General features: G+C 45.9%; 1 protein-coding gene across 1 annotated transcript; it reads left to right on the plus strand.

Moving 5' to 3' along the window:
• The first annotated feature begins 10,215 nt into the window (after positions 1-10,215).
• LOC147693262 (pepsin A-like) lies at positions 10,216-41,169 on the plus strand. The gene is made up of 9 exons (XM_086933657.1): positions 10,216-10,357; positions 17,187-17,343; positions 19,603-19,720; positions 27,217-27,335; positions 27,807-28,003; positions 31,710-31,826; positions 34,520-34,664; positions 37,400-37,498; positions 40,904-41,169. The coding sequence occupies exons 1-9, from the start codon at positions 10,305-10,307 to the stop codon at positions 41,030-41,032; spliced, it is 1,134 nt and encodes a 377-aa protein (XP_086789783.1). The 5' UTR covers positions 10,216-10,304; the 3' UTR covers positions 41,033-41,169.
• The last annotated feature ends 19,779 nt before the right edge of the window (positions 41,170-60,948 follow it).

The following is a 60,948-nucleotide window of genomic DNA, read 5'->3' on the forward strand; positions in this document are numbered from 1 at the left end:
GTTGAGTACTATGTCCGGTGCAAATTTGTTTTCCATATAAACTGTTTCCTTGTTAGGGTATTATTCTTTTTACAGGGGGCCACTTATGCTTATCCAGAGTAGAGGTCAAGGAAGGCTGCCATTGTCACCAGGGAAGAGGCTTTCGGTGGAGTAAGCTGTAGAGGTCGAGCAAAGTCGCCACTGTCACCAGAGCAGAGGCTTTCGGTTGGATAAGCTGTAGAGGTCAAGCAAGGCCGTCACTGTCACAAGTGTAGATTACTTTGTTGTAGTAATCTGTTGCGGTCAAGGAAGGCGTCTCTGTCACCCGAGAAGAGGCTTTCAGTGGAGTAAGCTGTAGAGGTCGAGCAAGGTCGTCACTGTCACCAGAGAAGAGGCTTTCGGTGAAGTAAGCTGTAGAGGTCGAGGAAGGCGGTCGCTGTCACAACATCAGAGGCTTTCGCTATAGTAATCAGTAGAGGTCGAGCAAGGCCATCACTGTCAAAAGTGTAGAGGCTTTTGATGGAGTAAGCTGTAGAGGTCAAGGAAGGCCGTTAATGTCACCAGAGCAAACACTTTTGATTTAGTAATCTGTAGAGCTGAAGGAAGGCGCCATTGTCACCAGAGCAGAGGCTTTTGGTGGAGTAAGCTGTAGAGGTTGAGCAAGGTCATCACTCTCACCAGAGAAGAGACTTTCGGTGGAGTAGCTGTCGAGGTCGAGCAAGGTCGTCACTGTCACCAGAGCAGAGGCTTTCGGTGGAGTAAGCTGTAGAGGTCGAGCAAGGCCGTCACTATCACAAGCGTAGATGCTTTTGATGGTGTGAGCTGTAGAGGCCAAGGAAGGCCGTCAATGTCACCAGAGCAGAGACTTTTGTCGCAGTAATCTGTAGGGGGTCAAGGAAGGCGTCACTGTCACCAGAGCAGAGGCTATCGAAAAAGTAAGCTGTTGACATTGAGGAAGGCCATCACTGTCACCATATTCAAGACTTCGATATAATAAACTGTACAGGTCGAGGAAAGTCGTCCCTGTCACCAGAGCAGAGGCTTTCGATGGAGTAAACTGTTGAGGTTAAGGAAGGCCGTAAGTGTCACCAACGCTGAGGCTTTCGATGAATAAAGCTGGTGATTGGGTTGGAAAGTGTCCCGATAATCAGAGGGCACCCAAGCATTTATACTCGGCTACTTTCACAACTTGATACCCAGTTAGGCACCAAGAGCTTTCTTTCTTGAATTTTTGCCCATTATAAGGGTTTTGGTTTTATTTACATTAATTCTCAATGTGTTTGTTATGGCTTTCTCATTCAGTGTGATGAGTAATCTTGTCAATACGATTTTATTTTATTGGTCAACAGGACGTCGCCTGCACACAAGAGGCATGATATTGGATTCCTTCTAATTTTGGGCAAATGCGAGTTGGCATTGTCTAATCCTGCTGGTAAATATGCTATGTACATAATAAATAGGAGTAAAAAATATCTTCTCCAGAAATGTTGAGCTCTGAATATTGTTTAAAAGAATACACACATTGGCATTTATAAGAGAAAAAACAGCAACAGTGGAAAGATATATTTGCAAACTATATTTTAGGGGAAAATATTATTGTTAGATAATATTTATGCTCTTGAGAGTCTGACATGCAGCTTCAGAAGCTCCTCTGCTGCATCTGTGTGCCACAAATGCTCCACATTGTCTACAAGGACTCCTTTGACTCAAATCCAGGTTTCACATGAAACTGATCAGGCAGATTAACTGCAGAATCCCTTAATTGACACACAAAACCGATGTTGACACCTTTTGAGAGAAAAGCAAAGTGAGCACACATTGTGCTCACTATATGTTGGAGAATCTTGAGAGATAGGTCATTAAAAGACTCTTAAAAGTATGCAGAAGAGTGTAAACTAGACGAAGATGCTCATTTGGAACACATAGGTTTATGTTTTCCTGCATTGTAATGGTGTGTTCATTTAACGTGTAATAGAACATGTGAAGGGGATGCCTCACATTTTATAGAGATTTCACTAACCATTCTTCTTTAATTAATGATGTGTGTGAAGAATTAAAGAGACTAAACGTAAGTTGGATAGCACTAGAAATGTTTATTGAACACTTTTGTTTTCAACTCTGTTTTTGCTCATGTTAAAGTGTGCACCAACAGAGACACAACTGAAATGGAGCTGCACGTTTATAAATATTCCAATTTCTTTGAAACTTTAACAGACCAATCTTCATACATGTACTAATGGGGCGTGGTCTGGGCTGGAAGCTGCTAGGCGTTGTGGTCCTCCATGAAGTACATGACCCCCATGCAGGTGAGAGTCCTCTTTTTGGGGCCTACACGCTCTTATGAATGCGAGGGGGATGGCTGGAGGCTGCAGAGCGTTGTGGTCCTCCCAGAAGTACAGTGCCCCTGTGCGGGCAAGAGTCCTCTCGTTGGTGAATACTCTGGGCGCGAGATTGCAATGCGCTTATGAGCACAAGGGGGGTGTGATCTAGACTGGAGGCTGCTGGTTGTTGTTTTTCTCCCAGAAGTACAGTGCCCCTGTGCAGGCAAGAGCCCTCTCGCTTCCGGATATTATATCATAGTTTTAAGAGTTATATATTTGGCTGTAACTATGGGTTGTAAGGTCAGTTACTCAATTCCAGGTCCTCATTGGATAATTGGATTGGTCCCCTATATACGACCCCTCTCGGCATGGTTCAAGATCCATCAGAGGACCAAGTAAATGGCTCTGATGTGTAGTGTGAGGAGTTAAAGTGAGACAAAGTAAGTAGGCCCAGTGGCGCTACAGAAAAACAATCCCGAAATCCTTCAAATTATCCATGTACCTCTATTCTGACTCATAAATGTGAATAAATGTATTGAAAAACTTCGTTAGTCCCAAGAACATTAAATGCTGACCATTTCCACTCCAGGAGTAAAAGGGTGGCTATGATTGACATTCTACTCTACATGAAATGTGGATTCTCAGTGTCAATCGCTTAGAGGCATTGACAAACTTGTCAGTCTGTCTGTCAATCAGTCCTGGTGCCTATGACATCTAAGATGTTGTCTTCAGACCCTCATAGGTGATTTGCTGAGTTTTATAAATCTTTGATTGATTGATTGATAGATTGGTTGATTATTGAACTCCAGACAAAATATATAGCCCAAGCTATTTCTCCCGTTACGCCAAAGGATAGTCCTGAAGTCATCAAACATCCAATGCCAGGTTCTGAAAAGGTATCCACTGATCATCAACATACCACCATGATCTCAACCACCATGTCAGTGACTCTGGACTCTAACTGGGGCATGTGCTTGCTAAAACATGAGAATGCAGGCAGGAAGCCTCATAGATGTTCACTGACTATGAGTAGTATCAAAGAGGCTATTTGAGCACTGTCACTGTGTCAGGACCGCTGGTCACCCAACACGTGTGGCAGGATCAATTTGATCTTTAATGAACTCCCATTGGGCTAAAGGAAGAGAGAACCTCAATAAAGACCACACTTGGGGCTAGTTGTGGCAGATGCGGAATTTCAAGATGACCGCCGCTGTATCGTTGCGGTTGTGGTCTAGTGGGTTGAGGGCACCTGTGTGAATTGTGGTGACGCGCACGCTCCTTAACTTCACTGAGGTAAAATCCCGAGAGGTTCGGTAATTCTGTAGCTCCTTTGACTTTGGCGTTCAGAGTCTGTAATGCCCATAGAATTATCCTATCATTCCCAGAACCAGGAAGAATAATGGATAATACCTTGTTCACCGTTCGAAGTGAAGTTTGGAGTGTAAGTACAGAGGGCTGTGTAAGGGGAATTACTTGATGGCTTCCTGACTTCGTGACTTCTTAACTCCTCCGCTTCTGGCTTCTCAGCTTCAGTTAATCCCCGAAAAGCAGAAAACAGCAGACAGCAAAGAAAAGACGAAATTCAAAGCTAAGTGAAAGACAATTGTTCTTGTTTAGAAAGTGAAAGACTGTTGAATAAGCAAATGAAAATATAATATTTGAATACTTACCTTGTCAAATGCAGCACAATAGCAAACTGTATATATTGGGCCCGATTCACAGAATGAACTTAAGACTCAATCCTAAATTTACTACTATCTTGGTATTCACAGAATGAATTTACTACTTTTGGTATTCACAGAAGTTAGGATTTTGTCTTAAATGTGTCTTAAGACAAACTTAAGACAGACTTAAGACAGACTTAAGACAAACTTAAGACAGACTTAAGACAGACTTAAGACAAAATCCTAACTTAAGTCTGTCTTAAGTCTGTCTTAAGTTTGTCTTAAGTCTGTCTTAAGTTTGTCTTTAGACACACTTAAGACAAAATCCTAACTTCTGTGAATACCAAAAGTAGTAAATTCATTCTGTGAATTCCAAAAGTAGTAAGTGCATGCTGTGAATACCAAAATAGTAGTAAGTTTAGGATTGCATCTTAAGTTCATTCTGTGAATCGGGCCCATTGTTATTTAGTTCTAAGGAAAATAAAAAGACAATTTAAGTTGTGGAGTTATTTACAATAATAAGAAGACAGACAATAAAAAGCAGCCTATCAAAAAGGTTTAAGGACAAATAGTAATTCTGTTATCCTAAAAGGAAGTACTTAGAGCTATACATAGAAGGAAATATTTAAAAACAAACTGGTAGGTAAGCTATCAGAAAGTAATTAATAAATAGGACAATAACACATAGAGAAATTCTTAAGGTGTTAAATGTTTTGCAGATGTAACACTTCCAGACTAAGAAGAAATCAGAAAAAGACACCAGAAAAGAGTAGAGGGGCAGGTTCAAGAAAAGACATGGGGTATGTTAAAAATAATAGATAACACATATCAATAGAGTTAGTGTAGAGTTGATAGGGTGTAATTGTGTTGTATTAGTTTCTTAAGGTATCTTCAGCGAGTTAGTCACCAAGTGGACTGACAGGAAGAGCCTGACAGAAAATCCGAAGGTCTAGAACCCGTCTCTTCTGTTGATTCTTTATTATTTTATCCCTTCCCCCTATGGGGTTAAGTGGAGGCATGATTAAATTCTGTCTCTGAGGAATCCTAGAGAGGGAGTTGGGAGCTAGCATCTTCTCTTCCTGTGCAAGTGACCGGTAAGAGTCAATATTACACGTTCTGACACACTGTGAGTCTCATTGCTAAATGTAAGCTTGTCTCAAGGCCTGGGACATCATACTGCCAAGGAAAAGCAACACCCTGCCTAAAACTACCACTTTTGGCATAATACCACTCAATCATCACCATTGTTTTTTTCCCTCTCTCCCTGAGACACAATAGAAAGATCTCACATATCACTTACAAAGCTAAAGAAACCAGACTTTCCAAATGCTGGATGCCAAAAAATGTCTCTCAATGGACACTCCATATCCCAGTCTTGACACTCAGGGATGATTTTTCATTCCTCTGTAAACTGCATATTGATCCACTACTCACCTTCACTCAGGACCTCTCCCTGAAGACAACATAATACAAACCTCAGATTGACATAAGAGAGAAGAAATCATTGACCATATTACACTAGCAGCTAAATCACCCTGACAATAAGGTGTTATCTATCAATTTCCAGAAGTCAAACATCCTTCTGAAGGGAACTGCTTTTCACCCAGCAGACCTCACGGGCAGTGAAGTAGCATGCACTAAAGTTAAATAAAAATTAACCTCACACAAAAGAAGCTGTTATCCGCGTTGACCAAAGTTACCTAAGACAAAATGAAGCGAACTCCACCCAATGGGCATCACTTTAAAGCTTTGATGAAACTTGTGCTATGTTAGTGACCTGTTTCTTCACTCCCCGATCAAAGAGTTTCAAAAGAGAAACAGCCATTACAATGTGAACTGAGCCACACGTGCCACTACCACGCAAGCAGAACAACGGTTGCCCAAACCAAGCATCTGTCTTAACCACGCATATGCATGATGTAGGTAATCAGCGGTCTGGATGTATGGATGGGCGGGGAGAAGAACATGAAGCATTGGGTGTGGAAGCTCTAGGACATGGTCTGGTAAGTGGGGCTGAGACCGGATTTGGGAGCTAATTTTTAGGGGTGAGTGTCGGTTCATGGGCTTAGGGTGGCAGGGGGCCACTGTAATTTTTGGGCAGGATGCAAAGTTTTAGGCCTCAGGGCAGGGGGCTGGGGTAGTTTTAAGGGCTAGGTTTTAGGGCTCAGGGCCAGGGGAAGGGGCAATTTTCAGTGGTGAGGGTCAGTTTTTTGGAATCAGGGTGTGGCCGGGGTAGTTTTTTGGCATGGGCCAGTGTTTTAGGCCTCAAAGCGGGTGGAGGGTAAAGGGCAGTTTTCACGGCTGGGGGCAGTTTTAGTGCTCAAAGCAAACGGGGCTGTTTTTTGGCTGAGTTTTAGAGCTTACAATGAGGAGTAGGGTTAGTTTTCAGGGCTGGGGCAGGGTGGATGGCATGGCTGATATGGTGCAGGGTGGAGGCTGGGGTGTGCAATTAACCACACATATCCCTTTAGCAATCATGCCTTTACAGTGAAATTTGTTGTAAAGTCATTTGTGCTAAAGGCATGCATGGTAAAGACGTGGTCGTGGTTCAGACCGTGTTGTTTAGGCATACATCGTTTAGGCATGTGTGGTTATAACACCCATGGTCCAATGCGTGTATGACTTATCAATACATTCCTTTTCCAGAGGGAATTTCCAAGAGCCTCAAGGTAGGGTGTGTTTACTCTCACTGTAAAATATTATGATGTGACCCCACTGATTTGGACTGCTTCTGTCCCAGTCATAGATTCTCCTCTTAGTAAACACCATGGACAGGCTGTTGCTGGTGATTGCCTTCAACAGGCCAGGTAGTTCAAGCCACCTCACTGTAGCCAATTAGCTTTTATCACACATGGAGGAGGGTGTTCTACTTCTGCCTTGATAGTCAGAAATTATGGGCTCAACATCGTCTCCTACACCAAAGTCACCCAGCTCACCCTTTCCTTCACAAAGGAACCCAACATAACCAGGCACAACTTCCAAGTAGGGTTGGAAGCCTTTGCCACTTGGATGAAGGACAGTTGCCTGAAACTTAAGTCAGAGAAAACAGAAGTCCTAATCATTGGCTCCACCCCCTCTGCATGAGCCCCCTACCCTCGGGAACCCCCCACCGCACCAGACCATGCATGAAACCTCAGAATCATACTGGATTAATTGCTCACTATGAACCGCCAGATCAATGCTGTATCCTCAGCCTGCTTCAACACCCTCCGCATACTCCGCAAAATGTTCAGATGGATCCCGTCCAAATGCATAAAAACGGTCACACAGGTCCTCAACACTAGCAGACTGGACTATGGCAACGCCCTCTATGCCAGAATCAACAGAAAACTCCTTTGCAAGCTCCAGACTGTCCAGAACACCGCAGGCAGACTAATCCTAGACATCCCTGCCACAATCACATCACCCAACACCCCGCGAACTCCAATGGCTCCCCATCGTAAGAAGAATAACCTTGAAGCTCCTCACTCATAGCCCGACAAACCTGTTTACCGTTGAAGAAATGGGGGCATTATTGACATGCAAGAAGGGTTTGGTTGGGAGGACTTAGGGCTCAGAGAAGATATTCAACCATTGCCAGAGTGGCTGACAATGGGTCAAACCAATTTGAAGGTGCAAAGGAAACAGTGGCGCTGCTAGGTGGCGCATCCACAGACCCCATCAACCCTCTTGACTGCCCGTGTAAATGGGATGGACAGTAGAGGTAGCTGCGGGGTAGTGCCAGATTTTAGCATGTTCAGGAGTTACTGAGTAGGTCAAGAACAGTGCATATGAGGTCAAGAGGTTTCACAATTGATGTTCATGCAGATCAACTGGACCCTTGGTGAGGTCAAGTAAGGTGTCTGTGCACCATAGGTGTGGGATTGCAATAAAGTTTGTTAATGTTGTATATTAAGTCCAAGAGACCACCAAACCAGGCAGTGCAACACTGCAAATAAGGTCTTAACCAACTAGGGAAGTAGCAAGGTTGTCATACAGAGAAACCATGCGGCGTAGAGGACTAAAGCAAGAGATAAAATGGGTGAAACTGTGGGCGAGAAGCGGGGCTTGTGCACCAAGGGCAGCATTACTGAGCTACTGAGCTGAGAGTGGGCTAACACGTGGAGGGTGCACTGCCAGGGTCAGCACAGTGTGCTGCCAGACACAACAGTGTTGTGGTGGTCATGTGATAAAAGATGATCCACAGTCCAACTTCTGTCAGAAAAGTGTGGCAACAAAAAAATGCAGGGTCTGATGGTTCCACCAAAGGGATCTTGGCTTGACCTCATGGTCAGGCCAGGAGCCTTATATCTTCCCAAGGTTAATAAATCGAGCCCCACTGACCTGAGTGACAATAAATATCTGCTTATCATTTCCTCGTGTGTTAGGATCAGTAGGACATATCTTAAGGCTGGGCAGATTTGGTGACCCACCCCAGGATGTTATTCAGTGCCACAAGGTCGGGCACTCCTTCTAAGGAACTCACTCCTTTGTTTATCAGGACACTTCTGGGTGTACTTTGCGAACAAAAAAAACCAATGTGACTCAATTGTAGCGTCTACTTCATGCGGTTCAGAGATAGGTAATGTTTAGGGTGACAAGGGTTTTTTAGAGGTCATGAATAATTGGATTTCAGGCATAGAAAGGGGTGTTTTTATGGTGAGTGTTTTTTAGGGTTAATTATGGATAGTGGCTGGGGTGGTGAAGTGTTTTTAGCGTTCAGGATGGGGTTGTGTCTAGGGTGGTGAGGGGTGTTAAGGATGCAAGGCTAGGTGAAGTTTAAATGTAGAAAGGAGTTGTGGGTGATGAGTAATACTTTGGGTTATGGATGACAGGTGTCTAAGGGCGGTGAGGAATTTTTTAGGGATCGAGGATGGGTGGACTGTGACTGTGCTGAAGTGTTTTAAGGGTTGAAATATCGGTGGGTGTTAGCTGTAGAAAGGGTTTGTTAGGGTTCAGGAATGGGTGAAGCTAGGGGTAATCATTGAATTTATGGTTCAGGGAAGGTTGATTTGTGGGGTACAAAGGGCTGGTAGGTTTCGGGGATGAGTGTAGTTTAGGTGAAGTGAGGAGTTTTGGGGGCCAAGGATTGATGGTGGTTTAGAGTTTTGAGGTATCAGTAGTGGATTTTGTTTACGGATGGTGATGGATCAACTAATTTAAACCATTTCAAATTAATTGTTTGAAGTAAAGCTCTGAAATAAATATCTCCAACAAAACTGTTTCAGAAAGTAAGGACTGCAACCGAAGCATCTACACTTAAAAAAATAAACGCTCTAAAGACAATCTTGACCATAAAGACCTTCTGTGAATGGGTTTCTCTGAAAAGGTAAATGCCATTAATGCTGAAAATTTCCATTAAACAGTTTAGATGAAATGGTTTCTCAGTAATGGAATTCCCTGAAATAATTTTCATATGAAATCACATATGACCTTTCTGGGATATCGAGGTTATCTCAAAACAGGATACCCCTCTCCTGCGCCCCACTCGTGGTCTGCACTGCCAGAGCCCTAAACTCATATTCATTGGCCTGCTGATCTCCAGCTAGGTTTGCACTCTCCAAATGCATCTACAAGCATGCCTACGCTCATGTAGGGTGCGGTGGCATCACCTTAGATTTCAGACATGTGAAGCTGTGAGTTCTATCCAAGCCCAGGGCATGGGCAGCCTGTGCCACGTGAAGGCGCACACACTGAACAGCTCACCTGTGGTGCTTCACGGCAAGGCCATCTAAGGTTCTTTGCAGGCTCCTGGTGACGGTCCAGATTGTCCACACAGTCATGGTCCCTGTGAGGTCTGTGCCTGCCTTGGAAAGTAAGGGGCTGCTTATCTCTCTCCAGGTTTGGGTATCAGTGCCTTATCTTAACTCAAGCCATTTGTAGTTGGTCCATTCTGGCTATTTTAGGCGAGTGTTGATACTGAGTAGTGCTGGCCTGGGACTTGTGCCCATCATCCCTTCACACTGAGCGCTCTCCATATCGCAGGACACAATGTCACTTCATTAACAAACACTCACATCACAGGACAAACCTGCTCTAAGGAGCCGACTGTGGAGATATCAACTTGCTTAGGTTTGCACTTTGCTCTTATCTATATTTAAGTTATGATGCCTGCAATGGAAAGTAACACATTAATGGGCGATTGATTGACTTTTTTAAGATTAAGAGTATGGGCACAGCCTCTTATTTTGGGGTTGGACCCGATCCTTGCCTGTTATCTTACACGAGCACTCCCTGCTTGGGTGAAGGTTGCCCAAGGGTCATCCAAGCGGTACATAAGGGGTGTTCTCTCTGTGGTATTCGCTAGTGCAGTCCAGAGTCTGAGATCTCTCTCCCGCCTGCCTTGGACGAAGAAGGAACCATGAAGTGGCTGCTGCTCCTGGGGCTGGTGGCTCTCTCTGAGTGCATGGTCAAGTGAGTATTTACTAAGAGCCTTAGGGTCACAGTGGGTTGTGGGAATGTTATGCTAAAAATTCTGTTCCCAGACCACAGCTGGGTGATTCAGTACAGCGAATGCACTTCAGGCGATTTCTGCACCCAGACCACAGCTGGGTGATTCACTGCAGAGCATGCACTTCAGGCGAGTTCTGCACCCAGACCACAGCTGGGTGAATCACTGCAGAGAATGCACCTCAGGCGAGTTCTTTATCCAGACCACAGCTGGGTGAGTCACTGCAGAGCATGCACTTCAGGCGAGTTCTGCACCCAGACCACAGCTGGGTGATTCAGCACAGCGAATGCACTTCAGACGAGTTCTGCACCCAGACCGCAGCTGGGTGATTCAGCACAGCGAATGCACTTCAGGCGATTTCTGCACTCAGCCCACCACTGTGTGAGTCACTGCAGAGCCTGCACTTCAGGCGAGTTCTGCACCCAGACCACAGCTGGGTGAGTCACTGCAGAGCATGCACTTCAGGCAAGTAGTGCACCCAGACCACAGCTGAGTGAATCACTGCAGAGAATGCACCTCAGGCGAGTTCTGCACCCAGACCACAGCTGGGTGAATCAGTGCAGCGAATGCACCTCAGGCGAGTTCTGTACCCAGACCACAGCTGGGTGAGTCACTGCAGAGCATGCACTTCAGGCGAGTTCTGCACCCAGACCACAGCTGGGTGAATCACTGCAGAGAATGCACCTCAGGCGAGTTCTTTATCCAGACCACGGCTGGGTGAGTCACTGCAGAGCATGCACTTCAGGCGAGTTCTGCACCCAGACCACAGCTGGGTGATTCAGCACAGCGAATGCACTTCAGACGCGTTCTGCACCCAGACCACAGCTGGGTGATTCAGCACAGCGAATGCACTTCAGGCGATTTCTGCACTCAGCCCACCACTGGGTGAGTCACTGCAGAGCCTGCACTTCAGGCGAGTTCTGCACCCAGACCACAGCTGGGAGAGTCACTGCAGAGCATGCACTTCAGGCAAGTAGTGCACCCAGACCACAGCTGAGTGAATCACTGCAGAGAATGCACCTCAGGTGAGTTCTGCACCCAGACCACAGCTTGGTGAATCAGTGCAGCGAATGCACCTCAGGCGAGTTCTGTACCCAGACCACAGCTGGGTGAGTCACTGCAGAGCATGCACTTCAGGCGAGTTCTGCACCCAGACCACAGCTGGGTGAATCACTGCAGATAATGCACCTCAGGCGAATTCTGTACCCAGACCACAGCTGGGTGAGTCACTACAGAGCATGGACTTCAGGCGAGTTCTGCACCCAGACCACAGCTGGGTGATTCAGTGCAGCGAATGCACCTCAGGCGAGTTCTGTACCCAGACCACAGCTGGGTGAGTCACTGCTGAGCATGCACTTCAGGCGAGTTCTGCACCCAGACCACAGCTGGGTGAGTCACTGCAGAGCATGCACTTCAGGCAAGTAGTGCACCCAGACCACAGCTGAGTGAATCACTGCAGAGAATGCACCTCAGGCGAGTTCTGCACCCAGACAACAGCTGGGTGATTCAGTGCAGTGAATGCACCTCAGGCGGGTTCTGTGCCCAGACCACAGCTGGGTGAGTCATTGCAGAGCATGCACCTCAGGCGAGTTCTGTACCCAGACCACAGCTGGGTGAGTCACTGCAGAGCATGCACTTCAGGCGAGTTCTGCACCCAGACCACAGCTGGGTGAATCACTGCAGAGAATGTACTACAGGAATGTTTTGTTCCCATATTGCAGCTGGGTGAGTCTGCGCAGAGAATGCACTGCAGGCTAGTTCTGCACCCAGACCACATCTAGGTCATTCAGCGCAGCAAATGCACTACAGGCGAATTCTGTCCCCAGACCCAGGTAGGGGAAATCAGCACAGGGAATGTTCACTAGCCAAGTCCTCTTTCCAGATCACATCTGGGTGAATCAGTGCAGAGAATGCACCCCAGGCAAGTTCTGTTCCCATATCACAGCAGGGTGAATAAGTGCACAGACTACACCCGAAGCAAGTTCTGTTCCCATATCACATCTGTGTGAATAAGTGCACAGAATGCACTCCAGGCGAGTTCTTCTCCCAGGATGCAGCTGAGTGACTCAGTGCAGAGAACGACGTACAGGCCTGAATTATTATGTGTTAGCGCATGGTCATGTGGCTGTTCAGGGAATACTCCAAAATAACCAACCCTGTTCCTCTCGCCATGTGAGTGATGTAAAAGTTTGTTTTTTCACTGGCATATCCCAAATGTGATTATTACCATGGGTGTTGTGCTGAAAAAATCAAACATTTGTTTAGTAAAGGTTTCTCTTCAAATGCCAGTAGCCCTCTGAATGCACATATAAATGCCTTGCAGTGCATTGAGCCAGTCTCTTTGAAAAGTGACCATACTTCAAAACAACATTTCTACAGCATTCAAATTTGTGATTTCAGGCTCCTTCTTGATCTTCTAAACAGCCAATAAGTTGTTTGCTACCATATTGCTTTCCTAGCCACATAATTAATTTTGTCTTAGAATCATCTGATGGATAGCTTCTTTGAGAGGCAAGGCCGTTTTCTTTTGTTACTGGGGGCTGGTTTTGCAATATTGACCCCCAGTAACAAAAGCAGCAGTGCTTCACATTTGCACCACCTCCCCCCATCCTATAAAATTTGCAGGGCTGCTTTGGGTTCTCAGTCCGGCCCTGGCATTACCCACCTCCTGGCAGCCAGCCTCGAGCCCTTGGCAGGAGTTGATTTTGGACTTACTCTTTTTTTCCCCTTGAGGGTTTCAGATCAGGGTTTGCCTGGTGGTGTTTGATGTGGGCTTGTGGAAGGTGTGCCCTACCCAGCGTCTTTTTATGATTTCTTCATCAGCAGGGAGTAGGAATGTCTGCATCTATAGGTCGTTGTTGCTGATGGTGTTTGGCCAGCGGATTTGGTGGATTCTTCTCAGGCAGGTGTCGATGAAGGTCTGGACTTTGTTGGTGGTGGTGACTGTTGTCTTCCAAGTTTCTGTTCAGTACAGAAGGACAGATTTTACGTTGGTGTTAAAAAGCCTGATCTTGGGTTGCAGCATTAGGTCTTTGGAGCTCCAGATCTTCTTTAGCTGAATAAAGGCTGCCCCTGCTCTGCCAATTCATGCCTTGATGTCGGTGTCTGTGCCGTCCTAATTGTTTATGGCCCTGTCCAGGTAGGTGAAGCCCTCAACCTCTTCCAGTGTATGGCCTACAAGAGTGATAGCCACTGTGCAGGCCATGGTAGCCTTCAGGATCTTTTCTGGCATGAAATAATCACAAATATTGGACAGATTTGTTTTAAACCATCTCACAACATGCCTTTCCTCTAACAACCTACTTAACTCCCTCCCGGTTGCCTTTGTTTCAATGCACTCAATGGGAAGCGCAAACTCACATTTATGTAACTTTATCAACAGTGCCCATCACAATCGCCATTCACTCATCCTTACACCTCTCGATGGAGTTTCTGCCTTTACCAACACAGAACAATCTACTCCATTGTCGTCTTTTCTTCACTAACCATCACAAAACTAGCACACGGTGCCTCATCTCATCCTTTCATAGCTTTCTAATACCTCTTTCTCAACCGCCTGGGAATCCAGGATTTTAATATGTACCTAGCCTTTAGTGGGCATATCCTCGACTCTTTTTGCCTTTCACCTTTGATCATGTTATAATATCTCCTTTGATAACATTACCTTGTCATTTGGGTTATTATGCCATCTTAACACTGTAAAACCCAAATCTTTTTCTAATTTCTTCCTTTTCCCCTCTCCTTCAGTCACATTTCCTACTGTCTCACTGACATCTATCACTAGATTTGATCAACAAGGTGATGGGAGAAACTCTTGAATCTCAGCCACTGGCAATCGATCAGAACCGCATTCCAGACCATCATTTTTCACCCACTGTGATACTCGCGACAGACGACTGTTTCACGAGGAATAGTCGAGCCTGACCTGCCAGGCCTGCGCCCCTCCAGATGGGAACAAAAGCAACCCTAGACAGGTTTTGAGCTGCTTAAGCCTTATCAGCGACATATAAGACAACTTGAAATATTGTAGAAAGGAGGTAGGGGTTCGAGGAGAAAAGTTGAAGGAGAGGGAGAAGACAATGGGGAAGAGTTATGTCTAGAAAGTAGTTAAAGGGTTGTAGAGGGCAAAGTAGACATATTACATGAATGACAGGAAAAGGACTAGGTAATTAAAAGGAGAGAGAGTCCATCTTCTTAAAGACTTTTCCTGGAAGCAGTACCAAGCCCCCTAATCCATGCTTCCATAAACATCCACTAATACCTGTCAGTTGTTGCATGTTGTAAATTTCAGGGCACATTTTTGCATTACACTTATGCATTTACCTAGTGCCCTTTAGTTCTTATGCTGTTTGGAAGCCTCTGAACCGGTTCATGTGAGTTTTTGAATGTCAGGCATGAGTAAAGTCATGCAGTTCACCTTTGCATTCTGAAAATTGTACTCTAATGTTTCCATTGAGAAAATCAAATTTACAAGTATCACAAGACAAAAAGTTTTTACAAGGTCTAGAAAAGTACTCCCACTTCACATGAAAGAACATCAGAGATCTATGGCTTGAACCTCCTTGTGAAGTGACCACAGGGTTCACTGGACATCAACTCATGTCTTGTCACAAATGTGTTTGTTGGTAGTTGTGAACCCTGGAAAATACTACCACTTTTTGGTCATACAATGATGGCACATGTGGTGATATCTGTAACAATTTGTTAATAAGTGTGTCTGGCAGGAGATGGAAACAGTTCAATGTAGCAGATGGGGGAAGTTGTGTAAGGTCTGTGTGTCTCAGGAAACACTATCAGGGCATCTTGAATTACTAGAAGTTCAGAGATCTGTTGGGAAGTCCTAGACAGAGAGAATCTTCATGATCCAAACTATAGCAAACAAGGCCATGATCAAAGATACTGTTTTGCTGGCAGAGATACAGAGAACATTAAAATATGAAGGAGATATCAAGTGGAGAAATAGGACTCTGGGATTCCAGGGTGGATGTCCAAGTCAATGGCGACCCAGATACCTCACCATATTGTCCTGGGCTTAGATAGTTATGTGAGTTCTTGTGCCCAAGGGAGAGTCCTCCCAAGTTCACAGATCACAGTAAAGATATTCAGGTTTGTTGGAGTTAATCTGCTGTCAGTTTTAATTCATCCTGTCTCAGACCTTCAACATTCTGTGCTGGACCGTGGTGCCTACCATTCTCTGTGCAAGTGGAGCGATCACCTATGTGTTAGCAGCCTTACCTCTCATGGCTCTGCACGTCACAGCAAGTGAATGTATCCACCCTTCCTTCTTCTTCTTCACAGATTTCTTCCATGCAAGTCACAACAGCATTGCAAGGCTCATCACAACATGGAGTTCACTGAGCAGCAGAATCTCTCTCTTCCCCACTCTGTTTCTTCTAATATGTTAGGGGAACTAATGTCAACCTGCCGTTAAAATGATGTGCTGACCTTGCACAGTCTATTAGCTTTCACCATTCAGAGTATGGGTTCTCTTAACCCTAAACCTTGCACATACACACTACAAAGAGGTAATGCATAAATGTTTGTCATACAGTTAAGCCTGATTTTTATGTAACATGTATGTATTATCATGAAAACTTGCACACATATGTAGGCCTTTGTAGAAATCTTGGGCTAATAACAGGTTTGCAAACTATTCTAAGATGGCATAATAGATGATAAAGTGCCCTCTCTGTACATCTTTGTATTATATTGTATTGTAATTGTATTTATATAGTAAGGATTTTACCAGTCACAGAAGAGTTTTGTGACCATATAGAAGAATAAGTCCAAAGGTCAAGTCCCCTGACAAGGTTATGGAACTCAAAGGGGACTTGCAGTATCCTTAACAAGTATGCAGAGGGTAGTTTATTCCTTATAATACATGGTTACATTATAACCCTTGTCACTAATGACCTATGTTATTGGTGCCATGTTCTTTTACATAAAAAAGGTAGCATGGTTGCAGTCAGCCTCTATCAGTCCCCAATTTTGACCAAATTGCAGTCTTGCATAAGCAGCATGCATCTATCTTGGACGTTCCGGGTCAAGCCCCCCCCCCGCCTCTACCCTCAATGCATATAAAGTATCCAATAAACAGCATCCATGAGTTCCACTCGTCATTGAAGAATAAAAGTGAAATCAAGCACAACATTAGTTCCAAAAGATATTACAATCAACTTAATGTAGGTCGAGTTAAAAACAGCCTGATGCTCAGAATTTGTAGAAAAATGCAGAGGGATTCTATTTGTCATATAATGTCAGTGTGTAAAAAATATACATGTTGTTGAAAATATCTCTTTTTAGTTATTACTGTTTGTTTTAGAGAAACTGATCATAAAAATTAAAAGCCAGTTTTCCGCGGTTGTAAAATAACAAATTACATTTGAGCAGCTACATCATTTCATTTTGACAGGTGGCTGGAAACACCACAACTTTAATAAGAAAATTAGAGCCAAACTTGTATACAGGGATTTCAGACCCTGGTGTATCATAAAGTGATGTAATATTACTTTACCAGTTTTATGCCATTTTCACAGTGACAGGGCACAATCCTTGATTGTGTGGGGTTTGCAACTGTAAACCCATTATTACTTTTTTTGCAGTAAACCTTCCTACAAAGGTTTTTGTGGGATGTCTGTTATACATACTTTCTTCAGACAATGTTTTGTAAAGGTGACTGAAGGGATTGTAACTTAACACCCTTTCTTTTGACCTTTAATTTCCATGATGATGAATGCTTGCCAGGATATGTCTCACTTCGTCCTTCCACTGGTAATTGTTGTTTTGTTTTAGGATTCCCTTGATAAAAGGAAAGTCCCTTAGAGACCACCTGAGGGAGAGCGGTAAGCTGAAGGAGTTCCTGGAGACCTATAAAGTGAATCCGGCCACCAAGTATTACCCAACCAAGTATGGACAAGTGGCCAACGAGCCAATGACCAACTACATGGACGTAAGTGGCTTTCACAACAAACCTGCCCACCCCAGTACTGTATACAGGATGCATTACTAAGTGTGAAAATCCACTAGTGTTTGAGGTAGACTCATGTGAGGTAAGATGGGGTGAGGGTAGACTGTGGGTTAAGTGGGTAGCAAATTATTAAATTACAAGTTGCATGCTAACAGACTCATGCATCTTTTGAATTTCCAGAAAAGCCAGGTGATCACTGATGCTCTGGAGGGTAAGTGTCAGGGACTTCCAAATTGTTGACTTATGAATTCTGAGTCTGGCTCAGCACAATAAGTGAACATTGTGAGTCAGGGTTTAGAGACCTAATGGAGACATGAAAGGTACTCTCTCAGTAAAGTGTGACGCTCTTTAAAGATGTTCACGCTTTGAGAGAAGTTCTAATTTTCAGAACTTTTTTGACCAGGAGTTGTGTAAACCTTAGTTTCCTCTAATCGGATTGCCATTGACACAGCACCCATGATCCCAGATGATACAGAAGAAGACAGAGTCCTTGAAGGCAATGATCACCTAGGAATCAATAGAAGACATTGAGGATGTCACCTTAATAAGTTTAGCAACAGCAATGGGAGGTTGGCCTGTATATTGAAGTAAACTAGGAATAGTGGGCTCTAATTTTAGTCCTAAATGTAGGTCTGATATTTTCCAGAAAGCTCCATTCCATTTTTCTGCTGGTGTTGCAATAGGATTTTGGGATAGGATCAGCAAAGATTGTTGACAAATTCAAGATACAGGTAATTATTAATGTTCACAGTGGTGAAAGCAACTCAAGGGCAAGAAAAGAGGGGAGAGCTAGACTGATAAAACTAATGATAGAGGATTGAGTGAAGAGAGATGTGGTAGAAAAGATAAACTTTTGGGAGTAAAAGTAACAAAAAGGCTGCAAGTAGGCAGTTGACAAAGGAGAGTATGAAGGTGAAAAGAAAAAGTTGAATATTCAAGGCAACATGAAATGAGAACTCAACAATCTCATTCTTGGGAGTGTTAAACTGAGTATATCCATAACTGGACTCTGTCTAGAGTTGTTCTGTGGATTCTGTATTGATCAGCGGAACAAGTAAGTCAAAGATGGGATGAGTATCATTAAAATGTTGTTGCTATATTGAAGATACAGAGGCGACAGACATAGTTTACTCCAGAGGTGGTGTCTGACACTAGGGAGAACAAAGCAATACCAAAGGGCAATGCTTCTCCTCATGTCTGCACATTTCCTCATTAGACTTTCGAGATCTGCTGTCACCTGCTGGTCGACCCACTGGGTCCCGATTGTCTACTAACCAACAGTGGGAATCCTGACCAAGAACATTGGATACAAGTGTGCTTCATCGGTAGATTGTGAAAGACATTCAAAGCCAATGATAATTCTTAGTGCATGGAACATAATATTCTTCATGCAGGCTCCGAATCAGCCTGGTGGTTAGAACATAGCACTCCTGCTACACTATGAGATTTTAATCCCACTGTCTGCAAGATGTGGTACCAGCTGCTGTTTTATCCTTAGGTAAAAACTGGAATGCCAGCCATATCCACCTCTAACACGGATGAAAAGAATACTGCTGTAACCATGGCATGTCCCAGACTACTGGAAGATGCATTACCTAACTCCTAATGCAGCTAGCACTGGTCTAGCAGTCCTAGAGGCTCTAATGCTTTGTTGCCTACCTAAGGTGTATTTGGAAAGGAGAAGGTAGAAAAAGTCAGCTAGACTAGGGGCATAGATCAATCACATGGACTCCTCTCCTTAGTTGTAGAGCCTGCCCTTCTAGATAGATTTGAGATGTTAGGGACTATTAGCAGCAGATACTTCAACAACAGAGAAGAATGCACAGTGACCTCGGGTGGGGCATGCTTCATAGACGGATTAGACCACACAGTGTCCTCCGGTGCAATAATGCATCGATAGAGAAGAACAAACAGTGACCTCCGGCGAAGTGATGCTTCGTAGACAGGGAAGAACGCACAGGGACCTCCAGTGAGGTGACGCTTCATAGATAGAGTAGGCTGCAGGGACCTCCGGTGCGGTAATGCTTCATCAACAGAGAAGAACGAACAGTGACCTCTTGTGAAGTGATGCTTCATAGACAGCCCAGTATGCACAGTGGTTACTGGGGAGCTGGGGAGCTGCTGACGTGAAAATCATTTGAATATTCTAGAAGTGAACAGACATCAGAGATAAATACCAAACTGGTTAAAGTGTGACCCACATCTAAACTGTATTACTGATTTCCTCTTCTCATCCAACAGATGCAGTACTATGGCGTTGTCTCCCTTGGAACTCCACCTCAGAGCTTCAACATGATGTTTGACAGTGGCTCATCCAATTTCTGGGTCCCCTCTGTGTACTGCAACAGCGCAGCCTGCTGTAAGTGGTCACTGTGTAAACAAATGTAGAAACCAAGGTGCCCCCATCTTCTTCCTTATCTGTCTGGAAACAACCCTACATCCTCTAAATGTCCCTGTTCTGTTTCTGAAGCACACACCTGACATCAATAATATCAGCATCTATTTATTAGACCATCTTTTGCACTGTGGCGCCGATCGCAATATCATGGCTGAGCTATCAATCAGCAACATTATTGACTACCACTATGTTGTAAAGGTATGCACATGTGGAGATAAGAATACTAAACCCACACTTCCCGACATACACTTACTTTGTTGATATAGCGCTAGTCGATATTGTGATGAAGTTAGCAATTGTGCAGGTCTACATCTACCTTGTGACATGCACCTTTTTTGTATGTGGGTCTTGCTGTCTTATGGTAGCATCACAATGCTACAACAATGGAGTGAAATATTCAAAAAGGTGAGGTGGAAGACAGAACCAGACTAATGAAGTTACTTAAGCGAGAACACAAACTTTTGAACATATAAAAAGAAAATCATCCTCTATTGTAGCTTCTCACACAACTTAACAGCTTACACAAAATATCCCCAGCTCTCTTTCAACACTTCACCTGTCCATCCACCTCTAACAACACGTAACCATCACTGTAGTATCAGCCTACAGGTCATTCTTCTCCAGAGCTTCACATCCCACTTCCAACATTCACCCTAACCTTCCCTATGTTCGTCTTCCTGGTCCTCTTATGGTATATATTGTAAGTATGGGCGAAATTTGCGAATTCGCTGTCCGCGAATTCGTGCGAAATCGCAAAAAAATCCACGAGTTTGTGAATTTTCCCACAAACTCGCAGATTTTTGTGCCATTTGCACAAATATGTGACCACATGTGCCTGTAACTTTGCCAGCGCGCCAAAAGGCGCCGAGGTCCCTTGTGTGAGCTGGCCATTATAGTGGGGACGGGCGGGAAGACATTTCATACCGCTAGTGTGTGGTGGACGGGGCCAAACGGGCCGGGCTTCTATGCGAGTTCACATGCATCTTGTTTATAAAGGGTCAGAGACCGAGCAGAGAAGAAGATGAGGAGAAAGCAGCCTCCTGGTCACAGGAGCTACATGGGAATGGCGCTCGGGAAACTCATGGATGCAAAAATACGTTTGGCACAGGACCCCAGAATCCTTCAGATGTCCAAGATAGCTCTGCTGCGCATGTTGGTACAAAGCCATTCTGATCCTGCTCAGTGGGTTCAGGTGCATGCAGCTGCTGCTGCTGGACAATGTCCCATCTCATACTAAACTGCCCCGTACAGGCATATGCTGGCGCTGGGCAGTAGGGTGGAGTGGCATGCGGGTGCTCCACGCCTGGTACATGCGCATACCAGTGCCGGGGGGGACACGTGTTTATTGGTGCTGTGTAGCAAGTTATGACTTTACATTTTGACTGCACCAGACTGTGGTACCACCTACACGGATCAGGAGCATCCAGGCACCATACTTCATGGTGCAAGAGCATAATGGTGCTGTGCGGTACGGGTATATATGTACTGGGGGCAGGGGGGCACTTACCACAATGTGTGCTTACACCCAGAGGGCTCCCAGGCATTTGAGCATGAATGATATTCACACTGAGAGGGCTCCGGGGCAGTTCAGCAGCACAGGGGCTCACATCCACTGGACCCTGGGGCAGTTCAGTAGCCCGTGGGCTCACAACACCTGGGCAGCTAAGCAGCGTGGGGGCTCACACCCACAGGGCTCCCGGGCAGTTTAGCAGCACCACCCTCTGGTTCATCATTGCCACCCTTTGGTTCATCACTGCCACCCTCTGGTACACCACTACCCCCCTCTGGTTCATCACTGCCACCCTCTGGTTCACCACTGCTACCCTCTGGGTCACCACTGTCACCCTCTGGTTCATCACTGTCACCCTCTGGTTCATCACTGCCACCCACTGGATCATCACAGCACCCTCTGGTTCACCCCTGCCACCCTCTGGTTCATCACTGTCACCCTCTGCTTCATCACTGCCACCCGCTGGTTCATCACAGCACCCTCTGGTTCACCACTGCCACCCTCTGGTTCATCACTGTCACCCTCTGGTTCATCACTGCCACCCTCTGGTTCACCACTGCCACCATCTGGTTCATCACTGCCACCTTCTGGTTCACCACTGCCACCCTCTGGTTGATCACTGCCATCCTCTGGTTCATCACAGCACCCTCTGGTTCACCACTGCCACCCTCTGGTTCATCACTGCCACCCTCTGATTCATCACAGCTCCCTCTGGTTCACCACTGCCACCCTCTGGTTCATCACTGCCACCCTCTGGTGCATCACCGCACCCTCTGGTTCACCACTCCTACCCTCTGGTTCATCATTGCCACCCTTTAGTTCATCACTGCCACCCTCTGGTTCACCACTGCCACTCTCTGGATCATCACTGTCACCCTCTGGTTCATCACTGCCACATTCTGGTTCATCACTGCCACCCTTTGGTTCACCACTGTCACCATCTGGTTCACAACTGCCAGCCTCAGGTTCATCACAGCACCCTCTGGTTCATCACTGCCACCCTCTGGTTCAGCACTGTCACCCCCCGGTTCATCACTGCCACCCTCTGGTTCACCTTTGCCACCCTCTGGTTCATCGCTTCCACCCTGTGGTTCACCACTGCCACCCTCTGGTTCATCACTGCCATCCTCTGGTTCATCACAGCACCATCCGGTTCACCACTGCCACCCGCTGGTTCATCACTGCCATCCTCTGGTTAATCACATCTCCCTCTGGTTCACCACTGCCACCCTCTGGTTCATCACTACCACCCTCTGGTTCACCACTGCCACCCTCAGGTTCATAACTGCCACCCCCTAGTTCATCACTGCCACCCTCTGGTTCACCAATGCCACCCTCTGGATCATCACTGTCACCCTTTGGTTCATCAGTGCCACCCTCTGGTTCACCACTGCCAGCCTCTGATTCATCACTGCCACCCTCTGGTTCATCACAGCACCCTCTGGTTCACCCTTGCCACCCTCTGGTTCACCACTGCCACCCTCTGGTTCACCACTGCCACCCTCTGGTTCACCCCTGCCACCATTTGTTTCATCACAGCACCCTCTGGTTCATCACTGCCACCCTCTGGTTCATCACTGCCATGCTCTGGTTCACAGCTGCCACCCTCTGGTGAACCACTGCCACCCACTGGTTCATGCCTGCCACCCTCTAGTTTATCACTGCCACCCTCTGGTTCATCACTGCCGCTCTTTGGTTCACCATTTCCACCCTCTGGTTCACCACTGCCACCCTCTGGTTCACGCCTTCCACCCTCTAGTTTATCACTGCCACCCTCTGTTTCATCACTGCGACCCTCTGGTTCACCATTGCCACCCTCTGGTTCACCACTGCCACCCCCTGGTTCATCACAGCACCCTCCAGTTCACCACTGCCACCCTCTGGTTCGCCCCTGCCACCATCTGGTTCATCACTGCCACCCTCTGGTTCATCACTGCCACCCTCTGGTGTACCACTGCCGCCCTCAGGTTCATCACTGCCACCCTCTGGTTCACCACTGCAACCCTCTGGTTCATCACTGTCACCCTCTGGTTCACCACTGCCACCCTCCGGTTAATCACTGCCACCATCTGGTTCACCACTGCCACCCTCTGGTTCATCACTGTCACCGTCTGGTTCATCACTGCCACCCTCTGGTTCATCACAGCCCCCTCTGGTTCACCACTGCCACCCTCTAGTTCACCACTGACACCCTCTGGTTCACCACTGCCACCCTATGGTTTATCACTGCCAGCCTCTGGTTCACCACTGCCACCCTCTGGTTCATCACTGTCAACCTCTGGTTCATCACTGCCACCCTCAGGTTCATCACTGCCACCCTCTGGTTCATCACAGCACCCTCTTGTTCACCACTGCCACCCTCTGGTTCACCACTGCCACTCTCTGGTTCACCACTACCACCCTCTGGTTCAACACTGCACCCTCTGGTTCACAACTGCACCTTCTGGTTCATCACAGCACCCTCTGATTCACCACTGCCACCCTCTGGTTCACCACTGCCACCCTCTGGTTCATCACAGCACCCTCTGGTTCACAACTGCACCTTCTGGTTCATCGCAGCACCCTCTGTTTCACCACTGTAGATTATGGGGAGAAAGCACACCTGCCCAGCCTCAACCGGAGGCTGGTTAATGTGTTACTGAATTTGAGCTTCAAGTCCGGCATCTGCTTCCTTATCTGTAAGTGCTTCCTGTTGTGGTTACTTTTTGTCATAGCCTGGAGCATTGTGCCTTACTTGTAACTATTCTCTGACCCTGCTTCGAGGGGGAGAGCAGGGTCAGAGAAAGTTGCAAGTAGGCAACAACTCTGGAGGCACCGCTCAGGAAGCACTTACAGGGTTACAGCAGGTGCCCGAGTTGAAGTTAATATTTTTGTAACCATTTTGTAAATGGTTACAGAGAAATTAGCTTCAACTTGGGCACCTGCTGTAACATTGTAAGTGCTTCATGTACTTCAGTTTTTGAAAATCCGTCCCACACGCAATTTCGCTGATTTTTCTGCAATTTCGCGAGATTCGCAAACCGCGAAATTGCAAAAAATCTGCAAATTCCGTGAACGGAACGGATTTTACGCCCATGCTTAATTTATTGCTACTGGTCATCATCCCACTTTAGAGTAATGCTGTAGGTACCATTGTATTTAGTAATGTTCCTTCTCTACAACTTGGTATTGGAATGTGTTCTTAATCCTTTTCACAAGAGCAATTCCAGCCAGAGGTCCTGACTCATCGAAGTATCAATTTTCCATCAGTTACTTCGTCCACTTTCTTATGTTTGATCTGGTTTGGTATCATATGATCTCAGCTTATCCTTGATGATGGGCTAACCAGTGACCACAGGCTCAACACACATCAGAAATAAAGTAATGAAGATAAAGATGTTGATTCCGATGTTGTTCTGAAAGCATTTGTACCAAATCTGTTCTCGAATGCTTTCTGGACGACTCAGATCAAGGGAGTCCTTCCGAGTGAATTAGATGTATCCAGATGCTTCCGGATATGATTCGGTCACACTCCCATTTACTTCAGTGGGAGCCTGTGTTCCGAACGAGAACACAGGCTCCCTTTGAAGAAAGCAGTGGTTGGGGAAATCCTTACATCTTATAGCGGGGTGCCTGCCACAATGTGCATGGTTAGAAAGGCGGGTCCCTTGGGTACCCCCCCCCCCACAGGCTCGATTCAGAAGGCCCGGGTGAATGAGGGCCTGCTATGGGATCTCAAAGACAGATTCTGGCAGCTGATTTTTCTGGAGGAACCGATTCAGAACAGCTGTCTGAATTGGTCATTGTATTCGCTCACACTAAAACCGAGTCCCTTGAGCTGTACGATTTGGCTCAGAAAGACACGTCCTGTCCCAATGCCTTTCAGAACCGATTCAGACAGCCCTACCAGTTTCCAGGCATCATACTCGGTTGCTGCGAAGTCTGTACCATTCAGTCAGAAACAAGTGTTCCGGATTGGATTTGGCAAACATGACCATCTGAATAACATCGAAATCGACCCCAAAATATTGTGAGACAACAGAAGTCAGAGATCCAGGAGAAAGACATTTCAAGGTAGAACTTTACAGTGTTGAAGGAAGGCATGGGAGATGAGGAGTCTTGTGCATAGATATTCTGACCTGGGAAGCTGGCATTCCTAGTGTGTCGTCTAGATTAATGGGGATCAAATGAGCTGTCTAGGCCAATGTCCAGGGGAATATATTGTCCAACTGTGTCACCAGGTGCAAGGGTATTGCATTTTCTGATATGAGGACTTGACTTTCTCTCGCAGCTTCTCCCAGCTCTTCAGTAAGAATTGCCTGTGGGCAGAAAGTGATTCTGGGCAGCAGTGGTACCCAGTTGATTTCAATCTAAAGATGTTTCATACAGTTACAACAAAGCACTGCTTTGTCAGCAAACTTCAGTAAAACCTAAAATTAGAATTAGCTTTAAGTTTTAGAACAAAAGGCAATGACCAGTCCGACAATTCAATGTCCTCAACCAATTCCTAGCTGAAAAAAATGAAATCCAAACCTTTTGTATCTTGTGGCGGCAAGGCTCTTTTTCCAAAGTCTCTTCATCTCTTTCTTCTCTGCTTCCTTCTAGTTTACTTCCCCTCTACTGTTCACATCCTCTCCTTTACCACCTCCATTTTACTGCTCCTCTATCTCATTTCTTTAATCTTCATCCCCTTCCTCTACTTTGATTACCCAGACCCTGTTTGCCCTCTTCAATCTCTCTTCCCTATCCCAAACTCCTTCACCAGCCTTCCTCATACTACTTTCTCCCTCTTTTTTTGTTCCTCTTCCACCGCCATTCACCTCCTGATCCTTTCTTGGATTCTTCCTCCTCACCTACTACCATCTTCCCCTTCCCCTTCACAACTCAACTTCTATTTCCCACTCCCCCCTCTTCCACACTCCTTTCTACTTTGCACCACTCTACTGCCATCTTTTCACCCTGCTCCCTCTACTATTCTTATTCTTCTCCCTTTCACATATGCCATCACTACTTGCCCCTCCATCCCACAACCTGCCCCGCCCCCTCATTCTGACCCCCAGGCTTGCACTGCACACCCCTGTTCTTATGCCTGTTTCCCCTACTCTATCTCAGGTGTATTAGTTCTCTTTAATTCTTCTTGGCTGGTGTTCTGTTTTCACCAAGTTTTAATGTAATCCACAACCTTGTTTGCTCCTTACTGTTGCCACTGCGTAAAGTGTTGCTGACACCCTTGGGTAGAGGCATGCTATAGAACAATGCAAATCAATAAATATGTAAACGACCTTGGTGGTAGATGTCACTCTGTACATCAACTCCAGTGCAGAGCTCCTGGCTTTATTTACATCCTACTGTGATGCTCCATAAGCTCTCAACCAAGAAGTCTTGGAAAATGACCCTCTTAAGACTCTACTTAACCTCCTCTCGAGGCAGCATTGCCCGTAGATATATCTGCAGCACATGCTGAAGCATCCGCCACTGTACCGACACACATAGGGTCAGATTTATATCTTGGCGGATGGGTCACAATGATTATATCCTATGGGATTTATATTTCACCTGACGTGATATCCAACACTGTTGTGATAGAGTAACCTGACCCCCAAGATCTATATCAGGCCCATCGGTCCCCCACCTTGCTGGCAGTGCTTGCTAAAGTAGGCTTCTTATAATTGATTGTGACTGCACGAAGGGCATCTTACTCCCACCGACAGATATCCCTCTGATGCAAACTTCTACAGCTGTTATGTTTATATTTTTTTTCTTCCTGGTTGCACAGCACAAAATAAAAATAATTCTTGGCACCAAAGGAAACATTAATGTACATATTTAGCATCAATCAATAGCATTGAATTGCATATCTCAAAAAAGCATGTAAATAATATAGACAAACTAGCCAAGCTATGAGTGGTAAATGAGTGACTTCATTTTAAAGATTGTGTGACAATTGGCTTTGAACTTGTATCCACAGCAAATCACAACAAATTCAACCCCTCCAGTTCCTCCACATTCCAGGGGACCAGCACCAGCCTCTCTTGTGGCTACGGCACTGGAAGCATGACCGGGGTCCTGGGATACGACACGCTCCAGGTAGGTGGACTGCTGACCATGGACAATGGTAGCTGAGTGTGGTGGTAGTGTCAGAGACATGCTGCTTCTTTTATGCTTTCAGTGCTTACTTTGAGACAGTGGTTTCTGGTGCTCAGCATCAGCACTTAATTGTCAATACTGGAGCTTGTGGTAGTCTGACATAAGGTGGCACTATCTAGCTAACTTAGACATGACCACAACAACAGTTAATTATTTATTTAATGTACATTAAAAATGACTATCACTTGACGCCCAAGCCAGTCTTATAGCGTTCGGTGCCTGAAAGAGTAGCAACTGTCACTCTTGTAGGAGTACGCTGCTTAGAAGTTGTGTCGTTTCTACCATTGGCAGCGCTGTCAGGGGTAATGAGTGGTGTTAGCTGCATTGGCTTCCTAACAGGAGCCCTGGAACTTATTTTGTTTTACAAATTATACACTGTTGCTTTCAACAATTTCCTTCTCTCCCCCTTAGGTTGGAGGTCTGACCATCACCGAGCAGGTCTTCGGAGTAGCCTACACTGAAGCCCAGTTCTTCTACCAAATGCCTTTTGACGGGATCTTGGGAGTGGCCTTCCCAAGCCTTGCCCAGGATCAAGCCACCCCCGTCTTTGACAACATGTGGAGCCAGGGTCTGCTGGCACAGGACCTCTTCTCGGTCTATCTGAGCCCGTAAGTCACAGCTACCCATACGATCCATGTGTGCACCAGTGAATAATCACTGCATCCATGTGCTATGAGTGGCACAGTGCATCCCTAATCAGGCTTGGGTTATCCAAATGCAAAGTTAGCTTGTGAGGTCCTTGAAAAGAAGGAGACTTTGTACCGGTCTCTTCCAGCCAGCTCCAAGATCAGCATACTCCAATAGGCTCTCACAGGACACACTCAACCCATAGTCACACTACACCCTACCATTAGTAGTCAATTCATTAATTCATCCAACAATCCATCCATGCATCCATCCATTCATTCACCCATCCATCCATTCATTCATCCATCCATCCAATCATCGTTCATCCATTAATTCATTCTTGCTTGATTTATGTATAAACAATGTTTACTTCACTTCATGAAAGTATTTTCATTGGTGAAAAAGTAAAAAGTGCATGCTCAAATCCCCTGAAATGTGGTGACAGATTTTGAGCAACAAATAGCATTGCTCAATTTATGTTTCTAGCTAATTCAGTGCAGAGGAGAGAAAAGTAGATTCCTGTGGCTATACATGTTTACTTTTAGAGAAAGCACATCCTGTAATCTAATTTTCAGCTGATAAAACAAGGATTAAGAAATATTCATGAAAAAATACTTGAAGATGAAAATGTCCATAAAAAAGGTTGAAGATAAAAAAAAAAGTCCATGAAAGAGGATGGCTCTTGAGAGGAAAGATGCTGTTAGAAGGGAATGTTCATGAAGAATGGTAAGGAAGGAATGGAGTCCATGAAGAAGGATGGTTTTAGGAAGGAATGTCCATGTAGATCAAAACGAAAGAAGGAAGGTGTAGTTGTACCATTTAACGTGATTTGTATTTGCTAGGGGACCATGTTTTCACAAACCCATGGCTAGGTCCTGATGAGAACATAAATGTCTCTTGCAATATCGAAAGAGGTTGGATGGACTTGATTAGGGATTCATTCATTTTTCTAAATTCTGCAGGTTTATTTTGGTGTAGAATTTACATGGATTATGCATCTCTCTTGGTAAAGGCAGCTTATGGAAAGGTTTTTGGTATTTGACCTATCAGGTGGGCATTAAGGTTGTAGGTAAAACTGTGAGGAGTGAAGTTCATGGGACTAGTGTATTCTTGCTCACAGGCTAAACATTAGTGTTTGGTTATTCACATGTCTTCATTGTGAAGCAGAGCCATTTAAGGGGAAAGAGTCCTGTGTATGGAGTTACCTGCCCCGGGGGGGATTGTACCTGGCTTGGAGGGTGGTGGTTGAAGGCTTGGAGAAGGCAAAATTACCTGGGAGGTTGTGTTGTGAAACTATGTAACCTTTTTTAAACCAAACTTGAATGCCATCTCCCTTTGATAGGCGTCCATTTGGGATAATTGAAGATAAGTGGCTGTGATCTTAGCATCTGCTGCAGGCGTATGGTTCAGTGGTCTTTAGATCTTTAAATGACAATGTTCCACACATACGGTTCAGGGATCTTTAGGTCTTTGAAGAATGATGTTCCAAGCATTTGGTTCAGAGATCTTTAGATCTTTAAAGGACAATGTTCCACACATAGGGTTCATGGATCTTTAGATCTTTAAAGGACAATGTTCCACACATAGGGTTCATGGACCTTTAGATCTTTGAAGGACGATGTTCGACGCATACGGTTCAGGGATCGTTAGATCTTTAAAGGACAATGTTCCGCACATAGGGTTCAGGGATCTTTAGATCTTTGAAGGACAATGTTCCACACAAAGGGTTCAGGGATCTTTAGATCTTTAAAGGACAATGTTCCACACATAGGTTTCAGGGATCTTTAGATCTTTGAAGGACGATGTTCCATGCATACGATTCATGGATCTTTAGATCTTCACAGGAGAATGTTCCGCACATAGGGTTCAGGGATCTTTAGATCTTTGAAGGACGATGTTCCACACATAGGGTTCAGGGATCTTTAGATCTTTAAAGGACAATGTTCCACACATAGGGTTCAGGGATCTTTAGATCTTTAAAGGACAATGTTCCGCACATAGGGTTCAAGGATCTTTAGATCTTTAAAGGACGATGTTCCACACATACGGTTCAGGGATCTTTAGATCTTTGAAGGACGATGTTCCACACATAGGGTTCAGGGATCTTTAGATCTTTGAAGGACGATGTTCCACACATAGGGTTCAGGGATCTTTAGATCTTTAAAGGACAATGTCCCACACATAGGGATCAGGGATCTTTAGATCTTTAAAGGACGATGTTCCACACATATGGTTCAGGGATCTTTAGATCTTTGAAGGACGATGTTCCATGCATACAGTTCAGGGATCTTTAGGTCTTTGAAGGATGATGTTCCAGGCATATGATTCAGGGGTCTTTAGATCTTTAAAGGATGATGTTGCACACATATGGTTGAGGGATCTTTAGGTCTTTAAAGGACAATGTCCGACACATATGGTTCAGGCATCTTTAGATCTTTGAAGGATGATGTTCCAGGCATATGGTTCAGGGATCTTTTGATCTCTTAAAGGACGATTTTCCATGCATGCGGTTCAGGGATATTTTGATCTTTAAAGGACAACGTCCCACGCATATGTTTCAGGGATCTTTAGATCTTTAAAGGACAGTGTTGAACACATAGGTTTCAGGGATCTTTTGATCTTTGAATGATCATTTGTGGTGACTCTGTCCAGATGGCATTACCAAAGCAAAATTGGTGATTTTGTATCATAATATGCTACTTGAAAAGAAAGTCATTGGAGCGATGATGTAAACACTGGGCCAACTAGCCTTGAGTCACTAATAATGTCACCCTGGCTTACTTCTCAGGATTGAGTAAGTGATGACCATGCAAATGTGTAAAATAGATGGAAGAAAGTGGCAGAGGGTGTTCTGTAGGACCAACAATACCAGGGATAAATGCCAAAGTGCCAAAGTAGTGTAACTTTTTCCATATTAAGCATGTGCGATGACACTGGACACAACTAAATTTATTATTTCAGGCAGAGACCAGGGCAAAACATGAGGCAGAGACCTGAACAGAGATGCGTAGGGGTATCCGGGCAGTGTTGAAGACAGAGAACAAAGCAGCATAGCAAAGCGAGATTGGGGCAGTGGGATGACACAGATTAGAGCGGTATTGTAGTCGGAGTACACCCTGGTATTTAAGATGGAGTTCAGGTAATTTGGGTAGAGACTAGGGCAGTATTAGGGGTGTTTACAAGGTATGGCAAGCAGAGATTAGGGCAGTTTTGAACGCAGAGATCAGGGCAGTATTTCAGACAGTGAGTAGAGCAGTCAAACCAGGGTGGTTGAAAGGAGCATTTTTAGTCTTTGAATGTAATGAGGGATGGAGGAATCCCAGAGGTTGTGCAGGGCACACCAGCCTTTGCAGTCTACTCCAGTGAAAAGAACACTGGCATAATGACAGCCTAGAGGCAAACTTTGCATTTCAATGTCAAGGCTAGAGTAGGAGTGAGAAGGCAGTTTTTGTGACTGAGGTAAGTTATGGAGAAGTACGGCAGTACTGAATTTCACTGAGAGTAGAGACCTTTGCGGATGAGGTGCCTGGGATATTGATTAATGGGTATTACTAGACATTGCTGAGGTGGCACGTCCAAAAGGTGATTCAGGGATAAACCTGTCACACATTCAGACCCAGTCTGTAGGATTTACCTGATGTCATCACTTAAAATGTCTGAACAGCGACTTCCCCTTGGTCTTCACAGGAGTGGGCAGAGCGGGAGCGTGATCACCTTCGGTGGCTATGACACAAATTACTACACCGGGAACATGAACTGGATCCCACTGTCTGCTGAGAGCTACTGGGAGATCACCTTGGAGAGGTAGGTCCTTCATCTACTGGTCATGTGAGTGGAATCGCAGATGCTCAGGGCTATCACGGAAGCTTTTGATGTTGTACATTGAGAGCCAAGACAAAGCAGTGAAACAGACTAAATGGATCAGAACTCCTAAATGTCAATCACCAATGATACATATGACAGCACTGACTCAAAGCCCACAGTAATGAGCAGAACATGTGAAATGCCTTTCCTTCCTCATCCTCGACCACGATGTGCAGTTTAGGCTCCATCGCATGCATTTAGACAGCCTGACCAACTTTGGAGAAGAATTGGTGAGAAGGGCTCAGGTTGGAAATGGCTTACTGCACCTGGATTCAAATTACGTTGTTGTTTGGGGTTACATTTCTAATCTTGCTTCACAGATTGAAAGAGCTGATGCAGTATGAGGAATTTTTTCACAATTGCAAATTCAGGAATGGGGCGGGTAGTTATCCATTTTTGTGAATGATTTGTCATGTAAACAGTGGCAAAAAATAGGTCTTGTCTGCATCCCTCTTGCTTCCTGTCCTATCCATTTCCATCAGTTACATTTTAAAATGTAAATCAAAATATTTTTGCATGAAGAATGTTCCATCGGTTGCAAGTTCTGCACATGAACAATTTCTTATTGGGAGTACTCCTAGAAAACAATTACTCACAACTTTTCCAGAACTACTGCACCTCACTCGACTTGAACTTTGACCATTAGCAACACATTTTAATTGCCCACAGAACCAGTACTGCTTCCACAAAACCTGGGGGTGGGGTTTGGGGGCGGGTGTCCACACCATGGAGGTTTATTAGCAAATGAGACAAATGCCAAGTCAGATTAGTTGGCGATAATCGCTACCTTTGTGAGATGTGCTAGGGAAAAACCACATAAATCCAGGAATTGTGGATTTACCACATACATCCGGGACTTAAGGAATCACTACATACGTCCGGGATTTATGTAATTATCACATACATCCAGGATTTCTGGAAATATCACATACATACAGGAAATATGTAATCTGAACATACATACAGGATTATGGAAGTCTAACATACATACCCAAATTACGGAATTACTACATGCATATGCTAATTATGGAATTACCATATAGATAAAGTCATTATGGAAGTACCACATACATACAGTAATTATGGATTTACCACATACATCCAGGATTTAGGGAAGTACCACCTACATACAGTAATTATGGAATCACCACATACATACTGTAATTATGGAATTGCCACATACATAAAATGATTATGGAAGTACCACATACATACAGTAATTATGGAATTACCACATACATCCAGGATTTAGGGAAGTACCACTTACATCCAGGAATTATGGAAGTACCACATACATACAATAATTATGGAATCACCACATACATTCTGTAATTATGTAATTACCACATAAATAAAGTAATTATGGAAGTACCACATACATACAGTATTATGAAATTATCACATACATCCAGGAATTAGGGAAGTACCACATACATCCAGGAATTATGGAAGTACCACATACATACAGTAATTATGGAATCACCACATACATACTGGAATTATGGAATTGCCACATACATAAAGTAATTATGGAAGTACCACATACATACAGTAATTATGGAATTATCACATACATCCAGGAATTAGGGAAGGACCACATACATCCAGGATTTATGCAAGTACCACATACATACTGGAATTATGGAAGTACCACGTACATACAGTAATTATGGAAGTACCAAAAAGAACTAGGAATTATGGTAGTACCATATACATACAGGAATTATGGAAGTACCACATACATACATACAGTATTTATGGAATTACCACATACATACTAGAATTCTGGAAATACTGTATACACACTGGAATTATGAAATTAGCATATACATGCAGTAATTATGGAATTATCACATACATACTGGAATTATGAAATTAGCATATACATAAAGGAATTATGGAATTACCACAAACATACAATGATAGAATTACCATATATTTCTGAAAGTGGGTTTTATCCGGCTTGGCCACAGCAGGCCAGCTGCTACCTTACTGCTAGGTTAATGCTGATGGAAAGGCTGTCCTCCAAGGGGGGGTGCTTACCAAGCAGTCTGTAAGAGCCCTGGACTGCCATGAAAAACAGAGTTTGTTTATGCAAATATATGATCCTTCTAAGAGGGTCAGCGTCAGGATTTCAGATCTATTTCATAGGCTAGGTAGGTTTCTATGTGATAGTTATGATCACCACAGTTATCCAAGCAAATTGAAAAATACACATTCATGTGAGACATCCTGGCAAACTTAAGACAAGTGTTAGTACACATGGGAAAAAACTTCAATAAAAGTTACAACCATGCTTCATAAAAATGAGATGTATTTCCCAGAGAGCGTTCATTTTTTAACCATATAATTCATCAAGCAAGGAACAGATGCGAATGTCTGTGTCATGTCAGCATCCCTGAAAGGGCCTGACTCACAAAGATAAACTTACACCAAAAGTCCAACTTTAATACTAGTAGAGTTAGACTTTAGGTCTAAACTAAGACTTTTGGTCTAAGTTTACCTTTGAGAATCAAGCCCTATATGCTTTAATTGTTTCCACTTCATGGTTGTCCAAGACAAAACTAGTGTTCAGAAGGCATAGTTAGATCTTTCGCCATCTTGATACGTTACGTCTGCTTCTTCCGCCCCAGCATCACCATGAACGGGAACGTCATTGCCTGCAATGGAGGTTGTCAAGCCATCGTGGACACCGGGACCTCCCTGATCTCAGGAACCTCTTCCGGAGTGGGCAGCATCCTCAATGCGATTGGAGCTTACCAGAACTCCAATGGGGAGGTAAGTGGCACGCGCCCCGCGTCAAGTCCAGAAACCGGCATTCACAGAAGAATGGGGCAGGAAGAGGCTCTGTAGGTACCTTTCACTGTCGTGTGTATTGTGCAATTTTAAAAGCACTTAGGGGCAGACTTTGTAAAGAAAAAGCCACGTGATTCACTAATATTTTGTATCAGTTCAATTCTCATGTTTCCTCCATACCATGTTATTCTTTATTAGGTTAAGTGAACATTTGAATATTTATAAACACACAGCAATGACAATAATCATATCTCTAAATACCCACATCCAAATGGACAAAACTCACTAACACAAGACACTATTTATTTGTAAATTATCAATTGCAATACAATGGGCCTGCTCCAGTTTAACCATGTACTCAGTTCATGGACATTTAATATCCACATCTTAACTTCTTTCAATTAGTGGTCACAAGCTTCATGCTGAACGATGCATTTTGGCCTTTGGTTAAATTTTCTGGTCTTTTGCAGGACTGATAAATGTAAGACAGCTTATTAATTAGTGCATATCACATACTTATCACTTAATACATATGCCTGTATATTCATATGCCCAGATGCATCAAGCATTTTTGGAGTCGCAAACGGTGCGATTCCTTAAAATCGGCCGTTTGCGACTCCAAAAATGCTTTTTGATATGCATCATTACTTTTTGTTAAAATTCGCTAATTTTGCGAATTTCTTAAATGCGATTGCATTTAAGGAATTGCAGTTGTGCGATTCCTTAAATGGAATGCATCATTGTAAAAAAAATTGCGAATTTTAAAATTGCAAGTGCAAATTACCACGAGTTTGAACCTCGTGGTAATTTGGACAATTGTTTAAAAAAGCACAAAAATGCATTTTTTAAACTGTTAAGTTACAGACACACATGTCCTTAGGACATGTGTGTATGTAACTTACATGTAAAAGTGCATTTCATGGGTGCAGGGGGGGTCCTTTGGACCCCCCTCTCCACCCTTGAAATGCTTTGTTGAATTCCGATTTTCAAATTGCGAATTCGCAATTCCCATTCATTCCTATGGGCATTTCAGCCCATAGGAATGAATGGGAATTGCGAATTCGCTATTTGAAACTCGCAATTTTATTGCGATTCGGTAAAAATTGCGATTTTTACCGAATCTCAATAAAATTGAGACATAAATGATGCATTGCCATTTGCGATTCCTTATTTGCGATTCCTTATTTTTCGCAAATAAGGAATCGCAAAGGACAACGTTGATGCATCTACCCAATAATATTTATGAAACTTAGCATAGTGACATATTTGCTACTGTTTTGGTCATTTGATTACAGTCTGCTGATTGTTCATGAGAAGATAATTTATAAAGCTCTAAGATGAAACTTTGAGGGAGATTTTTATTTCAAAGCAGTTGGAGTTAGGCTTTACAAAGGAGGGGTAAAGCAGATGGAAATAGGCAGAGAGCAAACAAGAGGGATGTAGAGAAGGTTTGGAGAGAATGGGAGGAAAGGAGGTTGAATTGAAGGAAAGGATGAGGTGGGGTAGGGAGGATGTTGAGAGAAGTAATTTATTCATTTATCAAAATATATATCTATATATTTTCAATCAACAGACAGGTACGCTGCTCTCCAGGAACTCTAACTATTTTAGAGTTTTTAATGATCTTCTGACAAACGTCGACATGTTTCGACGCCCAGGTCTTTCTCACCTGGAGAGCATCCTGGCTGCAATTCCTCACTTTGTAGACCAGTTAGACCATTTAAAATTTAGAGAAATGGAATGAGGGTGTTCACTGAAATGTAAAAATGCATTTGTGTCAATTCCACCACAATTGCTTGGGATCACCATCAATTTAACTGTTATTTGCCCATTTGCTTTTTCTGTACAGGGCTCTGATGCTCTTCAATTCTGGTCATTGCTATTACAAATATAAATATGAAAAATGTGTATCTAAAGGTCAGAGAGGGAAAGATAGTCATCAGAGGCTTTGCTTGAGACTGAAGGTAAACAGGGGTGTGACTGTGAAGATTGTGGAAGACCAGACAGTGAATTTGTTTCAGATGGAATTTTTGAGATACAGGATACATTGTGGAAGAAAAAAAAACATGATGCATTTTGGGAGAAGAAAATGTGATGGTTTTCAGAATACCTTTGTGGGTACAGTGGTGTTGGTCAATGAAGATTTAGGACAAGCCTGCACTGAAAGAGGTAGCACCATATAACTCAAAAGACAAGAGGCGGAGGCAGGATGAAGAACAATTAAGAAAGGTAAAGACCAATGTCAAGCAGTTGTCAATGGTGCTGGAAAGATGAAAAAAGGGATAAAGTGATGTCTTACAAGAGAGATCTAGCACTACAGCAGCTGCTTAGGGGTATGAAGTCCTATACAATTGAGGAGAGTGCATTTCATCATGATAATGCAAAGAAACAGAAGCAAGAGCTTTGCACAAGACAAAATGCGAACGGTGTAGGACATGTAAGACATAGTGTGCAGTAGATGTGAGAAAGGAAGATGCAGATTGACAATGACCGGTTATTACAACCTATGAAAGGTTATGGTTTGAGGCCTTGACTAGGGAGCTTCTAGTTAATTATCCTCTTTAACCTTTGTATAGAGTAGCATATTTTATGTCATCTTAATTTCTAGTTTCCTTTAATAACAATATTATAGTATTGTAGTTACAATGAAGATAAGAATGACTTGTGTGCCCAATCAAATTCCTAACTGATTCCTTGTCCTTTTTTCTCCCCCCTAGTACCAAGTAAACTGCAACTCCATCAGCTCCCTGCCTGATATTGTCTTCAATATCAACGGTGTTGGATACCCAGTGCCTGCCAGCGCCTACATAAATGAGGTAAAGCTCTTGCATCTTACGACCTGTTTTAAAATTATGCAGTAATGGAAAATCTCCTGGTTTGTAGTTATAGAGTTGACCTCGCCTTTAGAGGATTAGCCTCTATTGCCTCTGGTGGCATTACCTTTGCCGCAGGGTGAGAATGGTGGAGGTACTGCCATTATCATATCCCGGAAAGAATGAGTAATTGTGTTGCACCTTGCACCTAGTTGAGTGACACATTGCCTACAGTGCACACAAAATCAATCAATCAATCAATCAGAGTACTTGTAAATCGCGCTACTCACCCGTGAGGTTCTCATGGCGCTAAGGGGAGGGGGTGCCGCTACTGCTCGAAGGGCCAGGCCTTGAGGAGTCTTCTGAAGGTGAGTAGGTCTTGGGTCTGCCGTAGGTGGGTAGGGAGGGTGTTCCAGGTCTTGGCGGCGAGGTAGGAGAAGGATTTGCCGCCGGAGGTTGTTCGTTGGATGCGGGGGACAGCGGCGAGGGCGAGGCTGGCGGAGCGGAGCTGGCAGGTTGAAGTGTAGAAGTTGAGTCTACTGTTCAGGTAGGCTGGTCCGGCGTTGTGGAGTGGTCTGTGTTCGTGGGTGAGGAGCTTGAAGGTGATCTTCTTGTCGAAGGGGAGCCAGTGTAGGTCTCTCAGGTGGGGGGTGATGTGGCTGCGGCGGGGGACGTTGACGATCAGTCAACCAAAACCGAAAAAGAACCTTTTGGTGTTATTTATACATGTTTGATATGTTTGTGTGTTACTTAGAACCTTTTCGCACTCACAGGTCCTCATTTAAAATGAGGCTGCACCATCCGAGCATCACTTTTCGCGACGCTCTGGTTGTGCAGGAGTCTGCTCCATATTTACCAGGCAGCACTAAGCCACTTTGCATGGCTTAATGCTGCCATGTAAATATTGTTCCCTTTAACACAATTTTCTTTGTTAAAGTGGTGTGCAATGTGTGTTTCTGGGGGGCGTTCTCAGCAACACCCATGTCTTTTTGACACTGTCCCAGATTCATGAGGAATAACAACTCTGAGGCAGTGCCAAAAATGTACGCTTGCCAAAGGGAGGCGTAAAGGGGTCTAACTAGGAGAACTACCTTTATTTCTCTGTGTTTTTCCTTTTTGCAGATTACATAGAAAGAGGAAAAGTCTCTTTTGATTGTTTTTGTGCAAGAAGGTTTCCCTTCCTGCATAAAAAATGTACCCCCACAGCGCAGGCACCCTTGCACCATCGTCCAAAGGTGCCTGTGTTGGGGCATGACACCCCATTGTTTACTAGTGCAGGGGAAAAGGACAGGAATGCAGCATATCAGCAGGGACGGGTCCTCTATTTGAGGAGAGGAGCGTCGCCCCACAAGCCCCGGAGCTGATAAAAACAGTAGTAACGTTTATTTATTACCGTTTTATTTTTCAGCAACCCACCCTGAACTGAGTGTCAGGATGGGGTAGGGCCAGTGCTGCTGAGTGGCAGCAGCAGGGAGCTGTGCGCTTTAAAATGCACATGTCTTTTTGGCCCGCCTTCTTTTGACGACCATCCAGACAAAAGCATTTTAAAGTTCTCTAACCTAGATGTCTCAGGCAGCTGGGTTAGAGAAAGCGCAGGCCTCCATTGCTCCTAGGAGTGCTGAGAGAGGCTGCTCTATCCAACTCTAGCACTGCTTTCATGCTGTGAATCAGGACCTTCCTGGAAGACACCTGAGGGAGGAGGTTGTCGCACTGCAAAGGTAAGTGAATTTATTAATGAATTTTTTGTGAAAACCACATCGCGACTCCTGCTCCACTATACTTGGTACAAGCCAGCCCCCACTACATATCTGATAGATACGGCGCAATACTGCCCTTTTCTTTTGCCGTCGGGCAGCGGGCCAGGAAGGCCTGCGGCACTGCCCCATGGCATAATCTTGTAAATAAGGCCCACAGTTAATATGTCCTTTGCAACAAGAGTTTGTGTACAATTTAAGGGCATATTTACAAGCCCATATCGCCACAAAAACATCACTTTTAGCGACGTTCCTTTGGCGATACGGGCCTCGCCTTATTTAGAAGGTGGCATTAAGCTTAACACAGTTTTGTAAATAAGGTACCTTTTCATGCTATCCTTACCATGAAAGGAATGGGTAATGGGTGTTGCGGTGGGCGTTCCACTGCAACACCCATTGATTTTTTGGATGCTAACCCCTATTTTCAAGTGTTGTGTTTCTCTGTGTGCTGCACTGTTCCGAACACATAGAACCAGCAAATCCCCATGAGTGATTGTTTATGTGCAGGAAGGATTACCTTCTTGCACATAAACAATCATTACAAAAATTACGATTTGCAACTTCTATGTGTGTTGTCATCACCATCATTCCATCTATGCACGCACCCTTGTATTAAGGTGCAAAGGTGCCTGCGTTGGAGCGAAGCGTTTCAAAAGGGGGTGGTGATGGACGGAGCATCTGAACCAATCAAACACTCACACCCAGTCAAAAGATCTGGGTTTAATCCATCACCGTTCTTTAGCCCACTCTGCGACCCCAGTTCAGACATGGCTATATGCAAATCAGTCTGACCCCATGCCTCATGGGAACAGTCCAACCCGAACTGCCAAGCCATGCCTTCCCTGGACTAGAACAAGGTGCAAAGGGGCCTACGTTGGAGCTAGGCAGCTTAATTTAACGCTAGGGGAAATGCAGGGGTGCGCTGTATGCTTGTAAATACAGTGCATCCCAGCATTTTCAGAATGATGGAGCGTGGTGTTAGCATGTTGTTCTCAACACTGCGGTCCGCCATTTCCTTGTACATATTTTGCTAAGGGGCATATGTACAAGCCCCTATAGACACTGGAACTTTTCCTTTTTTGACATTGCGGTTGCGATGGTGGCTTTGCCTTATTTACAAGGCAGCGTCAAGTCACTTATGGCTTAACGCTGCCTTGTAAATAAGGCACCCTTACACGCTATGCTTAGCGTGAAAGGGGAGGGCAATGGGTGTTGCAGTGGGCGTTCAACCACAACACCCATTGATTCTGACACTGCCTTCTGATTTCAAGGGAGGCGTAAATAGGAGGCAGCACCAGAATTAAGAGCAGGGAAACTTGGTATTAACCTGGCGAAGCGTAGACATGTTTCTTAATTTCTCCTTGTTTTTGCTGTTTTCATGTGTGCTGCGTTGTATCCACGGATGGGCCAGACAGTGAATGTAGATGCTTGTGTTCGCAGTTTTAAAGTAGCCCTCCTTGTGAGATCCGCCTGCTGCAGGGTTTCTAGAAGAAAGGTTTTGATAATCGAGCTGTACATGTTCAAGACACAACTTTGGATTACAGCAGACACACTGACAGCATCAAGAATACCACCGGGAACCAGGCTGGGCAAACAAAAGTCCATGTTCTAATGTATTTACTGATGAATTCTTCATATGAATTTTCTCCCACAGAACTACTGCACCAGCAACTTCCAGACCATGCCCGCTGGCTTCTGGATCCTGGGAGACGTCTTTATCAGGGAATACTACGTCGTCTTCGACAGAGCTGGCAACTACATCGGTCTGGCCAATGTCGCCTGAGGATGGACGCGATCCACAGCCTTTTATATTTGAGGAGTGAAAGTTGAATGAAAGGAGCATGGCTGCTCTAGACACATGCCTGTGTGTCCATCAGTCCTGGAGAGAGCAATAAAGCATGTCACTGAATACACAAATAATTGAATGACTGCTTCTTCATTGCTGGTGTGGAAATGCAAGCCATTATTCATACATGTAGGCCTAACTTCAATTAGGTTGAGCCAAAGGGAGCAATGACCAGAAAAGCTGGCTTCTGAGTGCTTTTTGCTAAGATGTTAGTGGCCTTTGAAGCTGTGAGTAGAGGTGACTCCAGAGCACTGGCACCAGTATGGAGGACGCTGAGCGCCATAGATGCATTGTTTTTACAATACTGGGGATTAAATTAATGATGCTGCACGGCACCAGGCCCAAAAGGGGCACAATGCTGGAGTTGGTCATAAGACATATACAACTACAACGAGTCAAAAAAACAGAGCAATGGCATTGAGTGAGACAAGTAGCCTACTGAATCGAGACCACTGTAATATAATGTGAAAGTTGAAAAACTCCCCTTGGATTTTATTACATTGGCACTTTATGTCTCGCATACAAGTGGGCAAAGTGGACCACTGTGCCCACGTATGTGTGACATATTGTTTGAGACCACTATGTGGGTGGATACAAGTCATTAATGTTATGTAATGTGACATTTACTGTGCTACCTACCTGTCTGTGCACTTACCAGAGAGGGGGCATGAGCTCCTTGCAGACTACATTGCTGGGACTGACTTCAGCTGGTCAGATTCCTAAGCCACAGCCAATGTGTCCTTCCTGACCGCCTGGACTCCCTCCACCACGGTCGCTCCCCCAGCACTTGCTCCACGGAAGCCTTGTGCTCGCTGCCTGCCTTGCCTGCTGCCTGCATTGACCAGCTGACTGCCGCCCTGCGAGAGCGCATAGACCACTTGACTGCGCTGGGTATCGTTTCTACTCGCACTGCCTCTCCTAAGCATTTGCATAACGCCAAGCGCTTGTTATTGTCTGCGCTCGCACTGCATTTATATATGTGTAGTGGCATATGTTTTTGTCGGCGTAGCATGCATTCATTTGTTCATTAACTTTGTGCCTGTATATTGGAGTGAAGCTCCGGCTGTGCCCCACTTTCGATTCCTTTCTGGGCGGCCATTTGGTTTTGCGTGTAGTTTCACCCGTGTCTCCTCCTCCCAGACCCCGCCTCCCACCTGACCCTCCCACGCTCCGCCCCCTCCACTCTCCATTTATGTCAGATGTACCAACGCGCAGCGTCCACGCGCTTCGGCCTCGCCGAAGGTGCGCCAAAGGTAAGCCCGTCTACGCCCGTCCGCGCCTGGACCGCGCCCAGCGCCAGACCCCCTGCCCCTCGCGCTCCCCAGTCCTCCCGCATTACCTATGATGCCGCCACCCTCCTAGCCCTTGACCCCGGTCGCGCCCCCAACTGCGTCCAAGCCGCTCCTGGACACACCCATGGACCTTTCTCCTGCTACTCCTGCAAATTCGGCGGCACCGACAACATCTCCGCTACAACCACTCCACAGATTCCCGACCCCAACCACCTACAATGCATCCTTCTCAACACCCGATCGGTGCACAGGCACGCCATTGACCTATGGAACCTACTAGACACCTTCTCTCCAGACGTCGCCTTCCTTACGGAAACATGGATGAATGCTTCCTCCGCACCAGACATCACCATCGCCATCCCTGAAGACTATAAGATCACCCGCAAAGACCGTACCAGCCACACAGGTGGAGGAATCGCTATCGTCCATAAGAAATCTATCCGCATCTCAACCAGCTCTGACGCCAACCTCGCCAACTCTGAACACCTTCACTTCCAGATCCACACCGACCCCAAAACCACACTCAGAGGCACCCTCCTCTACAGACCACCAGGACCCCGCGCAAAATTCAGTGAAGACATCACGGACTTCATCTCTCCACACGCGCTCCCCTCCAAAGACTATATTCTTCTGGGAGACCTCAACTTTCACCTCGAAAAGATAAACGACCACAACACCGCCACCCTCGTGGACAACCTCGCCAACCTCGGACTTAAACAACTAGTCACTTCCCCCACCCACATCGCAGGTCACACACTCGACCCTATCTTCACCTCCAGCAAACATGTCTCCTTCAGCCACACTACGGATCTCCTATGGACCGACCACAGCTGCGTTCACTTCACCTACAACAAGCCGAAACCCATCAACCACTCCCAACCTATGCTGCAAAGAAACTGGAACAAAATCACCAGAGACCAAATCTCTGCATCGCTCCTTCGAAACTCCCCAGCCCTCTCTTCTAATGCCAACGAAGCCGCCGCCAACCTCACCCTATGGTTATCCAACACCGCCGACACCTTAGCACCACTGAAAAAACGACAAAGCAAACCTGGCAGCAAGAAAGCCTCATGGTTCAACGATGATCTCAAGAAGTCCAAGAAACTCTGCCGCTCCCTTGAAAAGGCCTGGAAAAAAGACCCAACCACCAGCACCAAGGACGCCTTCAAAAGCGCCACCCGCACTCACCACCAACTGATCCGAAAAGCCAAGAAAACAGCATTCAAGGATCGACTTGACAACAACGCCCACAACAGCAAGGAACTTTTCAACATCATCAAGGAATTTTCCAATCCCTCAGCCAACTCCAACGACATCACCCCCTCTCAAACCCTCTGCGACTCCCTAGCCTCTTTTTTCCACAACAAGATCGCAGACATCCACAACAGCTTTGACAACCAACCCGGAAACCAACCCACCCTACCATCTGCTGACCATCCTCCCCCCGTGAACACCCTTAACGCCTGGAACCCAATCTCCACTGAGGACACCATCCGCCTGATGAATTCCATCCACTCAGGATCCCCCACAGACCCATGCCCTCACCACATCTTCAACAAAGCAGACTCCGTCATAGCACCGCACCTCGGAGACGTCATCAACTGCTCCTTCAACTCCGCCACCTTCCCAGAAGACTGGAAACACGCTGAACTCACCGCCCTTCTGAAAAAACCAACAGCGGACCCCACCAAACTCAAAAATTACTGCCCCATCTCGCTTCTTCCATTCCCGGCCAAAGTCATCGAGAAAGCCGTCAACAACCAGCTCGCCGCCTTCCTCGAAGCCAACAAATCCCTCGACCCCTCACAATCTGGCTTCCGAGCAAAACACAGCACTGAGACCGCCCTCATCGCAGCAACAGACGACATTCGAACTCTACTGGACAATGGAGACACAGTCGCCCTCATCCTCCTCGACCTCTCTGCAGCATTCGATACAGTCTGCCACAGCACCCTTCTACAGCGCCTCAGAAACATCGGAATACAAGGAAAAGCACTTGAATGGATCACCTCCTTCCTCTCCGGAAGAACACAGAGAGTCCGCCTCCCACCATTCAAGTCCGAGGCCACTGAAGTCATCTGTGGCGTACCACAAGGATCCTCACTCAGTCCCACCCTCTTCAACGTATACATGAGCCCCCTCGCGGCCATCGCACGCCAACACAACCTCAACATCATCTCCTACGCGGATGACACCCAACTGATCCTATCACTCACCAAAGACCCCAACACCGCCAAAACTAACCTACACGAAGGAATGAAAGAAGTTGCCGAATGGATGAAACAAAGCCGTCTGAAACTGAACTCAGACAAAACAGAAGTCCTCATCTTAGGTACATCCCCCTCTGCTTGGGACGACTCCTGGTGGCCGGAAGCCCTCGGAAAAGCACCCATCCCGACAGACCACGCACGGAACCTTGGCGTCATCCTGGATTCTTCACTCTCAATGAACAGACAAGTCAACGCCGTATCCTCTTCCTGCTTCAACATTCTTCGCATGCTCAGAAAAACATTTCGCTGGATCCCCTCCGAAACAAGGAAAACAGTCACCCACGCTCTGGTCACGAGCCGACTGGACTACGGAAACACCCTCTACGCAGGTACCACCGCTAAACTCCAGAAGAAACTTCAAGGAATCCAAAACGCATCAGCCAGGCTCATACTAGACATCCCACGCAACGAACACATCTCTGGTCACCTTAAAGACCTCCATTGGCTACCCGTCAATAAGAGGATCACTTTCCGACTGCTTACCCTCGCACACAAATCACTCTACGACATCGGCCCAGATTGCCTCAACTCTCGACTGTCCTTCTACACCCCCTCCCGCCAACTACGTTCTTCCAGCCAAGCCCTCGCCACTGTACCTCGCATCAACAAGACCACCATGGGAGGCAGATCCTTTTCATACCTGGCTGCTAAAACATGGAACTCACTCCCCGCTTACCTTCGCCTCACCCAGAACCACCTAGCGTTCAGAAAGCAGCTTAAAACGTGGATATTTGACAAATAATCCTCCTCCCCTTCCTAAGCGCCTTGAAACCCTCTGGGTATGTAGTGCGCTATACAAATTTTATGACTTGACTTGACTTGACTCTAGAGGCGTAGGAAGGACACATTCCAAGCACAGTGGCTGCTTCCCGACGATGAGTCACTTTTCAAAAAAACCATAATTACCGCTGGGTTAGAATTAAGGGGGATTTTACATGGGAGCGCATACCTTGCTTACATTCTAATGCAATGCAGCTGATTTTGATGAAGATAAAAACCAATGCAGGCGACGAAAAGTGCTGCATGTTCCTAGATGCGCCAACTTGTTAACATGGAGCAAAGAAAGCGACACCTGCCCGTAGAAACGATGACTCAACGGTGGCTAAAGCTCCATGTAAATGAGACCTATGGGCCAGATTCACAGAACTAACTTAAGACAAAATCCTAAAATTACTACTTTTGGTATTCACAGAAGTGAGGATTTTGTCTTAACCGCATCATTGCTGCTGTATGTTCCCGTGCTGAAATTTTCAAAATCCCATTGTTTGTGACAAGGTCAACTCGTCAAACGCACAGGGCAGGTAACACCCATGACGAGTTGACCTTGTCACAAGCATCGAAGGTGTTAAGTTTGTCTAAAGACAGACTTAAGACAGACTTAAGACAAAATCCTAACTTCTGTGAATACCAAAAGTAGTACGTCTAGGATTTTGTCTTAAGTTAGTTCTGTGAATCGGGCCCTATGTCTTTTTTGGGACCACAAGCTGTAGTTAATGTTTTGGAGAGATTTGTTTCCACATTCAAGTGTTTCATGAAATCTTCAAAGGCATCCAAGAAGATTTTAAGGCCGTCTGAGACTCTTGAAATAGGAACCGCATCATCAGCATATAATAACACCAGGCCAGGCTTATTCTTTGGCATGTCCCTTCTTAAATGCTGCAACCCCGACCCAAACCAAAAGAGTTGGTACACTCCCCACTTTCACCACACGTTGATGGAGCAGAAAGATCAGAGTAAAATGGATGCGAAAAGTTCACCAAACCCAAACCAGTCCATAGCCTGCAGTGTGGCCCAGAGCTTGGAGCTGCTGACACTGTTGCAAGCACCTGAGAGGACCATGAAGGCCAGGTGTATGGCAGGATGTCCAGCAAATGTATATTTGCCTATTGGCAGGTGTAAATTAAGAGACTGTCACATCGCCCCCGGTGTGTTGCACTCGCAGTCCACTTCAGGTATAAATGCTGGATTCTGGGATCTAAAGCTGCAACCTGTCAAGAAGGACCCTGCCAGTAGCTTTCACATAAGCCCAGTAATAAGATTCATCACTAAGGATGATGGTCCTGTGATTCCCTTCTTTGAAGATTGGGACTATAGTAGCTCACCACCAGGGGTCAGTGTCAATCACTGGGGGCAACAGATGATTGTTTAATAAGCTACCCACAGATCAGGATCTATATTCACTCCACAGATGTTATCCACCTGTTGCAGAATCTAATTGACTTAGCTATTTTCCCGAACATCTGGGTGTCCTTTAGCTTACAAGAACAGATCCCATATATCAAGTTGTGTGTCCATATTCCTTCTTTTTTAAGGCCTGGTTACTTTTCCTTTTACATATAGTGATTTCATTTCTATTCCTCTGCATTCAGGGATAGTCAGAGTCACATATTCGTGCTCTACAAACTCTGTCAAACTTGGAGGGAAACAGCATTTACAACACTGCCATTACACTGCTTAACTTTTACAATGTGGTCGTGACAACAACCGCGTTGTTAGAACACTATAACTTTGCATCGCAACTCATTAGATCAACTTGCTGTAGGGGGCGCTCTAAACTAAGGAATAATATAATTTAGTATTCCAACACCTTCCCTACTGTTGCACGTGCTGGAGTTGGAATAGTAAATGATTCTATTCCTAAGTCCAGCACGCCCCCTACAGCAAGTCGATCTAATGACATGCGATGTAAAGGTATTGCGTTCTAATAACGGAGTTGTTGTAACAACTGCGCTGTAATAGAACGTGAGGTAACAGCATGCGTAGTAGCATGCTATATTCAACCAGGAGGGCTCATGTGTAACCGTACCAGGGGAGTTATTTGCAACCTCATTGTGCCTCGGAATGTCACTGTTTGATATTCCAGTGGCGCAAAGGGCTTAGCAAGTCCCTGTGTTGCCTCACACTGCCCCAGTGAGGCGTGCCAGGGGCGAGATGGTGGGTGCGTCTGTGTTGCCTCGCACTGTCTCAGCGATGCATGCCCGGGGCGTGATGGTGGGTGCGCCAACAGAACACCCGTAGCATTGGACACATTCCCGGATTCACAAGAAGCTGTAAACTTGACGCTCTGTCAAAAACCTACCCCTCCCCAGGGGTGGTGTAAGGGTTTTTTGTGTGGGGAAGGTGTCCCTTCCCTGAAAAAAACAGCCTGATTTCAATGCACCCACCCTTGCACCATGGTGCAAGGGTGCCTGTGTTGGCACCCGGCAGCCATTTGTGTGCCAGGGCTATGGAAAGGGCAGGGAGGGCTCGTATCTGATAGATGTGGAACATTCATGGCCTTCTCTTATGACACCGGCAGCGCAGCAGGAAGGCGTGTAGCGCCGCCCTGCGTCAAAGTGTCGCACATGAGGACTTATGGACGCTCCGACTACCAATGAACGCCCCTTTTATAAACCCTAGTTCGAGAGTGAAGAAGGTGCCAACGCTTCAGTTGACTTTAAATAAAGAATCCTCAAGAACAATACTTGTCTTAAAAACATTGAAAAAATAAAATATCGAATGGCAAAAATAACAAACAGGCAAACAGTACCTGAATACACCTTTGATTCAAAAGCTATGGGGGGGGGGGGCGGGGGGGGGCAACGTGGCCCCTTCCAGGTGATGAGGGGCGAAGACGGGCCTGCCCTTGGCCAGGCTGTGCCCGGTGTGGCCCGCGTGCATCCTGTGCAGTGGGATGCATGGCGGTGCTGGGCAGTGCTGGTTGCTGCCAGGGCCCGCCTCCTTCTCTCCTCTGCTCTGCCGGAGCCTGGGGCCTGGTGTCTCTGCTGTGACCAGGGGTGCTGTGCAGTGGGAGTGATGGCGGTGCTGGGCAGTGCAGGTTGCTGCCAGGGCCCGCCTCCTTCTCTCCTCTGCTCTGCCGGAGCCTGGGGCCTGGGGTCCCTGCTGTGACCAGGGGTGCTGTGCAGCGGGAGTGATGGCGTTGTTGGGCAGTGCTGGTTGCTCCCAGGGCCACCTCCTTCTCTCCTCTGCTCTGCAGGAGCCTGGGGCCCCTGCTGTCCCCAGGGGTGCTGTGCAGCGGGAGTGATGGCGGTGCTGGGCTGTGCTGGTTGCTGCCAGGGCCCGCCTCCTTCTCTCCTCTGCTCTGCAGGAGCCTGGGGCCTGGGGTCCCTGCTGTGACCAGGGGTGCTGTGCAGTGGGAGTGATGGCGGTGCTGGGCAGCGCTGGTTGCTGCCAGGGCCCACCTCCTTCTCTCCTCTGCTCTGCCGGAGCCTGGGGCCTGGTGTCCCTGCTGTGACCAGGGGTGCTGTGCAGCAGGAGGGATGGCGGTGCTGGGCAGTGCTGGTTGCTGCCAGGGCCCACCTCCTTCTCTCCTCTGCTCTGCCGGAGCCTGGGGCCTGGGGTCCCTGCTGTGACCAGGGGTGCTGTGCAGCGGGAGTGATGGCGGTGCTGCGCAGCAGGAGTGATGGCTACCTAAAGCAGTGCTTGGAGCTCTGACTAAAGAATTAAAGGTGAAAGGAGAGAGCCCTGAGGAACTTCAGAGTTAGCAATAGAGGAGCTGAGGGGGCTGGAGGCACTGGGGTCTGCAGGTAGAAGAGCAGTCAAGCCACCGCAGTGTGAACAGACCTGTGTACCCGCCTGGATGCTGCCAGATCATACACAAACATTTTCAGATGTAAATAGAGTGGCCTAAATATGGTTTACGAAAGATTCTTCCATTGCTTTGAACTCCTGAGGAAATAGAAATTTTATGTGACCAATGTGTCCCCTACATGTACCCCATGTATATCCAAGTCACCATGCACTTCCCTTCTCATGCCTGTAATAATAATGTCTCTGCATTTCCGTCCAATGTTAGAATGTCAGTTACCAAGCCCTCCATGAAAGAAACGTTAATTCTGCACTGAGGCCTATGTTGCCAATGTATTTACATGGTGCACGTTTAAAAGTCGAGATGAACCCGTTTTGTGGCTCAGCCGAGCCAGGACCCGAATTCAGGCTCCATGCCTCCTGACACTCTGAAAGCTACAGTTTAGCTATGTATCCCTGACCTCTCACATACTTCCTGCTTAGCCGAGAGGTGCCCAGCCTGGCCTGCCAAGACAGTATTTTGCTTACAGTTATCTGCTCTGCTCCACAGAAACACATTCCTGCTTAATGAAAATGGTAAACATAACCCGCCTGCAGAAGATAGGGCCTAGCCTTTCTGTCTCCATTCAAGTGATTTACAGAACTCGCATCCATAGAAGGCCCATGGCCCCACGCAATGCACGAAGAAATATATGCACACACTAGCTCTTAGTGATGAGCAGCCTTTGCTCGAGTGACCTTTAATTCAGATAATACATCCTCCAAACTCAAGATATCAGATAATACCAGAAGTGCAGGTCGTCCTGACATCCAAGGCTTCTCTACTAGCACGAAAGTCAGCTCCCCCCAGCTTCCCCCAGTTACACGTCAATTCCACGTCATGACCAAGTTGCGCTCACAAGTAGGGTAAAGGTTCCTGCTGACCATGCAGACCCCCTCCATGTATCCACCCACCTATGACACACCTATGACTCCTCAAGGGAACACCCACGTGTACGCCTTCTTACACGCCCTTTTCACGCCCATGTGCTCTTATCTCTCTTTCTCCTGCTCCGCCTGGAGCGCTCTGCCTTCTCTATGCAAGTTAATGTATGTTTTAAGTATAAATAATGCACTCTGTGAATAAAGTTCAGATGACGATCCTTCCTGATCCTTAGTGGTGATGGAACCCGATTCTCCCTTAACTCGAGTTACTGAATTAAAGCCCTTTTGAATCGGACACCACGGACTGTGCCTCTCATTATATGCATGATCCTTGTTAAAGTATAGAAATTCCGACAGGGTAATTATTTTATTTACCACATAATCTGGCGCCCGAATAGGGACTAGTCCCCTTCCCCACGCGCCGGAGATGTAGGTCCAGCCCCCTGCCCCCTTTTACAGCCGTGACGGACTTCAAGTGTACACGACAGCGGGACTTCCTGCCTACTCCCTCAGGCCCACGGAGGAGACGGAGACTGCGACCAGGCATCCACACGAGGCGGTGAGGATTGCGGATCATCCCAACCAGAGCCCAAGCCGTGAGAGAGCAAGGTCCGAGGTATCCCGAGGGCCACCTGTTCCGAGGCGCATGTGCAGCAGTAGCAGTAGCAGTACCGCAGTCACGCAGTATCGAGTTTCCGAGGCCTTCAAGTTCTGCTTCCCGGTGAGTACCGTTATTGGGAACGCATAAAGACGGGTTCATTTATTTGAGCCCGGTAAAGACGTGTCTGGGTACACAGGCACGGTAAAGACGTGTCTCTTTATGAGACCGGTATGGTTGTACTGTATTACAGTACATAAAGTTAACAGTTTTCAAGTTCATGTTTTTCCCCATGTACTAGTTAGGATGTATCTGTTTTTAATGTTTTAGTGTTGTAGTGTGAATGGTTGTTTTCAGTCTATTTTTGTGTAAATTGTGTTTTCGTTAAGCTAGTTCCAACATGCCACTGTTTTCGAAATTACGTCAGATAGGGACCAGGAAAGGGATACTCGAAGAGTCAGTTCCCGTCCCACCCAGAGACACACCTGGTCATTTTATGTATCAGAAACACGGGCTAGATGCCATATTGGTTTTAGACTTATGGGTAGATTACACGAAGGATCTAGAAGAGAAGTATAGATGGCCTGCCTCAGGAACATGGAATGCTGAATGCATTATGAGAGTAGAGGAAGCATTATGGAAAAAGAAAGTTAGACCGTCCCAGAAAGATGCCATTGAGTTATGGCGTAAAGAAGCGCATAGGAGAGCGGAGAAAGAGTTCCACAAAGCAGAGAGAAGTAAAGAGGCTGCTGAAAAAGCCAGAGAAAAAGAACTACAGGAAGAGGGGGAACGGGTCAAGGCAGAACAAGCAGATAGAGAAAGAAATGCCCTCATTACAGGTATCTATCCCGTCCTCACAGAAGGACTAGCTAAAATGACACCCTCAGATGTACCCAGTAAGTTGCCACCACCACTAATACCGACTAAAGTACGTGACAGAAGCAGACAGAAGCTGAGGCTTTTATTTCCTCCTATCTAGAAGAGCCTGCTCCGGATTACGTAAATGCAGAATTCCCTCCTGTCAACAATTCTCCCTTCCCTCCGCCCCCATCACAGGATCTGCTTCTACAAATGCGGCTTCCGCAGGCCGTGAAAGACGACTTAGGACAAGGAGCAGTGGGAGGGGGGCCACCAAACACGCCACGAACCCCGCCAGCAACACGAGCACTGCTAGGGTCAGGACTACCACGAACGCCACAAATGACAGCATCAACCTTTAAGCATAATGTAACGATTTCACATTGTATATAAGATCCAGTACCAGGTGTGGGTGCAATGCTCGTGTACTCACTAAGATTAAGACAAGCCGTAGACTATTTGATCACCCTACCAGGCATGAAGGAAAATTTTGATAAAATATATCATTTCATTAGAACGGGTGAGGGACCCGAGAGTATAGAAGAGGCCATGGAACAAAGAAAGGTGGAGGTTAAATGCATAATTTTAAGTTTTTTAATTAACTGTCTGATCAGGGAACAAGACCAACCAGACAAAGGAGTAACCAGAGGTCTGACTGATTGGAGTGACAACATAGCTGCCGGTAAACATGATAAACAGGGACAGACAGAATGTATGTACAGGAAAATACGAAAAGAGATCTTAAATATACACAGGAAAGAGTCTGACGGAAAATATGATTCAGCATCAGAAGATGCTGAGCGCGAAACAGAGGAGATGGATAAAATGAATTACGTAGGCAAAGCACGGCAGTTTGACAGGCCCAAGTGCCTCGACTACCGCAAACAGGGACCTCCTATAAAAGAAAGATATTCCCTCGAAAATGTATTCCAAGCTACTGAGAACGCACTGAAAGGACGAGTAGAGTGCGATAGACCCCAGACCCCACACTTTCAAGAATTGGCCCGGTCAGCCGTTCAATGGGTGTCTAATGCTAACATATATAACAGTGACGTAGTGGCTCAGACCTTTTTGAGCCTTCCTCCGAACGAACAGCGTTTTGCTGGTATTTACATGGTTCAACATTTGATAACATTGTACGAGAGTCAATATTCTGATCCCGGTCCCTTGTATAAATTACTAGACAATATACTTCTAGATAGATGGATAGGCCTAGGTACTGAATTAATTAATGTCATTCTGGATCAACGACATAAGTACTTGACTTCTTTAACCACATGCATGATTCCTGCCCCACACCACGACAGAAAGAGCTTACACATAGACAGACAGAACCCCCTACGAGAGGTACATCCCGTCAAAAATGCGGCGGGTAACCTTCAGCGAGTGTACGTTTACACACCCTTGACGAAACTAGAAATACTGGAAATGAAAAAGATGCTGCCCTGCCATGATAAAGACCTGGGGGGGGTTCCACCGTGAATTAAAAGACATTCTCCGCATAGGGGATTACACGTACACTGACATTATAAAATTATTGAAAGTACTGTTACCTGCGGGTATTTACGAAAAGCTTAAAGAAAAAGATTGGGAGGTGGGAGAGAAAAAGTTAAGTTGGGCAGAATTGGAAGACGAGGATAAAAGCCGGCACCCTGGTGTTGGTCTTGGGGACAAAGCTAAAGAACTACCTGAACTCCTGATACAGGTCCTGCCAAGATTATTGACTACTAAAAAGGAAGATTGGGATGCTATTTCAGCCTGTAAACAGAAACCAGATGAGGACACAAGTGATTTTTATTCTAGATTCGAGAAATGTTTTTCTATTAATAGTGGCCTTAAGCCAAGTAGTGAATCATATACACATCTTTTTGTGAGCAAATTAATCGAGAATTCCTTACCCCTGATCAAGAATAGAGTACTGAAGGTTGAGAGTACCTGGCAAGCAAATAGCCCTTCCCAAATGTTGCAAATGTTACAATATCACCAGAACAGAATTAGAGAGGAACAGGATCATGAAAAGAGACGAATGAAAGATACGAAAATGAAAGTGCTAGTTGCACAATCGGTACCAGCTAATTCGAACAAAAAGGGCACGACACCTGTTAAAGGAAACTGTAATTATTGCAAGCAACCAGGTCACTATGTAAATGAATGTGCTGTCCTGAAACACAATATAGCTACAGGTAAGACAAAAGAACGACCGCATCCTCCTAGACAGAATAGCACCCCACAGAACACGCAACAAACAGTAACACATTTTCCACCCTCACCAGCAGCTGCTACACAACAAGCCACCCAGCAAATGTACCAGTACATACAGTCGGACTATCCAGAATACCAACAGTTCTCATGAAAAAGCCTAGAGAGGGAAGTTGGCTTGCCCCTTATTGAGGTTCCTGTATATCAAGAAGGTCCCTATGTACATAGTCGTGTATTGGGAAAAGACAGAAAATTTCTGATTGACACAGGGGCGAGCAGAACTACCATCAGCCATGACGAGGTTCCAGGGGCACCCCTCTCGGGCTCACAGAATGTTTCCCTGGGATTTTCAGGAAAGCCTATTGTTAATGAAGTGTCAAAGCCAGTTTCCCTAGGAGTCGGTCCATTGTCCCGTACCACAGACTTGTTACTTACTAAGTCATGTCCAGAAAATTTACTTGGTATAAAGACATTGAAAGAACTAGGAGCAGTTATATGTTGTTCTCCGGAAGGAGTACGATTGTTCTTACGTGATTTTAAGGGACATTATGTGTTGAAAGATTTTGATCACAGACTCCAGAATGTACCACAGCATTTATGGGCACAAGGTCCGACTGACGTAGGTTACATGCACATTACGCCACACCGCGTCACTCTCAAACCAGGAGTAGTACTGCCACGAATCCGACAATACAAGTTACCACCTGATGCTGTAGTAGCCTTACTGAAAATTGTTGACGAACTCATTGCACAAGGAGTGGTAGTAAATGTAAATGTATGTATTGGCATTTATATAGCGCACTACTTACCCGTAGGGTCCCAAGGCGCTTCGACCGCTGCGAAACCCTTCCTGGCTTCCCTGAGAGATGGTCCCTTGATGGGTATCTCCAGGGTGAGGCCAGGCATCCCCGGCGGTCTGGTGGGGCCGTTAGTGAAGATGAGGCAAGCTAATGCCCAGAGTTGCCGAGTGTGATCGCTGATCAGAGTGGGCACCGAGGCGAGAGAATTATCGAGTCCGCTGACCCTGGTCCAGAAACCTGCCGCACCGAGAATCGAACCCTGGTCCCGGGCCGTCCTCTGCTCTCGGGTCTGCCGCCTCTAACCAGTGAGCCACACTACTTCAGTAGAAACTGACTCGAATGTATGTAATTCACCTGTCATCCCTATTCTTAAACGAACAGACCCTAATGCACCACCAGTCTACAGACTAGTGATTGACCTTCGAGAACTGAACAAATGCATAATTCCTCAATACCCAGTGGTCCCAGACATTTCTTCATTACTGACTGCAATTGATTCCGAGGCGACGTTCTTTACTGTAATTGACCTAAAGAACGCCTTCTTCAGTGTCCCAATTCATCCAGAGAGCCAATACCTCTTCAGATTCAGTTTAAATGGACGCAGCTTTAAATTTACGAGAGCTCCTCAAGGATTCACAGAAAGTCCTAGCATTTACAGTCAAGCATTAAAGAGACAAATGGACAGTATTCACATGCCTGCCAACACTGCACTGCTCCAATATGTAGACGATATACTGATCACAGCACGAACAGGACCTGACTGCGAACATGCATCACTGACAGTTTTACACTTTCTGGCAGACAAGGGGCACAAAGTGTCCCCTTCGAAGTTGCAATTCTGTGCACAGCAAGTGGTGTACCTTGGACACTTGCTGTCCAAGAGGGGTAGGCAGCTGACACAAGAACGTATTCAGTTAATTGCCAACCTTCCACAGCCCAAGACACAAAAGGAAGTACAAGCCTTCATTGGCCTCACTTCTTACTGCAGACAATGGATTCCCCAGTATGCATATCTAGCCAAACCACTCATACAGTTAACAACACAGGAGGCAGCGTCTTCGACTGTCCTCCCTTGGACACAAGAACATTATTATTATTATTATTATTATTATTGGGACATTTGTTAAGCGCTGCGATTACGCACACCGGCGTGTCCACGCGCTGAAAGTGGAAGTAGGCAGATAACAGTGAGCACCAAAGCTACATGGGACCTTATTTACTATAAAGATAAGTTTTTAGTTTCGCCCGGAATCTCGCCTCATCTGGTTCCAGGCACAGGTTCGTGGGCAGTTTGTTCCAGTTGGTTGCTGCCAGGTGTCTAAACGACCTGCCTCCCATGCGGGCTTTCTTAATTCTGGGAGTCCTCAGCAGGCCACCCCCTGCAGATCTGAGCGCGCGAGCTGGTGTGTACGCTGTGATCAGATTCGTCAGAGGGGCCGGTGCTCTGCCATTCAGAATACGATGACAGGTGCAAAGGGCTTTGTACTCTACCCTTCTCCTCACCGGGAGCCAGTGAAGCTGCTGGAGGGCCGCCCTAGAAGGCGCCCTTTTTGGCAGTCCGAGAATCAGATGCGCTGCCGCATTCTGCAACACTTGCAGCCGGGCCATACTTTTTTCTGGAGCCCCCAGGTACAGCAGGTTCCCATAGTCCGCCCTCGCCGTGACCAGGGCATGAACCAGGGTTTGGCGTGCTTCAAGCGGGAGTAGGTCCAGGACCTTTCTCAGCCTCTTCAGAATGCCGAAGCAGACTCCCACCACCCGATTGATCTGGGGGCCGAAAGTAAGCCCAGCGTCAAACCACACCCCCAAGTTGCGCGCCTCAAGGCACGGGGTAGGGGAGGGTCCAAGGCAGGAGGGCCACCACGCCGACGACCAGGCAGACTGGGCTCTCCCTACCACCAACACCTCTGTCTTGCTACCGTTCAGCTTCAAACAGTTATTGGCCATCCATTCGGCAAGATCTTTCATGCACGAACGGAAGCCATCGGCAGCAAGACAGGGCGCCTGCGACAGGGAGATCACCAGCTGCGTGTCGTCGGCGTAGGACACCAGTTGGAGGCCATGGCTCTCTACGATCGATGCAACAGGCGCGACATACAAATTAAAGAGGGTTGGGCTCAAAGACGAGCCCTGCGGCACGCCTTGGCCCAAAGGCACCCCCCTTGAATAGCAGTCTCCCTGCCTGACTTGAAAACTTCTCTCATTGAGGAAGTCATGGATCCATCTCAGCGCGGTGCCAGATATGCCACCACTGTTCAGACACTGTAGCAGGATGTTATGAGCTACAGTGTCGAACGCCGCGCTGAGGTCCAGCAGGATCAGCGCCATAGTTTGGCCTGCATCCACGCCCTCTCTCAGATGTTCCGTCGCCATGAGGAGGGCGGACTCGGTGGAACATACCCTGGCATTTGAAGAATTGAAAAAAGCCTTATGTCAAGCACCAGTTTTAGCGACTCCTTGTTACAGCAAGCCTTTTACGCTTTTTGTCACTGAACGAGATGGAACAGCATTATCTGTCCTTACACACGATCAAGCAGGAAAACACAAGCCTTGTGCTTATTTTTCCAGTACATTGGATCCAGTGGCCCAGGCTCTGCCTGCGTGCCTGAAATCAGTTGCAGCAACAGCCCTTGCTATAAGACAAAGTGATTCCATAGTGTTAGGACACCCCCTGACAGTACAGGTTCCACATGCAGTGGAAGTTCTCTTGAATAGAACACAGACACAACATCTGACTGTAGCGAGACTGACAGGATATGAACTGACGTTATTTCAGCCACACATAGAGATCAGACGATGCAATATTCTCAACCCTGCTACAGTCTTGCCCTCAAGCACAGTAGACACTGCACCACATGACTGTGTGGAAGTAATCAATACAGTGACGAAACCAAGACAAGACCTGACAGACATTGCATTGCTAGACCCTGACCTGACACTTTATGTGGATGGTTCATGCATGAGAACGAGCAGAGGAAAGTTAGTGGCCGCATATGCCGTGACCACTGATACTGAAGTCATAGAGACACAAAGAATAGACACACTGTCAGCACAAGCAGCAGAGCTCATCGCTCTGACCCAAGCCTGCATAAGAGCCAAGAACTTGAAAGTGAACATATATACAGATTCACAGTATGCCTTCGGGGTTGTTCATGACTTCGGAGTGTTATGGAAGTAGAGAGGTTTCCTGACCTCTCATGGGGCCAAAATTCAGCATGGTCGCCTGATTCAGGCTCTGTTAGAAGCAATACATTTGCCTACAGCCATAGCCATCCTGAAATGCAAAGCACATACGAAAGTAACAGACACCATTTCCCAGGGTAACGACCTGGCAGACCGAACAGCTAAACTTACAACCCAGACACCAACAGACACGACAAAGACAAAAGTACCATCACTGACAAACAGCATGATAGTCAGGGATCCTTCACAAGATGTACTCGACATACAGACACATGCTACTCCAGACGAAATAAAGAAATGGACTGAACAAGGAGGGGTCCAGACTGACCAGGGTGGGATGACTAAGGGCAAAGCTACATGGTTCCTCCCAGACTCTATGGTACAAGTCATCATAAACACAGCACATAGTCCAGCACACTTAGGAGAAAAGGCAGTGTTAGACAGTTTACAGAATATTTGGTTCAACAAGCACCTGCGTGCAGCAGCGAAACAGAAAGTACGCACCTGTATGATCTGTTGCCAGTTTAATCCAGGCAAAGGCATTCCGGTGGAACAAGGTGGATTTCATCCCCCTGACCATCCTTTTGAAGTCCTCCAGATGGATTATATCCAGATGGACAGATGTAGAGGATACAAATATGTCCTAGTAGTTGTATGTGCACTATCTAGATGGACAGAAGCGTACCCAGTCCCAGATTACACTGCTGTGACCACTGCCACGCAACTGGTGCGTGAGTTTTTCCCACGGTACGGATTGCCCCGTGTCGTGTACTCAGATAATGGTCAGCCATTCTCTTCTGAATTAATGAAACAAGTGTCCCTTCTGTTAGGCTATCAGTGGAAATTTCATTGTGTACGACACCCAGAGGCAGCCGGACTTGTCGAGCGTCATAACCAGACACTTAAGACGAAATTAGCAAAAGTCTGTGCAGAAAAAGGGGTGGATTGGATGGTAGCCTTGCCGGTTGCCCTCTTTTACAAGCGTATGGTAGCTCATTCCAGAACAGGCCTGTCCCCTTACAAAGTGGTTTTTGGTAGACCACCGAATATGTGGGGTATGCCTATGCCAAAGAAAATTACTGATGTTGACAGTAATATGCTGACAGATTACCTGGCTTCCTTGATGTCTGCACTCCTCTCTTGTCGTTCACAGGTTGCCGCCGCTTTCCCCGACAACACCCAAGTTAAAGAACATACCATCGTTCCGGGGGATCTAGTTTTGGTCCGGAATTTTGATCGTTCAAGCCCTCTCGAGCCCCGCTGGCGAACACCGAAGTTAGTACTGCTTACCGCGAGGACTGCCGTCAAGGTCGAAGGAAGAAAAGGCTGGATCCACGCCCAGCATATCAAAAAATTCCATGGAAATTCCGGAACTTTGATCAAGCCTAAATACTGCCCCGAAATTAATGACTCAAAGCCCCCTTTGCTAGAAAAGACTCCGCAACAGGAGTATAGGTCTAAATTACGGTCTAGTAAGTCAGACAGCGTTTCATTGTTTAAGTCCACCCTGTGGTGAATCGGTTAGACAGGTTCTTGACATGTGTAAGATCGTAGACCAGAATAGTAGAACGAGAGAAATGAAAGAGAAATACTGCAAGACTTTACGCAGTAGATGTATAGTAACTCTGATTATTATGTTTCTTCTAAGTATAACCATTATATGTATCAGCTTGACACTACATGTTTTCTTTCCTCCTATTGCTTCACATATACACTCTTCCTTTAATGACACTGTAGAGCACACATTCAGTGATCTGCCACCCGATGAACTGTCATATCGACTAGCACTGCGCAACAATACTTTTATTCGAATGTTGCATCATTCTCATCAGACCAGCAATGTAACAAATTGCTGGGTATGTGGCCGACTCCCACCTTATCAGAAAACGAAGGGAGTTCTTCCCCTTTTTCCTTTTCCGTTCTCGCACAATGGTTCGTGCGGAGCATGGTTTGCTTTAATGTCATCACAAGACAGAAAATTCACAGCTTCCCAGAGCGATTGGGTTTGGGGAGATTTGAATACAGTAATGAATAAGGCATGTTTCCCAGACGAAGATGGTCTTCCCCAAAGGGAAGGAACCGATCTAGAAAATGAAGTGTACGAACAAGGAAATGCTTCCCTTAACTTTATGATTCTGAATGTCCAGTCCGAGAAAAATACAGGTCCACCGTTCATATCAGTCCTACCAGTACAAGGTGAATTGTGCGTTAGGAAGAAAGGATCAGTGCATTTAGGACACAGTGATTGTAATACTGTAGTCGAGTTCAATGATAAAGGAAAGTCTACTTTCAAAGCTTCCCGCCATTCCTATTTCATTTGCGGTCAGACAGCCTATGTACGTCTGCCCTTAGACTGGGGTGGGACGTGTTATATAGCGTTCCTGCTGCCACCCGTCTTTCTAGCCCCATCCCATTATCATTGAGATTCACGACAAGTACATGTTAGACACAGGAGGGAGATCGATTCCCCAGTTGTTGATCAGACTGAGACAGTTTGGGAGCAATATACAGATTTCATTAAGGGATACTTCTGGTTCATAGGTCCCGTCCAAAACAGTAAACTCATACGCAGGTTAACAAGAACTTTAGAAGCAGTAGTGAATGAGACTACTTCTGCCCTGGGGAACTTGATGGAGGAGCAGTCTGCCATGAGACTTGTTGTTCTTCAGAATCACCTTGATCTTGACGTCATCCTGGCAGATAGGGGCGGGGCTTGTAGAGTGATCGGCTCCAGTTGTTGGTGTTTATTCCTAATAACGCGCCATCCGTGTATGCAGCAATAACAAGACTCCACAAGATAGCTCATGAGATGCATCAAGACCCATGGACTTGGTCCGGTTGGCTCCGGAGCGTAATATCAGGATGGGGTTGGACAGTGTTGTCATTCCTAGGAATGATACGGCTTGTTATATTCAGTTGCTGTCTCTGTCTGCAATGTGGCCCGGCGATTTGCGGCTTGTGTGCCACTGCCTGTATTCCCCATCCACGTATACAAAAGAAAAAAGACGAACAAATGATGCTGTATGATCAGATATACGGTATCATGAATATAGATGTGTCCTGAAGGGCACAGTAGGTGACATGGAGGGAATGAGGAAATAGAAATATTATGTGACCAATGTGTCCCCTACATGTACCCCATGTATGTCCATGTCACCATGCACTTCCCTTCTCATGCCTGGAATAATAATGTCTCTGCATT

The sequence above is a fragment of the Lissotriton vulgaris genome, chromosome 8 (assembly GCF_964263255.1).
Source record: "Lissotriton vulgaris chromosome 8, aLisVul1.2, whole genome shotgun sequence".
Classification (NCBI taxonomy): domain Eukaryota; kingdom Metazoa; phylum Chordata; class Amphibia; order Caudata; family Salamandridae; genus Lissotriton; species Lissotriton vulgaris.

What these genes read in the sequence shown, in the direction of transcription:
- LOC147693262 (XM_086933657.1), top strand. Translation starts at nt 10,305, where the DNA reads ATGAAGTGGCTGCTGCTCCTGGGGCTGGTGGCTCTCTCTGAGTGCATG. An exon ending in TGGGATACGACACGCTCCAG is followed by an intron (nt 27,336 to 27,806) that starts GTAGGTGGACTG and finishes TCTCCCCCTTAG; the next exon opens with GTTGGAGGTCTGACCATCAC. An exon ending in TGGGAGATCACCTTGGAGAG is followed by an intron (nt 31,827 to 34,519) that starts GTAGGTCCTTCA and finishes CTTCCGCCCCAG; the next exon opens with CATCACCATGAACGGGAACG.